A 69005-nucleotide genomic window follows, 5' to 3' on the forward strand; every position below is an offset into this window, starting at 1 on the left:
CTTGTGCATGAGAGATATCTCTAGGTATGATGTTTATCCACGAGTCATAACAAGGGCTATTGGCCTGCCAGCCGTGCTTCCAATAAAATAGGATGGAGATAACTATACAGAACCTGCTTATAAAGCAAAATACTGATCTCTAAATGGCTCTTGATTTTGGAGAAGAATATTGAATATCCAAAGCTACCACTTTCCCTGCAATGTGCAGCCCAGAAAAGATCCCCAGCTCTAGAAGGGATTTCTGAAGGAAGGCAGGGGTGTCATGGTGAAAGAAAAACAAAAGCTTTCTATGATCCCAGCCCAGGAAGCTGCCAGTCTTCGGTGACCTTCTAAAAATTAGAAAAAAGAGGTCTCTGTCCCCCCAACAAACCCACCTTCGGGCCCCCGGGATGTCCGACCCCCCTTGGCGGTCAGGGGCACTCCGGGCTCAACCTCTTTGGGTAATCCCCTCCAGCCGTGGCGCTGCCCGGGAACAAAAGAGCCTCGTCTAGACGCCGCCATAAAGTGCCCCCACCCCACCCCGCGCCTCTAAACCCAGTTTCATTTCGCCCTTAACGACCCAATCTGGCCTGTGTTAGAAAACGCTTCCGCCCTAACTAGTAAACAAATCCGCAGTGGACAGTCTTGGCTCCCCCAACACACCCCATACCCCCACTCCATTACCCCCTTGCCCGCAACCTCCTTCCCCGCCTCTTCTCCTCCAGCCTTTCTCAGCTCCCAGTCCCCCAATCCCACCCCCCACCAGTAAATAAACCCGAGGCCGAGTTCAAAGTTTCCCGGAGCTAAGGAGGAATGTTGGTTGTAAAAATCCAAGTTTATAGCGCACGTGGGAGTTTACAAGGGTATTAAGTGGTGTGGGCTGAGAGAGCACTCTGGGCTCCTCCCCCTCCCACTATGGGCTTTGGGGGTGCAGGGGGAACCTGGGGGACTTGAAAGGAGCAGTGGGTTTGATGTTTCTTTGTCACGCAGACCCCCAGGTTGCTGGGGGATGGTGATGCGAGGGCGCCTTGGAAGACGGTTCACAGACCCCAGCCAAGCGCCTCTGAGAGAAAGCCCGCAGGTTCTAGGTGTCCCAGATGGGGAAGAAGGGGAGCTCCGCTTTAGGCAAGGAAGAAAGTTACAGACTAGGTGTCTGAAAGGTGAATGGAGTTGGGGATACCTGGAGCCGTTTCTCAATCGGAGGAGGAGAAACTACCTGGGGAATAATTTCTCGAGTGGATTGAAGGCAGAGAGGGTTTTTCTCACCAGGACAAAGAACTTTGAACTTCAAGGGAGTCAAGGGCGCCACCCCTTCCCTCTCCCCGCCCCTCTCCAGAATCTGTAGGGCAATTCGTTTCTGGGCCAATATTCCCTCAAGGGGCCAGCCCCTGGGGTTTCCTGTTGCCCCAGGGCTGGATAATGCTGTTTGTTGAACCCTCCCAGCTCGGAGCCCGCCAGAACTGTGTGCACGCGACTGCACTCTTTATTATTCATATAAACCTTCGGAAAAGGCAACGCCCGGGAAGTTTTTATAACTTTGTTTGGCATAAAAGTTTTACAAGATTCCTCCTCTCTTTTTCAAAAACTTAAAGTTTTGGTCTTGCCATGGAACCAAGTCTCAGGGTCTCTGGGAGGTTGGGGAGAGAGAGGTTCTGAGGTCCTGGTGGGAGGGGGGATGTCTGGAGCTGTATCTCTGACTAAGGCAAAACAAGGCTTAAAGGTTGGGATTAATCCTTCCTGAGGTCCACCTTGGATCCAGCTTTGGGGGCTGCTAGGAAAGTCCCAGGCACTCTGCTGTTGAGACACACCCTTACAGAACCGCAAAGTTTGGACAATGTCAATTAGACCAGGTCTTCCCCATCACAACCTCTCGTTCTCCTGTAGGCATCTCTCTTTCTCTCCCCCCCGCCCCCCCCCCTGCTCTCTCTCTCTCTCTCTCTCTCTCTCACACACACACACAGCCCTGTACACACCCTCAATCCACTGCACAAAGTCGAGACCCATAACCTTGACTCAGACCGTTAAGTTGGGAAGAGTCTCTGCACACACAGCCCTGCAACCCTGCCTCCTGCAAAGTCCACAAAGGGTTTGATGAAAGACAGAATTCAAGACGACAAGAAATGCCTGCCCAGAGGTTGCAGTGATTGTAGGACCAAGAGAGAAGGAAGGCCAGCGGGCTGCAATCCAGGAGCTCGAAGGACAAAGGTGCCTGTATAGGGACGTGGCCTTGGACTGCTAAGCCTGCGAGTGACCCCTTGGATCTGCCCCTCACCTGGGACGGACAGAACCCCACTCCTTCATTTCCCCTAGCTCCAGCCTTGGGGTGTCAAGTGGGCTCAAACAGGGACTATTTTAATGTTCATCTCTGGAAGTCAGGACAAAGATTGAGCAACTTCTCCAAAGACAGACCTGGTGGATGAGGCTTCCTCGGGGTGATGGACTTGAGGATACCTAAGCCCTGGACCTGGGCACTTCAGGGAGCCAGCGGAGTTGGTCAGGATGTGCCCCAGCGCCTGCTTTTCCTTCCCTCTGATAGTGACTGCTGAGCCCTGGCCGCCAGCGGCTGACAGCCCTACACTTCGCCTTGTGAGGAGTGGAGTTAAGGCTGAAGCCGCGGGCGAAGGTCAACTCCAAGCTTGAGCGGTGGGGCTGGGAAGGGATGCTACTGAAACTCGTGCTCTCCCCCTCTGGGCGCCCAGCACAACAGAGAAAAACAAGAAGAGCTAGGGGAGAAAGTCAAGGGGAAGGAAAGCATTTAGGAGGAAAGAAAAGAGTGAAGAATAAATTGTATAACAAAGAAAGAAAGAAGAGAGAACTAAGGAACACAAGAAAGAATCAGAAAAAGAGAAGGAAACAAATAAAGAGAAAGGAGGAAGATGGAAAAAGAAAGAAAGAGGGGGGGAAACAAAGATGGAAAACAAAGATCTTCGGAAAGGAAGTTAGCCAGTAAAGGAGGAGTGGGATTTTCTCCGAAGTAAGCCGGCAGACCGCAGCCCTGACTCCGGCTGGAAACACGACCCACTGGGCAACTTGGGCGCAAACCATAATATGGGGAGCAAGGGTCCCCCCACCCCGTCCCGCCCGCCAAAGACATCATCCCACCCGTCCTCCTCCCAAAGCTTCTACTGGATGTGTTTACTGCCTGGTTTCAATTCAGGAGGCAAAGTTAAATAACTGGTTGGCTTCGGCAGGGCAAGAAGGCAGCTGTGCTGGCTATCAGACTTCTTCGGGATGCGGGGATCCTAGGGAGTACATTTTTGGGTAAAGTTAATATCTGTGGCCGTGTACATGCAATCGAGCTCCAAGTCAGGTACGGGTCTAGGCGGTAACCTCCAGAGCATCTGGGTGCAGACGTGTACAACATCCAGATGTGAGAGCGACTCTGATGGCCAGGCTGCCGCCAGGGTGGCAGCGAGATCCCGGGTAGACCCGAGGCCCCTCCAAGCGTCCTCAGCCTCCCACTTTCCTCTTGTACCTGTTTGAAAATCCGTTTGGGGGGCTTCGGTGCATTCTGTCTTTTGCCTGGGATTTTTCTGCTCCCAATTCAGCCGAAGCAGAGCCCGGTGTTAGCGAAGAAAAAGAAAGCAAATCTCTCCTTCAAGTTTTGAGAAGAGAATGATTTATTTGGGCCTCCAAAACAAGAGGGGAAAACCCTGCAATTTTAACCACTGGTGTGATTTTGTTTTCCATTTCACTTGAGATTTCAACACACACACACACACACACACACACACACACACACACACTGTATAATTATTTTATTATTTTATCCCAAAGGGAAAGACACTCTTCCTTCTTTTCACCTCACCTTTGGAATTTCCTAGATGGCGTCCTTAGCCTTGTGGGGAAGCTCCACTAATTTTCCTTGGAGAAATCAGGGAGCCTCTGGGGTGCTTTGAGGGCTAGAGCCTGGAAAGCAGCCGAGGTTCCTTTCTGTTCACTGAGCACTAGATTTTCCTTCTTCTGTTTTCACATGGGGACCCCTAGCGCCCCAGTCCTCAGCCTGCCGTCTGGAACCCGCTGACCACCCTGAAGTCTGTGAGGAGCACCCTTCACCTCTCCCTTGATCACAGTCCCACGGGCGGCAGGAGGCCCAGCTGCTCATCCCTGCTGCACTTCCAGGGTCTAGGTACCGGGAAGAAGGGCACGGGGACCAGAGCTCTCGGGGTAGAGGGGTTGGTCAAAAGGTAGGTGCAGCCTGAGCCGATCTGGCCTGAAGCCCCTGGATTTTCACATCCCCCAAGTTGAGGCAAGAAGAGGGAGCCCCGGGGAGTCAGGCATAGATGCAGCACTCCTGGAAAGTTGGGGAAATGGCTTAACAGGGTGATTTTAGCAACACAGACTTCTTCTGGACCCCAATCCGGTTCCCTTGGGGTGCAGGCCTGAGGGTCTCGGCCCGGTGGGGCTGAGCCGGTAGGCGCCCGGCAGTGGCGGCAGGCGGCAAGTGGGGTGGCTGTGGCAGCCTGAGTGCCTTTGAACACCAGGCCCGGACAATAGGACGGAAACAGCCTTTGCTCGTGGCCTCGGGAAAGACGGAGCCCAAGGGGGCAGGGCTGGGACCCACACCTGACTGTACTTTCCCAAATCCGCACGAATGCTCCCCTCTCTCCGTCCTCACCCTCACGGCTTCCTTCCTTTCGTCTCCACTGGTGCAGAATCCCAAGTTTGCAAAAACCCAACAAGTTATTCAAGTCGGCGTCTTCCGGTTCTTGTTTAACAGCTCCGGGTTTGCGTTTTTCCTGCGTAATTAAAGGCAAACATTTGTCCCACCGGGGGTCCCACTTAGGCTGATGAATTTGATTTCTTTTTTCATTAATGGGCCATGTTTATCATACTTCTAATTATTTCAACTTTAAACACTATTCGTTCTTGTGAGGAGATGGGAGTAGAGGCGCGAGGCTCCTTCTCCCAGGGGGATTATTTCCATTAATAATGGCAAGGATTCTGAAAGCGACTCCATCCCCACTCAGGGCTGAGGTAAGGAGTGAGTTTGGGATGGGGGTCAGGCTGGTAGGGGAGACAGGTCTCAAAGCCGAGTGACTGCTTCTCTACCGCTGGTTCCCCAGGTTAAGCCGTGGGGCTTGACGTTTTTGAGAGGTTATCTGGAGTTTGTCTCCTTCACTCTGCCGCCTCCCTCACCCCCTCCAGGCTGGGCCCAGACCCTTCCACTTCGAGGCTCTTGGAAACCTTCCGCAGCCCCACCCGATCCCAGCCTGGCCTGGGCAGAGAGGCTCAGGGAATGCTGTCCCGGCCCCCAGCTACTAACACAGAGAGAAAGACCAGGAGAAGCTGAGGTGGTCGAGCGGCACCTGGGTCTGGGGGAGAGGGCCCAGCAGACCCCAATATGGGGGGCAACGGCAGGAGACTGGGATGCCAAACTCCAGGGACAGGGACACCAGGCAGGAAAATAAAGGAGATGTGAAAGAGGGGGGAGGGAACCCCCCCAAAGCCATATAATTCTCAATTGCTTTGGTCTTTAATTTCATCGCCCCATAAATGAGGAAATATCAGTTCCCATACTAAATTTTTATCCTTGGCTGATAAATATGACGGGGAATTTTCGTTGGGTCCTCGTAAAAGCGAACAGTTTCGATCAAACTGGTGGGGAAAGACTTACGCAGATAATACAAACAGAGTGGCCATAAAGTGTCTGCGTTTCCCGCGGGGTGGGACAAATGGCTCCCTGGATTGACTGCCACCGGGGCCGTCCCAAGTCTCATCTGGGGCCTAAACGGGCTAACCTTGCCGGGGCCAACCCCTTGTGCCGAGCCCATGGCGACCTCTGTAAACGAAAACACGAAAGCATTTCAAATCTCCCCTGGCTGGCCCTGCCAGCAAGTCACACATTAAACATTCTCTTCCAGTTTTCCCGGGGTTCGGGGACCCCTGCGCCTTTTCTCTCGCCCTCTGGATGACAGATTTCGGAGGATTTCTTTCCGAAGTCGTCTTCTAGCAGCCGCGGGCTTGGGCCTCCCTAGAAGCGATCCAGCCTTCTCACTCCTCCGCGCCAGGGCGTCTTGGAGCTCTGGTCTTTTCCCGGCCAGGCTCCAGCCCTTCGGAAAGTCGAAACCCATGGCTCGGTCCAGGGGAAAATGTGGGGCGACCGGAAAGACAAGTTATACTCCAGATTCCGTTTCCTGAGGAAAGGGTGGAGAGTTAAGTTCGCTTTGTGAGAAAGGCGATGAAGAAACGTAAAGAACTATTTGAAACATACCTTGTCCCTTACTTCTCGCTTCCCTTTCTTAAAAAAATCGCTCTGTTGAAGGACACTTCTCAGGGTCGCATTTTGTCGCGTCCGTTGCCTTGGTTTCCCGGTTAATACGTGACTCCCCCAAAGCGCCCGAGGCCCCGAGGGTTCCCTCTTTCTCTCTGGGAATGCTCCCTGTTTTCGTGGGGGCAAGGTCAACTGGAAAGCGAGGGCCGCCAGGGCCTGGAGCAGAGCAGCCGAACCGGCTCCAAGGCCAAAGCCTTCCTGCCCCTGAGTTGATAACCCAGGAGCCGCCCACCCAGCCAGGTCCAGGCCGCGCTCCCTGGTCGGGGAGCCGGTGCCTCTGGTTGCCGGCTTCCTCCTCCCGCGACCCCTCAGTCCCCTCGGAATCCCCCTCTCCCAAGCAGCCCTGAAGTCATCTTGACCTCCTCCCTGGCCTGCCCCAGACACTGGAGATTCCCCGTCAATCCCCACGGGGAACTTGCAACTCAACCAACTTCCGTGACGGGAGGTCCCGAGCTGAGCTCCCAGCCCCAAGGGCCGAGACCGACGAAAGAGGACGCAGGAGAGGAGAAACTTTAGTTCCGTTTGGGATTCCTTAACTTTTTCCTCTCCCTTTCTCTGCCCGCAGGATCCCTCCCCCAAACCTCACCCCACTCCCATCCCAGGGGAAGAAGTGGGGGCGGGGGCCCAGGCGAGGAAAAGAGGAGGTGAGGAGGGGAAGAAGTACCTGAATCGTGTCTTGACCTTTTAGTTTGAATGTGACTGTTTTGAGCCCCGAGTTGCCTCGCTCTCTCACTCTGTCCCGCATTTTCCCCCCTCTCCGCTCCCCTCTCCCCAAGAGTTACAGGCTGCTTCCCGGGTAAACAAACCCCATCCTCCCTAGAACCCCCTCATCCCCCTCCACCCCGCGCCTGCCCCAGTCTCCGCGGGGGCCCTTCCTTTGTTCGCGGGGAAGGGCTCCGGCGCCCCTACCTCGAGGCGGCTGCTAGGTGGCGCTGTTACTCCACGCTGCGCGCTCCGCCTGCAGACAACTTGACCCCGCTGACGTCACGGCCGTCTGAATCATCAAGGCCATTTTCAAATCCCATTGGTCTAGCCGTCACATGGTGAGGGCCGAATGCGCGGATAATTATGGAGCTGATATTTCCCCCCCTCCCCTTCTTTTCCCTCCCGCCCCTCCAACCGCCCCCCCTCCCGGATGGGGAAAAAAAAAGATGTCAGCTCCTCCGCAGTAGTATTGCTCCTTAAAAACCCCTCTCTCTGAAAATGACATGCCCTCGCAATGTAACTCCGAACTCGTACGCGGAGCCCTTGGTTGCGCCTGGCGGAGGAGAGCGCTGTAGCCGGAGCGCAGGCATGTATATGCAATCTGGGAGTGACTTCAACTGCGGGGTGATGAGGGGCTGCGGGCTCGCGCCCTCGCTCTCCAAGAGGGACGAGGGCAGCAGCCCCAACCTCGCCCTCAACACCTACCCGTCCTACCTCTCGCAGCTGGACTCCTGGGGCGACCCCAAAGCCGCCTACCGCCTGGAACAACCTGTTGGCAGGCCGCTATCCTCCTGCTCCTACCCACCTAGTGTCAAGGAGGAGAATGTCTGCTGCATGTACAGCGCAGAGAAGCGGGCGAAAAGTGGCCCCGAGGCAGCTCTCTACTCCCACCCCCTGCAGGAGTCCTGCCTCGGGGAGCACGAGGTGCCGGTGCCCAGCTACTACCGCGCCAGCCCGAGCTACTCCGCGCTGGACAAGCCGCCCCACTGTGCCGGGGCCAACGACTTCGAAGCCCCTTTCGAGCAGCGGGCCAGTCTCAACCCGCGCGCCGAACATCTGGAGTCTCCCCAGCTCCGGGGTAAAGTGAGTTTCCCTGAGACCCCCAAGTCCGACAGCCAGACCCCCAGCCCCAATGAGATCAAGACCGAGCAGAGCCTGGCGGGCCCAAAAGGCAGCCCCTTGGAGAGCGAAAAGGATCGGGCCAAAACCGCCGACTCCAGCCCAGACACCTCGGATAACGAAGCGAAAGGTAAGGCCGCCTGGGCCGTGGCCCGGGTGGGACGCTCGGGCACTTGGTCTTCGTGGCCGGGGCGGGGGCAGGGAGAGGGTTGGGCCGAGGAGGCCCTGGACGGTCTTGGGAATGCGACCCCGGCTTGGGACTCGTGCCTGCTGAGCGCCAGGCTGGTGGCGCCTCATTTGGCTAGGGAAGGTAAGCGGCGAAGTGGAGGTGCCGGCGGCAGCGGCCGTGGGCGCCGAGGCCGGGGTGGTGCGCACGGCGGGCAGCCTGCAGCGTCTTGTGTTGCCCAGGGCGGGGGACCGATCCCGGGCGCGTGCTGGCTTTGGTTTGCTTGCTCTGCGTTCGTGTCCTGGGAGGCTGATGCCCCCCCCACTCCCCCACCCCGCCACCCCCACCCCCGCTCAGGTCAGAAGCATGCAAAAAGCTTAAAATGGCGATCTTGGGCCAGGGACTAGGAAAGACTTGGGAGAAGGGAGATTTCGCTTTACTGCGTTTTCCCAGTTGAAAATTGTTTCCTGCGAGGCGCGATTTGTTGTTTGTGGGTCTGATTTGTGCGTGTGGCTTGGGCTCCTGCGGTTTTTGGCTCGGCCGGGGGCCTCTGGCAGCGGTGCTGGGGCCGGAAGAGGTGGAGGTGAAGGGCTGCCCTCCACGTCCCTCCCTCCCCCAGACGCCCAGGCTGCGTATGGCGTTGGAACAGGGCATTTGGAATGTCGTAGGTTTTTTGTCTCCCCTTTGAAATTTTGTTTCCTTTTTTTTATAGTTACGTTAAAAAAAATTTTCCCGTTGGTTTCCAAAAGCAGCTTACAAATGAGTGGTTGGGAAATTTCTGTGTGCATGGTAAGCGGTTTTCTCCTGAAAGGGAGTGAGGCTTTGGTTGGATTTTATTGTAATTTTGGTGGCAAGGGAAAGCCTAGCCAGAGTTCAAGCTCGGGGTTCAAGATTCATTTCTGCTGCAGGTACTGGGGGCCCTCAGGACCCTTCTCTGACACCTGGAGAAAATGTGGAGGAAACGGGAGCCGTGGAGGGAGGCTGAGGGGACTTACCCTGAAAAGTTGGAGCAAAAAGCATCAGAAAAGGCCCAACTGCTGGGGCGGGCAGGGGATAAACCTGCTCCCCACAGCACTGGCTACTGGAGGCTGTGTGGAGGAAGGGCTCTTTGGGTGCAGAGGCAGATGAAACAGTGAAAACTGAGCAGACTGGGGGCGGCCTGGGTCTTATGGCGGTTTGTATATGGATGCGGTCCACACGTATGCCCGGAGGCGACCTGTGTCACACTCACACACACTCACGCATGCCCTCTCATACATGCACACGCACTCTTTTGGCGGGTGAGGGCAGACCCTCGTCCTCTTGGGTATCCTCTGCAAATCAAAGGTGGCCTTGGCAAATCAGCCTATGGAGACCCTAGCCAGAAGGTGGGCACGGGTGTGTTCACGAGGGGGAGGGGGAGAGAGGCACGCATACCCACGAAGCCTTACTGGTGGCACGTGTGCAGCCCAAAAGTTTAATTTTATACCATCTCCCCATACCCCGAGCTTGGTTGGGGTGCAGATTTAGGGTAGGAAAAGCTGCGTTCTAGCCCCACCAAAAGCAAAGTCAAGTTTAACAAGCCTACCTCCTAGCTCAAACTGCCCCCATTCTGGTAGGCTCCCCTTTCTCCCCTGCCATCCCCATACCGTCTAAACCCTCCCACCCCAACTAATCCCTCTGACTCTGCCTGCTCCCTTCTTGCCTGCCCCCCTCATTTTGGTGCCCCCACCAGGCCAGAGGCAAGAGGGCTTTGGGCCGGACTCCCCACTTGTAATTTCTCCCCTTCCCCCAGACCCCAACAACCCCAATAAAAAATAAATGGCACAGAGTTAGATGTGGAGAGACTTTAAACAATTTGGCAGAAGGCTGCAGGTGCAGAGGTGGGAACAGAATTAAGGACATTAAAGTGTTTTAAACTGCAGCCTCAAGTTTGCATTTTCTGATGCCTCCTGGTTCCCCTAGGGCCCCCACCCCACTCCCCATCAAGCTAAGATCCAGGAACCTGGCAGTTTCATTTGGCATAGAAGGGGAGATAGAGCACAGAGCCATCAGCAGAGTCCTTTTCTGGGTGTCCCTCTCGGGTCTCTGGACTCTGGGTTTTTCCCTAGAAAAGATGGCCAAGGTCTCTTCTGCTGCTTGAGGAGCAAGGCTGGTTCATTTCAGCAAGAATTTGTGCCGGGGGCGGGGGGAGAAGCTGTAGATAAGGGAAAGGGAAATACACACCACACTTATAGCATCTCCTGATATAAATAGACACATGTGTACATATCCCTGTGTGTGTACATATGTATAGGAGTGTGTATCTCTGCAGAAATACACATGAACATGCATGCATACATACCTACATATACTAAGCAGGAGATTTCCAGGAGGCTGCATTTCCTCAGGATCTCTCTCCCTTGACCTTAGGTCTCTGGCCAGGGCAGTTGACTGAGGACTCCTCAGCATGCCCTGTAGCTGTTGCCCCTGACCTCCGCTGCCTGCACAAGCTCCCTGCCTCAGTTACTCCTGGGGGAAATGGCCGGGATAGGAAAAGCTGGCAATGGGAGATCCAATGGGGTAGAGTCACTCTGTGACACTTCAGGTGGGAGCCAGGGCTGGGGATCTGGTGCAGAGACGGCTGCAATGGCCTCTGGCTGCAGAGTCTGGGGCGACATCCCTCCACTGCGTTGAAAGGGGTCAAAGCTCTCTGGAAATTGCTCTGGGCAGCGAGGTGGCCTCTGCCACCGGGTCTGAGGCCTGGAAAACGCTTTTTCCTTCTGGTTGGATTTTTACAGAGCTGGAAAGGAACAGAGAGGAGGCGGGGTCTGGGGAGGCTTAGAGTGCACGCCAGGGTCAGCAAGCCGAGGGAGCGCAGGAGTTCTCAGAACATGCTCGGTCAAGGTGGATTGGGTGATTAATTTAATAGACGCGTTGGAGGCAAGTACTTCCTGTCTTTCTCCCCTGTAAGTCTAGACCCCAAAGAAATTCTAAGAGCCTTGAGGCCAGGAGGACCCCACCAGCCAGGCCTGTGGGGCGAGAACAGCTCCCCTGTGCTCCCTCAGCTGCCCCCACTGCAAGCTGGCCAAGGCTGCAGTGCTGCGAGGGTTGCCTCTTCGAGGGATACTTATGTAAATAATGTTATTTTTAACAGAGGAGATAAAGGCAGAAAACACCACAGGAAATTGGCTGACAGCAAAGAGCGGAAGGAAGAAGAGGTGTCCCTATACTAAACACCAGACGCTGGAATTGGAGAAAGAATTTCTGTTCAATATGTATTTGACACGAGAGCGCCGCCTGGAGATTAGCAAGACCATTAACCTTACAGACAGACAAGTCAAAATCTGGTTTCAAAATCGCAGAATGAAACTCAAGAAAATGAACCGAGAGAATCGAATCCGGGAACTGACCTCCAATTTTAATTTCACCTGAGCGAGGGGCCTCCCCTCCCACTCACCCTCTTCCCCCCGTTCCCTCCTTTCCCCGCCCCTCCTCCCTTTGTGCCTGGTGGTATATATTTTTTTTCCTCCCTGAGTATAAATGCAACACGCCTACAAAAAAGGCAAAGACCTCAGACACTCCTTTCAAGGGACCTATGGTTCTTGCTGTGAAGATGTGTCCACCTAAAGCATGAGAAATGGGGTGCTGGGTTGTGGGGTGTGGTGTGCCTGCATAGACGAGGGTGGGAGTGTGGCTGGTGTGTGTGTCAACCCCTCACTCACCCACGCACTCACACATAGCATCCCGTTCTCCAGGCAAAGTTAAGGTCGAATCCACCCGATTATAGGGGGAAAAAGAGGGAAAAAAATCAACCAGAGAAGGTCTGTAATCTCGAAGAGCACAGTCAGAATCGCTCCTTCCTTGCTGCATTTCCTCCTTAGAATAATAGACGTTTTTGGAAAGTTCGGCTAGTGTTTGTGTGTTTGTCGTAGGTCCAGCGCCTGCACCAAACCCTCTCTGTGTCTTCACCTCCCAATCGTTCTGAGAATCTGCTTGAAGTCTCGTATTTGTACTGCCTTCTGCTTTTCTCCCATTCTCACAGCACCCCCACATCCCCCATGCACTGCCATCTCAGAAATTCCATCCAGAGGAGCAAAAAAAATGTTTTTAATTTAAAATAGAACATAGTGAAGCAAAGACAGAGTGCCCCTCCCCCAAATATCGCCCTGTCCCTGTCTGGGAGTTGTGTTATTTAAAGATATTCTGTACGTTGTATCTTTTGCATGTAGCTTCCTTAATGGAGAAAAAAATCCTAATAAATTTCCAGAATCATGATCCTCAAATGGGTGGTTTTCTGTTTTTAGTGTTCTTTTTAGCGACACCCTCCCCCCAAAGAGGCTGAGTGTGTGGATGTGTGTGTTTTGTGTTTGACTCATCTCCTAGAGCCTTTCTAGAACGTCTCTTGGCGGGTTTAATGTAAGTGAGAGACCATAACGTTGATTTAAATATTATCCAGGTGACCACAATAAGTCAAGGTCATAAAACAGTAATGTCAGGACGGTCTTGGTGCGCGCGAGAGGTGGATTTTATGATCTGCAAATATAATGTGGTGCTGCAGTAAAAGATGCATTTAAAGGTGACTGGAGGAGGGAAAGAGGCAGAGAGCAAACTGCAATCTTGAGGAGCAGACGGATCTGATTGCCTGGGGTGCTGGGCCAGGCGCACCCCACCGCTGCTCGGGGGAACCCCAAGAGCCCCCCACCTATCCGAGGAAAGGAATAAACTTAACCGCCGGAGGGGGGCAAGGAGCTCAGCCGCCCCCCCCTCGACAGCAGCAGCAGAAGCACGGGCAGCGGCAAGAGGAGGAGGACGACGACGAGGCAGCAACAAGGTAAGAGAAGCGGTTTCTTGTTCTTCTCTTGGCGCTGGAGTGGGGAAGAGCGGCGTCCCCAGGTGCCCAGCGCGCAGTGGGCAGAGCAGGGTGGAAGGTGTTTCGTGCTTCCGCGCTTGCTGAGAGCCCAGGCTTGCCTTGTGGCGGCTCGCGGTGGAGGGCAGTGGCCGTGAGCTCCCCGTCCCCAGCCCCGTTGCCGTGGGGTTCGGCGGTCAAAGGGGTAAATTGGTGCTTTTGGGCTTCTTTCTTTACTCGGTCACTTAGGGTCTCCTTGAGTTCGACACACGGGTCTAGACGTCTCTCATTCTGGCCGTCTGCTGGGGGAAGCGGAGGGAGGATGGGCTAGAGAGTGTTGGAGCTTGAAGCTTAGGTCTTCCTGCTTTCTGCTGGTTTGGATGGGAGCCTTAGCCAGGCTCTCGGTCCCCACTCTGCCCGGCCGTGGGGCTTTGCCAGGCAAGTGGCCTGATCGGAAGAGGCTCTGGAGTGGTTCGGCCACACATAGACGAAGGGAAGCCGGAGTCCAGCTGAGAGACGGAGAAGATCAGAGGGAATCTAGGAGGAGAGCACAGGAGAGCCAGAAGGGCAAGACAGGGGACCCAGCTGGAGAGTGGAAGGACACTCCAGCTTCCCCCAGGGCCAGGGCCAGAGGCAGGGGGGTAGCTCCGCTGCGGTGCTGGGGGCGGGGCGGGGGTTTGGCAGCTGGAGGTCCCATTTCACCAGAGTCTCTCTGAGCGATTTGTTTAGACTAGCAGCTGATGAGGCAGTCAGATCCCCTACCCACCCAGCCACCCAAAGTCTACTCTCTCGTCCTTAGGGAGGTCGTGAGGGCGGAAAGGGGGATGGGGCTGAATTTCTTCCTTCCCCAACCCCCTTCCCTTCTCCTGATAGATGCAGAGCTGAATCTCCCGCCCTGTTCGCTCAGCTGATCTGTGGCTTAGGTAGTTTCATGTTGTTGGGATTGAGTTTTGAACTCGGCAACAAGAAACTGCCTGAGTTACATCAGTCGGTTATCGTCGAGGGCCCCAACCCACCTATCCCGCTCCTACCCTCCCCAGTGGGACTGCCCCCAGCCCCCCTCCTAGATAAGGCAAAGTGGGTACAGGCTGAGGCGGGCTAGCTGTGAGTGGGGCTACACCACAAGTCTGGAGAATCCCGCTTTATCCTTTCCACTCCTCAGCCTGTCCCCGTCCCCGTGATTGAGGGAGAGGAGTTCTTCCTGCAGCTATTGTTTCCTGGGCCCAGCTGATGCAGACAGACAAAGAAGGTCTAACCAATTCCAAGGAAATTCAGGAATTTGAGTAAGAGGTGGCCTGGCGGACCAGCTCAGTTGGGTAGCAGGGTGGGGCAGGACGATTAAAAGAGAAAAGACCACAGAAAGAGAAAGGGGTCTCTGGAAGAGTTAGCTTCTCCTACCTTCCACCTCCAAGGAAAAAAATGTGCCTCCAGTCGGCTGGGGCTGGAGCTTCTCCTTAGAAAAGTGGGGTGCCTGGGGTCCTAAGAGTTGGGGAACTCTGGTCAGCAGCTCAGCCACCTCGCCTTCCCCTTCTATATCTCCGTCGCTAGGAGAAGGGCATATTTAGGGTGCTAGTAGGCTGGAGGAAAGCCATCCAGTCCAAGTAGAACCCCCCCACACCTACCCTACTGGGAAACATCAGGGCAGGAATCTGGCTCTGGTCTCTTTCTAGCTGTCTGTTGCCCGTAGGCCTTGGTGTGTTGTGTCTGTGCCTGTCAGGCAGTTGCTCGTCTTTGCGCTGTGTGGAAATGTCTGGCGTCTGCCAGCGCCCACCATTACCATATTGCTGGGGAGGTTGTCGGCTGATGCCAGGGGGAGGAGGGGAGGGCCTGGGTTAGGGAGAATCCAAGCAGTGTGCAACTTTGCAAAGCTTCTTCCCCTCCTCGGCCCCTCTGGTTGCTCAATTCTGGTCCTGGTTACTAGAGAGAGGGCTCTCCAGCGAGGTTTCGCTGCCTGCAGAGAAAACTGGGGAGGACCAGGGAGAAGGGGGAGATACACCCCCGTTCTCAGAGAGACTGGGAAAGAGAAAGCCAGGTTCTCGGTTCTCTTACTTTGGAATTATTATGATTATTAAAACATTATAGACTTTCAGACAAGGGAACAAAATCATGTCCCCGGAACACAGTATATGCATGGAGTTCTGTATTCACGCAGTTGTCTGCTGAGGGCTTATACGTAACCTTGGATGAGTGTGGATCTCTGTTTCTGTATCTCTATCTCCTCCAGGCTCTCTCAGATCCCCTGTATATATTTTTGTGCACACTCGTGTATCTTTCTCTCTCTCGTGTACGAAGAGACCCAATGGAGACTAGAGGAGAAAATGGGAATAGGGCCTTCCTTCTCCCCAGCTGAAATTGTCAGTCTGTCTTTCTGTCTGTCCCCCAGCCCTTGGTAGGGGAAAAAAATCTCTTCCCTTGGAAGGAAGTGCTCAAATCGCCCTATGGCTCCCGGGGAAATGGGGAGGTTTTCAGAGAGGAAGGCCACCTGGTACAAGGCAGGCAAGGGCTTCCCCAGTTTGGGAGCCCCTAGCAGTCTCTGAGTTTTCAGGCTGTCAGAAGCCCGGGGCCAGCTGGAGTGAAGGGAGTCCCAGGCAGGGGCTGGGTGCTCAGGAGGGCCTGGCTTGGAGACGGCATCCCTGATGGGCCGAAATTCACCAATGAACGACTTCTGTGCTTTGGGTCTCTCTGCCCCAATATCTGTTTCAGAGCTGGTGGGCTTATGGGGTGGGTGGCCCCCCCATATCCTGGGGAATGGGGTGCATTGTCACAGGGCCAAGGTGAGGGCCAGTCTGGTGGCCAGAGTCCACCAAGGGGCCCTGGAGCCGTGGATCGTGGCTAAGGCAATGGTGGTTATTTATTCTCTTCGCTGGAAGGGAGTCTTCAAAAGAAACAGCGTGAAGAGGAGGGAAAAAATTATCTCTCGTCTGTGGATATTAAGATGGATTTTTATTTCTTAAAGGACCCTCCCCGCCGAGAGTGCATAAGCGTAAACTTAATATATGCTCCGCAGCCCAACTCCAGAAATCGCAATAAAAGTTAAAACCTCCCCTACTGTTTTTTTTTAATTATGATATGGGAAAGAGGAGCAGGATTTATAGAGCTGAACTCTCGGAGTGTTTAAGACTTGCAGGAGAAGGAGGAAAAGGCAAGAGCTCGCCAAGGAGAGCCTTGGTCTCTGAGATCTCTCGCCTGCCTGCGGGGGCTCCGGCTTAGCCGGCCGAGCCTCTGTGGCCTCCCTGGGACCTCGGCTCCCCAGCACCCTCCGCCCGTGCCCACCGGCCTGCCTCGGCTCGCTCGGAGATGCAGCCCTTCTCGGGAACAGGTGAAGGGCAGCGGGGCCAGGGACAGGGGGCTGCAGGTGGGAGCGTCAGGACACTGGGCTTTGTGTGGGTCCCGTGCAGGGGAGGAGGTTTGCAGCCCCGGGCAAGGCCGCGGCCCGAGGGTGGCCAGTGGGCGCCTTGGCTAGGAAGGGTGTCCGGCCGGGCGCGAGAGCACGAACAAGGTGGATTGTGTGTGAACTTCGGCCGCAGACGGAGCGGAGCGGGCTCCTGGGCAGAGGCCAGCGGCGAGGCGGGCAACCGGAGGTTGAGTCTGTAGTAAGGACCTTGAGGTCTGTTTGGTGTTTGGGCTGCGGGGGCGGCGGCCCAGAGTGTGCAGCGCACAGCGCGCGGGGCGCGGCGGCCAGCGTGGGCGAGGCGGCAGGCCCCGCACACCTCTGCAGCTGCAGGGCCGGGCCCAGGACGTCTGAACTGAGGCCCACCAAGGGTCAGAGCGTGAAAAATAAATGCAGTTAAAGGTCTTTCTTTCTTTCTTTTACACGTAAGAGGTCCTTTCTTTTTTGTCTCTTTCGGAGCTACCTGGATTTGGTCCAGAACAGGTTGCCCGCGGGAGGGCCCCGCGAGCGGCAGAGCACGAGGGAGGGAGAGAGGGAGGGAGGGCGAGGAAGAGGGAGGGAGGGAAGAAGGGCGGGCAGCGGCGGCTGCGGTGGCCGGGGCTTCCCTCCCCCGGCGGAGGCGGCTTCCCTGCATCTGTGGCCGTGGGGAGCCGAGGAGCAGGTAACGAAGGCGCTTCCCGAGGCGGGATTGGACCAAGCCAGAGAGACCGAGGCTTCCGGGTCTCTGCCCAACGCCCTGGAGGGGAGAGAAGGTAGGGAGATCGGCGCTCACCCGGCCTGGCACAGAGACCTGGGAAATGTTGAACCTGTATTTGATTTCAGGCTCACACTCATGTTGTGAGTCTGTCTGCCTCCGGAGATGCGGTTTGCCTGGCTGCCTGTCTGTCCGTCCGTCTGAGACGTCCCAAACCCTAGGCTGTCCTTCCAAAGGCTGGAAAAAATCGGGCAAATTCGTCGGAATGTACACTTTCATTCACTGGATTCTCTGCAACTCAGCGGAGCTGCTTGGTGCGCGCCCAAGCTGGAGGGAGCGTTCCTCCTGCTTTCTGGCTGCCGGATCCTCTGGTTCCCTCCACCGTGGGCTGAGTTTCCGGCTCCAGGTTCGCGGCTTGCCCTGAGGTTTGAGGCCAGACAGCTCGTAGCCTGGCAGGGAAGGCGGGGGAGAGACTAGCGGCTCTGGCCCCTTAATTGTACTTCGGACCCTTATTGTCTCTCCTTTCGCCACCTCGGCTTCCTCAGTCTGGGCTCCAAAGTCACTGCAAATTTCCTTGCGACACACACGTCCCACAAAGATCGGGTAACCAGGCGCCCAAGGCCACGGGGGCTCCAAGCGCAGAGCACCCCTAGCTCTGGGGCCGCTCCCCCTCCAGCCGCTCCCCGGGCGGGGAAACCGGACCAGGCTGGGGGAGCTGGAAATAGCCCCGTTTGCTGTGGGGCGGCTGGGCAGGGGGCCGGTGGGAATGTAGGCCGTGGCGTTGAGAGGGCCACGTTCACAGCCCCTGGGGGGTTCACTCCTGCTGGGTTTAGCGGCTGGACTTCTAGTGTGTAGGGATCCCGGGTACCCACCTGGGGTGGGTGCAGGACGCTGGTCTCCTCGCCGCAGGCCAGGAGAATTCAGTTTCTGCTTCCAGCGCAGGCCTGAGCTAGGAGGAGTTGTGTGTGTGGGTGTGTTTTTCCCAACAAAGAGGGATCAGGAGAGAAAAGGGGGGAAAGTAGAGGGGAACCAAGGAGGGGGCGGGGAGGAGGAGAGGGCAGCGGAGAGGTGAACGAGCCCATTTCAGGGGGAGAAGGAAAATGAAAGCAAATGGAGTACGCACAGCCTCCTCCGCGCTGACGAGCCGGGAGCGGGCGCCCTGCCTTCGGGCTCGGGGATGACCCGCTGGGGGACCGGGAAAAGCCTGTTTTAAATTTAATCCGAACTTGGCGGTGTGGATTGAACCAGAGGGAATTTAAATCACTAAAAGGGAGGTGCAGGGCAAAGGGAAGGGGATGAGGCTAACCTGCCTGTCTTTCTGTCTGTCTGTCCTTCCCACGGTGGTGCTAGCTTGATTGTGGTCCCAGCTGTCCAGGTCTGAGGTGATGCAGTAAGGGTGCTCCGCCCCCTGAGGGGCCTCTCCTGTGCCCAGTGCCGTCTTCTGGGGTCAGAAGAGAGCTCTAAGAACTAGAGTGGATGCACAACTGCTAGCTAAAGCTGGGGTCCCCCCACCCGTCCCCAACAGGGACTTCCAGTGGCCTCCGGTCCCTTGGGTTCCCCATCGGTGATGAGGAAAATTGAAGGGAGTGGTGTGGGTGAGAGGGAGGCTGGGAACCGGCAGGAGATTCAGCAGGCGTAACTGAACCTGGGAAGACAAACCCCTCCTGCTCAGTGATCCCACATCCTTTGTGCCCCGACACCTCCAAGCGTGGGTTTGGGGGGAGCCTGGAGTTCTGCTTCGGAGCCCTGACCTGCCACCCCATCTCCAAATGCAGAGAAGGGGGGCACTACCCACATGCAGTTGTGGAACCCGAGGGACCTCGGCCTGGTGGCCTGGTGAACTCAGGGACTCCCAGCCTCTTCCAGCCCCCCTCCTCCTGGCTGCCTCTCTCAGCAAGGCCTAGGCAAAATGGGGCATTGGTGGGGAGGGGGCTGTGGGCGAGGCCTGCTTCCTGATCCACAGCTGTGTCTGTGCCTGAGTGAGGAGGGTCTGAGTTCACTCTCCGAAATGAAGGCGACAATCTCCCCTCAGTTTGACAGGGAATTTGACGGCGGCAGAGTACGTGGGCCTGCTGATCCAGGCTGCCCCACCGCTGCTGCCTCTGCTGGGTGGGCAGGCTGCTCAGGAGCTGAAAAGAAGGCGGTGACCGAAGTGGGTAGCAGAGAAAGGGGCATCTGTTTACAGCCAGTACGTCTGGGGTCTCTCCCAAATAGTAGAGGCCCACAGGAGAGGGGCTGTAGGGGCATCTTTCTTCTAAGAAGACTGAGGTTGGGACAGATGGGCTCTGTTCCCTGGCGAAGACGCAGAGGAGGAGCGGGTGTGAAACCTTCTCCTTCCTCATGTCTCCTTTGCTCCTTGACGAGTCCGTGGCTCAGCTCCCAGCTGCCCGGGCGGCTGCCTGGGCCGAGATAGGGTTCTATATCCCAGAGGCCTGGTGTACCCACCTCAGCAGGTCGCCCGGGAGAGGCAGGAGAGAAGGCCTCTTCCTCCTTTGTGTCCAGACAGAAGTGGCCGCCGCGCCCGGAGCGGGTCCCGCGGCAAAGGCCCGGCCAGCCAGCGGGCTGCACAATGCCACGGCTGCTCGGCCAGCCCGCGCCCTACCCCGTCCTGCCTTCCTGTCACCGCCCTTCCTCCGGCTCGCTCTCTGCACGCCTTCCTTTCCCTGCTCTCCCCCTCTTTTCATCCTGCCTCCCCTCTTTTCTGTAATTCTCCCCTCTTTCTTTCTTTTATCCTAATCCATTTTCTTTTTTCCTTCCCTCCTTCCTTCCTCCCTTCCTCTCTATGGGCCTGGCGCCGGGCTTCAATCTTGTTGTCTCAGGCTGTCTCGGGCTCTGTCCTCTGATGTCCCCTTGGTCGCAGTCTGGCCCCAGGCCCTCTGACGGCTACACAGCTCTGCTCAGCATTGCCAGCAGTCACCCCAGAGCCAGGCAGGGTCCCCAGCCGCCTGGGCTGGGGGAGGTGCTGATGGCGCTGGGGATCTGGAGGAAGCCTCGGCAGGGGAACGGGAATCTCCTGTCTTTTCCTTGAACTAGTGAGGGAGAATTTTTGATTGACAGCTAACCCGACTCCATCAAGGCCAAAGAGGTATGCTGTTTCTTGGTGTAATTTGGATTTCCCAGACCAGTCCAGGCCGGGGCAGGAGAGCATAATCAGAGCCGAGGGTAAAGTGGCTGAGGTCCTGGGTCATCTCTCCCCAGCCGGGTATTTTTCACGTCACGCGCCCCCCATGCGTCGAAATCCCAGCCCTGCTAGACCGAAAAGGACATAACCGGGGTGGTGGGGGGGGTAAGTAGGGACTGGGGAGGGGGCCTGGCAGGCTGGGGTCAGTGCTTCGAGCTGCAGATCTATCCTTCCCCCTCAACTTCCCCCCACCCCAAACACACATATTACACTCTCTGGGACACCTCTCTCTAGCCCTTCTCCTCCCCAGAGGAGACAGGTCGACAGAGATGTGCGGTGGGGGGGGGGGAAGCAGCCTCTGCCCCCCACCCCTGGCATTTGGTCCCTTCCTGGGGACAAGAGGGGAAAGAAGGGCAGGCGTCTCAGATCTGGGAAAACTCATCCTTCCCTGCTGCCTCAGAGCCTGTGTCTTAGCCTCAGCTCCTGCCTATTTCCCCTAGCGCAAACTGGACTCTTCCCTGCTGACCCTGAAATTGTACCCCTCCTTCAAACTCACTCTGCCCTGCCTAGGGTACATCTGTCTCTGGGGACATCACCTGCTCTTCTCCCCCGCCCCCAGCCAACTTCCCTGCCCCCTCTCTTGCACCCACACTGAGAATTTCCTGCTTGCCTAAAGCCCACTTTTGCTAAACCACCATGGGACAGTGTGATGGAAAGCAGAGGGCTGGGCAATGAACCCCAGATTCAAGGAGGAGGGTAGCGACCAACTTATTGGGGGGAGGAATCCAAGTTGTGTGATCTTCCCTACAATCACACTACCCCTCCAGAATTCCTGTGTCTGACTCCAAAGAAATTGCTTTCTCCCATTCCTCTGTAGCTTTTTTCCCGTTCCAAAAACAGCCTACAATTTTATTTAATGAAAGACACATTTATGAACAATCAAATGATCCTCATAAAATTTTTATTGAAGGACGTAAAAACAAGCTACTTGCCCACGACCGAGGTCGCTCTCTCGCCTTGCCCGCTCTCACCCTGGCTCTCTGCAGACAGAGCCCTGGAGTGACTTCTTTTTTGGGGGCGGGGGAGGGCAGGATGTCTCAGAGGTGGAGTTGGGGGCAAAGGAGGGCGAGCAGGAAGACGGGATGGGGATACCCCACTGAAGTTGTGTAGGTCTCTCCTCCACTTCTTCAGGCTGGCAAAGAAAGATAAATAGATACAGACAATAAATTTAAAATAAAGGCGTTTGCGTATCTGTGCCAAAGCCAAGCGAGGACTTCTGGTGACAAAGGTGTACGAGGTCCCGAGGTCCTACCCCTCCCACCCGCGGACCACCTTCCCCAAGCTTCCTCTGCCCCAAATTTGGGGGGCTGAGTTGGCCAGTGGCAGAAGGACGCTCCCCTTCCCCTCCTTCCCTCCCTCCACCCCAGCTTCCCCAGTCCCCTCCCACTCTCCCTCCCTCGCTGCTGCTGCTCCTGAAAGAAATACATACATACACACTGTTTAAAAACGTATTTTTAAAAGCCACGTTCGGAACTGACAATCGCTGATCTCGGCTTGCGCAGAGACTGCGGGAGCGTCGGGGCCGACAGAGACGGATTACGTCAAGAAATAGTTCCTCCACCTACCTCGGCCGGCCTCTCCGCCCCTGCGGGGCTCCCGCACCCAGCTCGGCCCCGGGGGTCCGGAAACCCTGGCTTCGGGGAGTGGCACTTGCACCCCATCAAGAAATCTTCCCGGGGGTGGGGGCGGAGGCCATCTGCTTAGGGGTGGACACGAGCCAGGGGCTTCTCTGCTGACATGCGAGTTGTCCTGAGGGAGTGGCCGGGTCCTTGGGTCCAGAGTTGCGAACCCCCAGGAAAACGCAGGTGGCGGGGATCAGCAGAGAGAAGAGGGTGGGAGAAGGTTAAAAAAAAAAAAAAGCCAGGAAAAAAAGCCCCTGCGCATTGATCCGCGCCGTATTTTTGGGTAAATACGATCACGTGGGGGCCGGGGAGCCAATGAGCTGCGGGGAAAAGGCTGGAAAAATAATTACCTGCCTTGATTGTTCTGTGAGCAGATAAAAAGTACATATACAGTTCATACAATAATCTTATGTATGTAAAACCCTGTTACGATGTCGGCGACGGGGCCCATCAGTAACTATTACGTGGACTCGCTCATCTCTCACGACAATGAAGACCTCCTAGCGTCCAGGTTTCCGGCCACGGGGGCTCACCCCGCCGCCGCCAGACCCAGCGGTTTGGTGCCGGACTGTAGCGATTTTCCGTCCTGTAGCTTCGCGCCCAAGCCGGCCGTGTTCAGCACGTCGTGGGCGCCCGTGCCCTCGCAGTCGTCCGTGGTCTACCACCCGTACGGCCCCCAGCCCCACCTCGGCGCCGACACGCGCTACATGCGGACTTGGCTCGAGCCGCTGTCCGGCGCCGTCTCCTTCCCCAGCTTCCCGGCCGGGGGTCGTCACTACGCCCTCAAGCCGGACGCCTACCCCGGGCGCCGCGCCGACTGCGGCCCGGGCGACGGCCGCAGCTACCCGGACTACATGTACGGCTCGCCCGGGGAACTGCGCGACCGCGCCCCGCAGACCCTGCCCTCGCCCGAGGCGGACGCCCTCGCCGGCAGCAAGCACAAAGAGGAGAAGGCCGACCTGGACCCCAGTAAGTTGGGAGCAATTTTCCTTTACAACCCGCGCGGGAGGGGAGGGGAGGCCGGGCGGGGGGAGCCGGATTACAGCCCCTCCGAGCGGCGCAGGGAGCGCGGGAGAGGGGCGAAGGCGAGGGGGCGAGGACTCAATAAAAGCGAATTACCTTGGGGAGCTTTCAGGGGCAGGAAGGTCTGAGAAGGGCGCCCAGGGAGCCAGGTTGGGAGAAGGCTGAAGGGGGCTCCTCTCCCAGGAGCTGGCTTTGATGAGACCCCCGCCCACACACCCCCGGCCCAGGCTTTTTGGCTCAGTCGCAACTTTCGAAGAAATGCAGACAGGGCCAGGGGATGGGGTGGGGCAAGGTTCATTTTATGGTTTGGAGTGGGATGGGGGAGAGATGGGGAGGACACTGGGGGCAGAGAGGAAATAACCCCAAGGAGAAAAGCCACCCCTTACCTCCCAGGCAGTGTAGGGGTCCTCACTCCACTAGAGATGCATAAAACAGAGGGTCCATGGGCTTCTCCCCCAGGAAGCCTGGGTGAGGGGTCTGGGGGCTTTCCCAGCCTAGGAACTTGGAGAGATCAGGACTTCCAGAGTTGGGGGAGAGAAGTGGGGTCCCAGTCTCCTTAAACTTGAGAGCCCTCTTCTGAGTGTGCAGGAGAGAGGGGTGGGAATGGGGGTCAGGGAGGAGGAGTGGGGAGCGGGAAGCGGTATCTCCCCCGATTAGAGAATTGTACACACACACAACACACACACACACACACACACACACACACACACACACACACACACACACACACACACACGCCAATCAGGGAAACAGGAGCCTTCTGAGTATTGCAAAGAAAGGCAGGGGTAGGTGAGGTGAGGTGGGGTGGGGGGACAGGTGAGAGCTGCAGGTCCAGAGAAAGAGGAAAGAAGGGGAAACAGCAGGGGAAGGGGTGCAGCCCCTGGGTGTGAGGAAGTGTCTGGGGGAGTCCCAGGAGGGGGTTGCAGGAAATCCTTTCCTGCAGCCCCATAAGGGGCCAGGGCCTAATTATACCCCTCTGAAGGCTTCCCTCCTTGCCCTCAGCTACTCCCATAAACCTGAAATTGGAGGCTTGGCTCCTGCAGAGCCTGTCCTGGGGCTGGCAGGAGGAGGGGGCACTGGAAGCCAAACAGGGAAGCTAAGATATAGGGGAGCCTGTCCCTAAGGCCAGCAGCTCCCTGGGGAGAGGAGAAAGGCTTTTCCCATCCCAGCATCACTCTGAGAATTCGCCTCAGCAGGGTTGAATTCTGAGAGAGCGGAGATGGGGCGCTGGAGAGGGTAGTGAGGGGCTTGGGGACTCTCAGGGTCAGGAAGCAGAACTGCTGAAATTTCAGGACTTGGTCGTGGGCTGGGAGGATGGGAGGGGGCAGAGGAGGAGGGAAGTGGGGAGGAGAGAGACCTCGCTATAAAAATAAAAAACAAGAGAGAGAAGCGTTTATGGGCCTATGAAACGGTTGTGAATTTGGACTTTTTATGGGGATATTCTCGAATTACTGCTCTTGAAGCTGAGGACCAGACTGTAGAGGCTTTGATAGCTTCGATTTCCTATCGTTTTAGGTGCTGGAAACCGAGGAGGGGGAAGATGAGGAGGGGGGAGAACGCAAAAGGAGTAAGGGGGGAAATTCCTCAAGCAAAACGTGCCCAAATTCAGGTTCAATTATTGGGTTTGGGGAGCCTGGCTGAGGCTGGGGGGGTGGTGCCAGGTGCCTGGACTGGAAAGGGGCTCCACTGACCCCTGCCTGTGTTTGGCCCTCCAGGCAACCCCGTGGCCAACTGGATTCACGCCCGCTCCACAAGGAAGAAGCGCTGCCCCTACACCAAGTATCAGACGCTGGAACTGGAGAAGGAGTTTCTCTTCAATATGTATTTAACCAGGGACCGTCGGTACGAGGTGGCCCGGGTTCTCAACCTCACCGAGCGGCAGGTCAAAATCTGGTTTCAGAACCGGAGGATGAAGATGAAAAAGATGAATAAAGAAAAAACCGACAAGGAGCAATCCTAAACCCTGCCGCAGCCTGCTGCCTCGGCACAGCCAAGGGAAAAACAAAAAACCCACAAAAATACCCCGACGCAGGCGGGAGACAGCACGAAAAAGAAAAGGAATGAGCAAGATAGAGAAAAGCCAATCGGCTTAAAAAGGAAAAAAAGGGAAAGGGAGAAGGAAAACTCTTGCGCGATTTGGGAGGGTTCAGTGTTGAGAAATTGGTGTTTTAGTTAGTTCTACCCAGCAAGGAGGAGGAGGCCGGGAGAGAAACCGCGTTCTCTTCTCCCAGCGCAACTGAAATAAATGACACACACAAATGTGATTTTTTTCCTCCTTTCTTCAGAGAAGCCAGTACTTGAATCGCTATATTTCTATTTTTTTTTCTCCTGTGTTGTATTTGGTCCAGGCCATCCTTCCCCAGGCCTGGGGTGCTCTGAGTGCAGATTTTGTACAAAAAAAAAAAAAAAAAAACACACACACATATACACAAGAACGCTTCCCAGCCCAGGAGCTGAGGGGCGAGGGCCGGGGACCATGCCGCAGGCTGGGTCCGGCGGCTCAGGCCAGCGCCTCTGGCGTGTACATAGCAGTGTCAACTCATCCCCAGAGTCCGTCCTGTAACGTGCTTCTGTTTGTTGTGGTAGAACAGCTCTGTGTTAATATATCGAAGTCACTTAAAAAACCAGAAACCCAACCGTATCCAGTTCTCGTTATTTCTCCTCCCTGTGGCTCTCAGGCTTCTGGCGTGGAGGAAGCAAGTGCTTAGATCCTTTCGGGGAGGCGGGAGCCAGGCAAGGGGCTCCCTCTGCTTCGGAAGGGCAAGTCCCCAGCCGCTTCTCCAGGCAGGGTGCAATGGGGCTGAGGGCTCCCAGGGTGCAGTGGAGGCTGCCGAGGCCCGGGTCCAGTTGTGCCTGCCCAGGCTGGCTGCCTGTGAGTCTCCTGGTAGCTCGATGGAGTCCCTGGGGGTGGGGGCACAGCATGAATGGTTTTCCCTGGCTGTAATTAATTGTAATAATTTATGAGTACATGAGATCGGAGAGAAGAGATAGGTAAAGATGAAAGTTGGGTGCTGGGTGAGGGCCCGGGCTGGATTCTTGCCCGGCTGCATCGGTGCTTCGAGGGATGGCTTGTGGGGGGGGGGGGGGAGCAGTGCTAGGGAGGGTGTGTGGTGAATGGTGAGGAGGAAGAAGGCCCAGCAGGCCTCAGGGAGCCGGACAGGCACTGGGCATTGAGAGTGAAAGAAGGAAGATGCAGAGAGAGAGTAGGGAGGGAAGAAAAGGAGGAAGGAAGGAAAGAAGGAAGAGAGGCAAGGGAGGGAGGAAAGAGAAAGAAAAAGAGGGAAAGAAAGAAAAGGAAGGAAGAGAGACAGGGAGGAAGGAGAAAGATGGCAAAACCAGAATCAGAATTAGATTTAGTTTCTACTTCTCAATGTATTCTCAGCTCCTCTCTCTCTCCACCTCCTGGTTCTCTCTTTTCTAATCAGTCTCTCTCTCTGGTGCTTAGTTTGAATGTTGATCTGGGGGTGACGGGGTTATGCTGAGCGGCTGCAGCATTTCTGGGAGATGGCGCAGCTAGGGCCCAAGGAAGCTGGTCAGGGATTAGCCAGGAGTGGGGTGTTCTGTGGTGGCTGTGGGACCCAAGGGGCAAGGATGTGGGGATGTGTGTGTAACAGCCCAATGGGGCTGGTTGGCTGCGTAGCACCCCAGAGCGCCTTCCCCAGAACCGGCAGTTTTCATCTGCTAATCAGAAGCAGACTCAAGCTGCCGGGTATGACTCGGCCCGGCGCCCCCATTCTCGGAAATCCCCCAATCTGGAAACTATTAAACTCAGACTGCTTGAAATATAGCCCTTTAATATCTCGGGCTGCCCATTCTGGCGAGGGTGCAGAGTGTTGCTCTGAATACTTGGGGAATACCACCGTAGAAGAAAATAATTGGGGACCCCAGTCCCTGTGCAGCTCCCTCCATGGCATCACCTTACAGGACTGGTGAGGCACTTGTAGGGACCAGCCCCTTCCCCATTATTTGAATCTCCTACCCCCTCCTTCTACTAAATACTCCAATTTCGGGGGCTGGAGGAAGGTGGGAAGAGGTGAACATTTTGTTCTGATAATATTTCCTCTCGTTTTCCCCGCTTAAGAAGAGACCTCCCCAATTCCAGAAGCGATTGTTTTCTCGGTCCTTTTGGAAGGTGCTTTGCCTGTAGTTTTCTCTCTTTTCTCGCTTCCTCGCTCCTCCCCTGGGCCATTTTACTGTTCTGGGACCCTGGCCGCAGTTCCGCACCGGGCGGAGGACAAGGCACCCGTCTCCCTCGGTCCTGACCGCCGGGACTCAGGCTTCTCTCCGGCCCGAGCTCGGCGGCGTTTCCGGGCCTCCACCCGGCCCCTGCTCCAAGGCCCTGTCGCCTCCCCTCGTCCGTCCGCCAGCGCGGCCTGCTTCCTGCGGCCCGCCTGGGCCGGCCTTGCTCCGGGCAGGAAGGAGGGCCCTGAGCAGAGCGTGGGATCCAGAGCAGGCCCACCCGGTCCAGCCCACTGTTCAGTACCAGCTCAGCCTCCAGCCTGCAGGTCAGGATTGGATTCTAGTTTTATTTATTGTCATTTGTGAACTCAAACCACAACAACACAACACACATCTGGCGAAAGAAACGAAAGCTGGGGAGGAAAGAGGGGCTTGCAAAGGCCCCCCTGCCCTAATCTTCTCCTCCCACCTCTCCTCTGCTCCTTTGTCAGAATCACAAAACCCTAAATGTTGTTCCACTTGGGAAGGCAGAGGATAGGTACATTTCCGCGGCCCCGAAATGCCTCTTTTATGGCGCTGTTTGTCTCCCTGCGCTGGATTCTGAATGGGGCCGAACAAAACAGCAGCGCGGAGCTGGCTAGACGTCTGGGCTTAATTGTTTTACGGTTTAAATAAGGTGGACACTCTTTCCTTTGAAATCGGATTATAGGAATGTTTTGTCTATGGTCCACGGAGAACAGGACCTCACTGGCTGGGAGGGAGAGGTGGAGAGAGCGCGCGCGTGAGAGAGAGGGATGGGCTACAAACCAGGGGGCAAAGAGCCAGGAGAAGTCAGAATCCCACCCCAAAGTCCTGCAGGCGGCAGCGGAATAGGCGGTGCGGAGCCAGCGGCAGGGTAAGAGGAGCGAGGAGTTTAGGGTGCGCGCCGCGGGCGGGCGGTCGCGGGAGCTTCGGGGCGTGCATCTGCGTGCGTGGAGGTGTTCCGAGGCCAGAAATGCGCCTGAACGCGAGGGAAATCGCGGCAGTTCCTTTGCACAGTGTCTCTTAATGCGGGAAGGGAGGGTGACAGAAAGAAAATAGTGTGAAACCTTTGACAAGGTTTATTTCGAGAATTTAGAAAACAAAAGAGCAGCGGTCCGGAGGGAAATCCCTTCCGGGGACCCCTCTCACGCGCACCCATTTGGCAACTCCTTCCTCCCACCTCCCACCTTTGGGTCAAGCCTGGGGACCTGCTTGCTCTAAGCTGTTGGCTTTTTCCCGGCCGGACTGCATTGGAGTAAGTGGACGCGAGGTGGCGCTGTTGCTCAATGTTAGAGGCGGCGGCGGTGCCCCCGGCCGGCCTGGCCGCACTGACGTTTGAGGCCCGGCCCCGAGGAGCAGCGACGAGAAGGCCCGGCGCCCCGGCCCAGCCCGGCCTCTCTGGCTCTGAGCAAATCAATCCTCTCACCTGTGAGGTGTAAATAAATCGAGAGTGGCGGCGGGAGGTGGGCCCTCGCTCTGGCAGCAGACTCGGGAATCTCAGGAGGGCGGGCGCCGAAAATAATCGCTTTGCGGAGGAGATAAGCACGAAGCAGGCAGCGCGTAATTAACACGAAAAGGCAGAATGACCCGGACAAACGAACATAAATCCGTGGTACCTAGGAGGGCGGTGCAGGCCTCGGGGCGAGGGACAGAGACGCCCCAGCAAGGATGGCTGCTTGCGGTTCCTTTATTTCCAGGCTCCCGGAGCGAAATCAACCAGATACGTGTAAAAGAAAAAAAAAATCAAATGAACGAAAGAAAGAAAAGGCGAGGGACGCCCCCCGCTCCATCCCGAAAGGGGAAACCAAGTCCAACCAGGGATTTCGGGACTGGTGGGCTCTCGGAGCAGACGGTGCTGGCAGCACACTCGGGACAGTCGCATTCCAGGACACAAAGGCCCGGAAGACTAGCTCTGTGGCAGGGTTTTCGCTGGACCATAAAGTGTCGAGATATCCTCCCAGCCCCTAAAAGATAAGGCGCAGGCCCCAGAGCGGATCCGGCCTGCCCAGCCTCCTCTTTCCAGGAGGGGAGGAGAAAGTATTTATGACAGTCCCCAGTGACCTAGAAGCTGGGAGCCCAGAGTCTGTCTCGTTCAGCTCAGTAGCCACAGAACAGGCTCAGAAAAGGCAGGGCCAGAACCAAGGCTGCGGCATGCTCTGGTAGTGGAGGAGACCTCTGTCATGCCCTCTACTGCCCTGGATCCTGGGGAGGCCTGCAGGCCTGGCACAGCCCTCCTGCTGCTCCAAGGCCAGAGTTCTGGGTGTCACAGAGTTTGGGCGGTCCCTAGTTTCTTCCAAATTCAGGGGATCCTGGAAGCGTCTCTTGCTGGGCCACCAGTGACTGTCCTTTGGGAATTTGACTGAGAGTGGCCATTTCCTCAGCAATTATTTAGATACAAAAGGGGGAAGCTCATTCTCTCTACACCATCCTCCCCTGCACTTTCATTTCTTCCTCCATCCCCAGAGCTGGGCTCTGGATGGGGAAGAAAAAGATCTCGTTTTCTAACCGCCTCCTACCTCATCCAGCCCTGAAACCCCAGGATGTGGAAGGAAAATAGGTAGCAATTTTTTTTCATGATGCAAAGGGCTACAGATGCATGTGTGTTGATCAGGTCTTATTTTCATATGTGCCCGGATGTGCGTGTGTGTGCACAGTGTCTGTGAGGTGACAGGGGTGCTTCCCGGCATGCATGATAGCTGAGTGAGCATGCATTTGATGTTTTTCAGAATGGAAGGTAGCACATACAGTACGTGTGGATCCCGAGTATGGCCCCGCGTTGCCCTGTGTATGACAACCTCACACACTGTGTTGGGGGGAGGACCGGAAAAATCATTCTCATTGCTCTTCTTCATTCACCTGCACACAGCGCACATATCCACAGCTCTCAGACTTTCTCCCTTTTCTCTCTGTCTGGGTGAAGTCCACATAATTGTACATGCTTATGGCCAGGAAAGGGTGCTGATGGAATAAGGTTCCTTTATCCATTAGAATTAACTTGAATTTACCCAGTCTTGGGGATGGGGGAAGCCCCCCAGAGAAAGTGTGGGTAAATATTTAAAGAGTGTCTGTTGACAGTTCCCATCCACATCCTGGCCTGGGCAGCCTGCCTGGGGAAGTGTAGGGGTGTGTGTGTGGTGAAGCCAGGGGGCACCTCCTAGCTGAACTGGCATTTCCTATGGGGTTAGGGTATGTGGGGACAGCTAAGAGGCCTGCTCTAGCCTCCTTCAACCCAGATACAAGGGGTCTCCTAAGAAGAAACCTCCTGGATCAGCCCAGCCAGAAGCCAGGGACCCACCAGCTGCCCTCTCCTTCTCTGTCCCCACCAGCAGCTTTGCTCTCCAGCAAGCTCGTGGCTATTGCCTGGGCTTCCTGCCTCAGGCAGGAGCTGGTGTCTGAAGGGTCAGTGCAGCCCTGACTGGGTATATGGAGTGCCCCCTGCCTCTGGCCCTCTCCACTACCCACAGCATGCAGGCAGGCAAGAGAAAAGGATCTAGGGAAGACAGGGCAGCTTCTCACCCTGGGGAGGGGCAAGAGTCATGGAGGGTTCTGATGCCTGAAGTGTTTGGGGATATGATGTGCTTGTTCTTCCTCAGAGTCCCCAGACTTAAGGACACCCCTGGGGAGCCCATCTTTGGGGGTTAGGGGAGCAATTTTCTTGTTGGCATTCAACCCCTCGGGGGGGGGGGTCTCATACCTGTTGAGGTAACCTGAGTTGACCTGCTGGCTCAGGTATCTCTCTCTCTGTCTCTCTCTGAGAGGAAGGAAAAGAGAAGGGGGGAGAGGCACCTTCAAATCTGAATGCGCACCTTGGAAAAGCTGGCCCTAGTCATTAGCTAGAGCTGGCTCACCACCCCCCCGACATACCACACCCCCATCCCTCCCCCTTCCTCCCCTGCCCTTCTTCCAGGTCCCCCCCTAGCCCTGAACCCCTCTACCACCCGCCCGCCATCCCTCCCTTTCTTCTCTCTCTCTCTCTCTCCCTCTCCCTCTCCCTCTCCCTCTCTCCCTCTCTCTCTCTCTCTCTCTCTCTCTCTCTCTCTCTCTCTCTCCCTCTCTCCCTCTCTCCCTCTCTCCCTCTCTCCCTCTCTCCCTCTCTCCCTCTCGCCTGTCTTCATGTCGTGGATTGATGAACGCGAATCGCGTGTAAGCGCCGCCACCGCCGGGAGTCTGAGGAATTGAGGAATTCGCCCGGGCTGTTAAAGGAAAGAGCTAAGTGCGAGAGCGCGAGCTCTACCTACCGACAGTGAAGAGAGCCGCCGCCGCTGCTGCCGCTGCCGCTGCCGCCGCCGCCGCCGCCGCCGCCCGCGCCCAGCCGGGGAGCTGCGCCGCCCCGCCGGCACCCAGGCGCCCCCCACCTGCCCAGCCCGGCCCGCCGCCCCGGGGAGCCGGCCGGCCTAGGGATCGCCCCCGGGGGGAGGGCAGTTTCGGGGTCCCGGGCGGGGGAGTCGGGAGCCAGAGGGGAGAGGGCGGCGGGTTTTCATGTGCCCAGCATGAGCTCCTACTTCGTCAACCCCCTGTTCTCCAAGTACAAAGGCGGCGAGTCCCTGGAGCCGGCCTATTACGACTGCCGCTTCCCGCAGAGCGTGGGCCGGAGCCATGCGCTGGTGTACGGGCCCGGCGGCTCGGCGCCCGGCTTCCAGCACGCCTCGCACCACGTCCAAGACTTCTTCCACCACGGCACCTCGGGCATCTCCAACTCGGGCTACCAGCAGAACCCGTGCTCGCTGAGCTGCCACGGAGACGCCTCCAAATTCTATGGCTACGAGGCGCTCCCCAGACAGTCCCTTTATGGGGCTCAGCAAGAGGCGAGCGTGGTGCAATATCCCGACTGTAAATCCTCCGCCAACACTAACAGTAGCGAAGGACAAGGCCACTTAAATCAAAACTCGTCTCCCAGCCTCATGTTTCCATGGATGAGACCCCACGGTGAGAAGCCTTTTCTCTTTCCCCCTTGGTCTCCCGCGCTCCGGGGTCTCCCCCCGCCCTTGCCTCCTTTTTGTCTGCCCTCGCTTTACCTCCTGGCTTGGGGCTCTCTCGGGCCCCACCCCCGGGCGTGAGTGGGTTTCTGGAGGTTGGGAGGTTCAGCTGGGGGTGGGGCACGGAGTTCGCCTGGGGGATTGGGGTGAAGGTGGGGGAAAAGGTGGTGTCTGGGTGCAGAGGGTTAAAAAAAACGTTTTCTCCACTTCTGTCAGTCTGTCTGTCTGTCTCTCTCTCCCCTCCACCCCTCTTTCTCTCCTTCTCGTCATCTTTAGTCAAAGTTGGGGAGGTGGCTGGGAAGGGGACGGGGACCCTGAGGTTATCAGCCTTTGGAGCAAGCCAGTTTCTCCATAAGGCAGACAGCTTCAGTCCAGGACAGTGGCCAGGCTGTCTTGGGGTGAAGGGAGACCCCTGCTTCCCTCCCCTAGCTGGGTCAGAGGGTGGCGGGACCCCAAGGACAGGTGCTCTGCCTGTCTGGGGCACCCACCACCTTCTCTCAGAGAGCTAGCCTTAGGGCCACTACCCCAACTTTGCTTTACTTCCCTCAGTTGGAGAGAAGAGAGAGAGAGTCAAGGAGAAGAAAAAAGAGTCCCAGAAAGGATGGAGGCCATGCAGATTAGAGAGCTCTGTGGTCTGGGGGACCCTCGCCAAGCTGTCCCCAGTCAAAGGCTTGCGGGGTCTCCCTGAGACCCTCAGGGCAGCTCAGGTCATGAGCCCCTCCAAGGGTGGCCCCTCAGCGCCCAGTTTCGAAGTAAAAGGGGACGCGAGAAGGCGACAAGTTCCAGTGGGGATGGCCCGTGATTTATTTGCTGGTCTCCAGTTAGCAGTCAGGCCAAGCAGTGATACATTCCAGGAGATCAATTATTTTTCTTCTGGAAAAACATTAGGCAGAGAGATCCGAGGAAGGGCAGTGAACAGAGCCCCACTTCTTCACCCCCAGCCCTTACGCCTTCCTTTTGGAAACAGACTCTGTCCCCAGCCTTGCTCACCCAATGCCCCTCTGCACTTGTGAACAAAGCTGCAAGGGCCAGTTTTCTGGGACTGCAGGCCTGGGGAGACTCTACAGTGCCCCCCTGGCCTCTGCCAGCCCCTCCTTTCCAGACAGACCCCAGTCCCTGCCCCCCCCACCTCCCAAGGTGGAGCCAAGCCAAAACAAACCCCCAAACTTTCCTGCCCTTGCCTGATTTCCACTCTTGCCTTTTCTGCAGGAGGGAGGGGAACTGGGCAGACCACAGGGGGGACTTCAGGGGAGGAAGAGTGACAGGGGAAAGCCAGGCCCCCACCCAAACATAACCAGACTGGGCTTCTGTTCTGTCCAGCTCCGGGGCGGCGCAGCGGAAGGCAAACTTACAGCCGGTATCAGACCTTGGAACTAGAAAAGGAGTTTCTCTTTAATCCTTATTTGACACGAAAGCGCCGGATTGAAGTCTCTCACGCCCTGGGACTGACTGAGAGACAAGTGAAGATCTGGTTCCAGAACCGAAGGATGAAGTGGAAAAAGGAGAACAACAAGGATAAACTGCCGGGAGCCCGAGACGAGGAGAAGGTGGAGGAAGAAGGAAATGAGGAAGAGGAGAAAGAAGAGGAGGAAAAGGAAGAAAACAAGGACTGAGCAAAAAAGAGAGGACCCCCCCCTTTAGCAACTCCCTTGAAGTTTCGTTTTATGGTAGCGGATAAATGGAGAAGTTTACGACTGTCATTTGCTTTTATAGAGAATAGAATGACACTCAAAACCCCAACTACCTGTCAGATACTTGCAGCTCGGGTTTTATTACCTTTGGACTTCCCTGGATCTTTAATTGTTTGGGGACTGGAGGGGGGACACCGAGACACAGCGAAAAGTTCCGAGTCTCTGTCTCAGTCATTGCCCCAACACACACACTTGTCCGTCCCCCCACCCTTCTTAGTCCTGCCTGGATTTTAAGGTCTGAGACCTGGCGTCTTTGCCCCTTCTCCCGGCCCCGTCTTGCCACCCTGCCACCTCCCTGCTTCTCTGGTATTTATTTTAGAGGGGAACCCCCTCAAACTGCAGAAGAAGACTCGTGGCGGCTTTGTTTTCAAGCTAGGATTAGTGTATTAGATTGACTTTTTTTTTTTTCCCAAAGGACAGAAAATTGAAGGAAGGAAGGAAAAGAAAGGGAAGATGTTCAAAGACATTTTTTAAATGATAGCGAGGAATGTCCCCTCTCCCTCCCTGGGGCTCCCCGCTTAGAAAGACTCCCTTGACTTTCTCTAGGAACCTGATGGAAACCTGAAGCAGATGGGGGTCTCCCCCTCCCCCCTCCCTTTCCACGGGGTTGATAGGAGCCTGCAGTCACCCGCTAAGATCCTACCTAGCCATCCCATGGTCACTCGGGCCCATGCCTCCCTCCCCTTTCCTGTCTAATTTCTGTTGTTGGGCCCAGCTTCCTCTGAGCTGCATTAGTGAGCACTCAGAAATCACCATAATCATGAAAATAATAATACTGATAATACTGATAATAATAATGAATCTTTAACATACTACCTAAAGGGAACCTGCAATAATCTTGAAAAAAATAAAAAAGAGAAATTTAAAAACATCCTAATATGGGAGAAAAAAAGAGAAAAAATTTAAAATAAAAAAAAAGAAAGAAACCTCCAACGTATTTTATCACTACCTATAGGAAGAAATCCCGCTTTGAGAGTATTTGTAATGCGGTTTTGCTGTCGTTTGTTGCTGCTTCTTTCAATAAGAAAAACCCAACAACTGAGACTGCCTAGCCCGCCGGTCCTGTGAGCTTTTATTGTGCTTCTAACCCCAGTAGAGTAGAACTAAATTGCACTGAATGTATAGTTAACTCTGTCTTGAATTCTCTGTTTATGCAATGTGCTCGAAAGGAAAAAAACGTTAAAAATATATCTATAATAATAATTTTTTGTCATTTGTCTTTATGTCCAGCTATGAATGTAGATTTTGTGTCCCAGCAGCCCTGTTTCTGGTCCAAGTACTTTGTATTGTATACGTGAGTCATAATTAAAAAAAAGAGGAGAAAAATAGTTGAAGCTGCAATGACTGACTTGTTTTTTCCCCAGCACACCCCCCCATCCTCTACCCCCCTCCCCTCCTTTTGCTTCTTTTTCAACACTCTGGTAAAGGTTTCCTCCACTGATTTGACTTGGGGTTGGGGGCACTCACGTGGAGAGGAGCAGGCTGGACTGGGAGGGCAGGTGAAAGGGGGGAGGTGAAGAAGAGGGGGAGGGGGAGGGGGAGGAAGATGCTCTTGGGAGAACCTTGGCTCCAAACAAAGTGGGTTTCTGGATGCCAGGATCCCAATGGGAAAAGGGCATCTTCTCCCCACTTATCCCTCTTCTTCCTCCTCGTCCTGGGCTGGGCCCAGACCCAAACTCTGCCCCTGTGCCCCTCCGGCAACTAGGCCTTTTTCTTCCAGGGGCTGGGGCTCAGGATGAGGATGAGGCAATGGTGTGCTTTCTCATCTCCACATGCCCCTCATGGCCAACCCTTGGTACTCAGCACCCAGCACTAGACCATGAACAGGGTGGGAAGGATGTGAGGCTCAAGGCAGTCTGGGGGGCTTGGCTGGAAGAAGCCTGAGTGTTGGGGGGCTAGGAAGCTTACGCCCAGGGGAGAGGAGGGAAGGAGAAGGTGAGTGGACTGGCATGCCAACAGCATGGGCCCACAGTCTGAACTGCGAATGTGGCCAGCACAGAGCCGTCGCTGTCACCTAGCCCGCTTGCACTTACTGCAGCCTCTGTTCTGGCTGTTTCAAGCCCGCTCCTGGCTTCACCTTGGCAGTGGGGCAGCCCGCCCTGCCCTTATAATGTGGCTCAGTTGGCCTGGGTTGGGGGCTGCTGCCGAGTGTACAGTCCCCCACCCCAGCCACAGCGGGGGAAGGACAGTCTTCGTTGGACTCCTCATTCCCCAAAATAAAGGGTCGAAGGCTAAGGGACTCAGGGGGGCAAGGTGGCTCTCTCTCCTCCCTGGAGGGTCCTAGACAGAGAAATCTGTTTATGCCAGTAAGATCCTGGTCAAATAATACCAAATTCCAGAGATACAAGTCATCTGATTCAGTCATGAGACGGGGAGAGGGGAGGGGAAGGGATCTTCTGGTCTTAAAAACCAGACCCCCAAAGACTGAAATATTTTTGAGGCCAGATCCCTCTCTCTGTCTCTCTCTGTCTCTGTTCCCTAGTCAATGATTTTCCCAGACTTAGGCCCAGGTCGACTCTAGTTTTGTGTAATTTCACCCGCATCTGGGTGCCTGGCTCCCACTCAAAGTGGTTCTGAACACAGGATTGGATCAGGCGTCATTAACGGGGGACTCCTGCGGCCCCAGCGAGGCTGCCGATTGGAAGCGCAGGCTGCAGGCAGCCGGGAACAGCTTTGAGCAGCTCTGGGGGAAATGTTTCGGAACCTGGGGTCCCTGCTGCCAGCCGCGGGGCATCCAGGTAACCCCGTCTGCTGCGGGAAACACCGGCAACCCGCCGGGGAGGCCTGAAAAGAGAGCATTTCGCTCCGACCTCAGGCCTTCCCACAGGCGTCCACACTCCGAGGGCCGGCGAGGGCCGTTTCATTTTTAAATGTGGACTTCTGATTGCTATTAATACAAATCGCTGGCCCGGTAGCCGAGTGGGTTGACCCTACACTAAGTGGCTTCGAAGAACCTCGCCGAATTTTCGCCACACCCAATGTCCCATTCAACCCCGGCCGTGCAGTGCTGGTGGCCCCAAGCCCGGCGTCGGAGGGCTGGGTGCGTCTGGCACCCGGCATCGCTTGACATGCGAAGCATCGGGTGGGCCAGACCGAGAGCTCCAGCCGCCCCCTCTTGCAGCACCCGACTCCCCACCCCTGGTGCCCACCGCCTCTGTTTTCTCGTTTGGAGAGAAAAGGAGGCAAAACCCATTTTATGGGGGAACTTAATTGCGAGCGGGTTGCACTCTCTTTAGAAACGCGTCCTCCCAAATGCTCCCGCCGTCCCATTACCGGAATGAGGACCATTCGGCTGCAGCAGATAGGACATTCTCCCATTCTTTACTTGTTTATTAGCCAATCAAAGTGGCTTCCGAAAGCTATTTGTGATTTGTGAAAAATAGTATCTTTCAAACTGCTGAGTTGAAGCAGCTCGCTCATTTCGCCCTACATTTATTATTCTAAGCCCAACCGTAGAGAAGGGATAATGCAGCTATTAAGTTGGGGGGCAAATTCGTTTCTCTGGCATTTTTGAAAATTCTCGGCATTTTTTCTCCCTCCCCACTTCACTGCAGAGGCCAAGGGAGTAGCGGGCCCGCAGGGGATCTGGGGGGTGAGGGAGGTAGTGAGTGCCCTGAAGGGTTCTTTGGGAGAGATGGGAGCATGGATTGCCCTCCCCAGCCTCAGCTTCCCTAAATGAGATGCCCCAGTGGCCGCGTGTTGGCTAGAGAGAGTCACCCCGCCCCAGTTAAAGCGAACTCAGGACAGGTTATGCCACAGACTAGAAGTAAAATTTCCGGTGAACTGCCCGCAGTGCTGCCCCATTCTCCCCTCGGCCCATTGTGAGAAGCTGGGCCAGCGCTTCCTTGTCGTAATTTTTAACTACCTGTTATAAAATTTATGGGTGGGTTTGTAAAAGGAACGAGGTCTCTGCATCCGGCGGAGGGAAATGCTTCTCTTACTGTGGAGGAAGTTTGGGGAGGGGATGAGGGACCCCCTGTTGGTTGGGGTGGGGGCACCCAGCCACGGAAGTTCCCATGCCAGCTTAATTTGGGACCAAGGGAAGAACTTTACGCCTTCAGATCTCCAGCTGGTGGGGAAAGTGGCTGGGCTGCGAATGGTTGGCAAATAGTCTCTGTGGGGGAATTTATTCTGGGCTCTCCCACGCTGGATTCATCGCCAAAATCAGGGGTCTGGAGTCTCGGGTGCTCGGTGTTTAGCATGGAAGGTGGAATTTAGAGAAGAATTGGTTCTTTTTTCAGAACCTCCAAGGTGTGTCCCAGCTGCCCAGACACCAGAATTTTTCTGAAAAAGGCAGGTGGGTGTGGGCCACCTGATAAGACAGAAAAGGCTTCACATGACCATGCACCCAAAGGAAAAAGAAGTGGGAGCCAAGATCGTGGGCCTTTATTTTATTTTTAATTCTAGAAAGATTAGGAGGAAGCTGCCGTCTGAACCTAGGAACTGAGGAGACCTGACACTAGGGATGGTCTTGGGGAAAAAATGTCATTCGTTTTCTCTGAGAAAGGAACCTGGGGATGACGGGCGCTTTGGGGGTTCTAGAGGCTGCCCCCGCTTCCCATCCCTCCTGCTGCCTCCGCAGGACTGCCCAGGACCGGTCTCAACCCTCTCTGCTCTTCAGACCGTGGCCAGGTCAGGCTTGGTTATGAGGCCTCCAGCCGCCTGCCCCTCCCGTTCCCAGCTGGGGTGGAGTGGGGGGGGGGCTTCCCGGACGCCCCATTGGGAAGGATGTTGTTCTCTTCCTAGAAAAAACAGGGGTGGGGAGGGAGCAGGGGTAGGGAGTGAATCCCTTCTCAGTCCCTTCACGCCGCCGCCGGCACTGCCCCAATGCCACAAACCTTTGCAAAGCTTTGGTTCTGCCAGAGCCAGCCTTAATACCCCATTTATTAAGGAAAATATGTAAAATTCGGTATGGCAAAGGGAGGCAGCCGACTCAGCGGCCAGAATCCTTCCTTCTCTCCTGTCAAGTTCCCCCGTTGCCCTTTCCGCGCTAGCCAGGAGCAGCCCGGCCCGTGGGGAGTGGACGGTGGGTGGGGGTGGGGTGGGGGTCTGGGGATGCTCCCTCTGAGAGAGAATTGGGTAAACATGGCGACCGTGGCGCCCATTTGCACACGCTACACAAATGCATCGCATTCCCGGTTGTTTGCAGAAAATTTACAGCTGAGTAATAAAAGTTTACGATCGACTCACAAGTTGGATTGGCCACAAGAAGTCATGTGGATTCCATCCATGAACGTGAACTTTTTATTGTGGTTTGTCCGTTCGGAGCGCTCCGCAGAACAGTCCTCCCTGTAAGAGCCTAACCATTGCCAGGGAAACCTGCGCTGGGCGCTCCCTTCATTACCAGTATTTTTTTTAAATTAATCTGATTAATAATTATTTTCTCCCCTCATTTAATTTCTTTCCTCCCAGATGGAGTTGCTGGAAGCTGGAAGCACCTGGGGAGGGGGGTGGGGGGAGAGGCAGGAGTAGAGGACACCCCTCTCTCCCTTCCCGACCCTCTAGCCCCCCAAGGGGCAGGAGGAATGCGGGAGCAGTTGAGATAGGGAGCTGCAGCTGCCTCCGCCCCTCCCCTCTCCCAGGCTCTCACTCCTGCCTCCTTCTCGCAACTCTGCTTCAAATTTATTTGGCTTTTTGATTATTGGGACTACTCTTTTTTATTTTTAAATTTATATAAAGTATATATATGTATGTGGAGCTGAAGCAGTCTCGGCAGCGGCACAGAATGAGGGAAGACGAGAAAGAGAGAGAGTGGGAGAGAGAGGCAGAGAGAGAGAGAGGGAGAGGGAGAGTGACAGCAGCGCCCGGTAAGTGTTTCCTTATTGGTTCAAATATGTAACTAATGGTCCGTAACTGGGTGGCGGTTTCAAGATAAGGACAGCAGCGGCTTGTCTTGGTTAGAGAGGAGAGGGGGCTGGCGAGAGGGTTAGAGGGTGGGCGCGTGGGCAATTATGGGGGGGGAAGAGGAGGGAGGGGAAGAAATTGGGTTAAATTGGAATATGGTAGTGGGGGAAGTGTATTGTCCTTATGTCACTGTACGCTGAAATTGGGGGTCGGGGGGGGCACAGGACTGCACCGGTGGGGCTCAAGGCCTGGGTCTAGTGCGCGGACCATGTCCCTACGTTTTATAGATCTGCGGCCTCTTGGCTAATGGGACTGGGACAGAGGGGGCCCGGAGCTCAAACTTCAGGGCAGGAGAGAGAACCTGTAGGCTGTAACCATTGCTCCCTGAGCAGAGTCTGCCCCCCCCAACCCCCAAACAAACTTTCCAGCGCCCCCTCCCTGCTCCGCAGCCTCCTCCCTGTCTCCGGGAGAGCGCGACAGCTAGAGCTCACACATGCGCAGTGCGGGCCCAGGGCCGGGCAGATGAGCAGGAAGAGAGCGCAGCTAGGCGGGCGGCTGGGCCTGTTAATTGGCAATTAGGGGGGAGGCTGGTGGCTGGTGCGCGTCGGCGGAGGGGAGAGCGTCTGCCCACCCCTGCTCCCACCCCCACTCGAACGGATGGAAAGATGGGAGGTGCTCTGCACTGCGGGTGGACGGGTGGGGGTGGGGCTGGGGGACTCGGTACTCGGTACTCAAAAGCCATCTTGTGCTTGGAGAAAGGGGGCCAATCTGCCGTCTCTCCCCGCGGCCCGGAGTCCCCCACCCCCAGCTGCCGCCACCCCACCCAGGATATCCACTGGGCTGCTTCATCCGCGTCGCCTGGCTGCTCTGGGCTGGAATCTGCCCTGTCTGGGGCGTAGGTGGGAACTGGGGAGGCCCAAGGATGGGTGGGCACAGGACCAGGCCTCGCTGGCGGGGCCTCCTGGGTGAGCGGAGACAGTGCGGACTCAAGGCACGGCTGGCTCATGGGATAGGGACGTCAGAATTGGGCGGCCTGGAGGGTCCCGGGCGCTCGGGAGCTTCTTAATAATTGGTGCTAATGGCGTGTTGTATAGTCCTAACCCAACACACATGGTTTCATAACACAGTGGCTTAATTTCTTCCAAATGTACGTAGCCCTGAATGTGTTGCAGCTTGATACATGACCCCGCCCTGCTCCCTGGCCTGGGTCCGAGGCGGCACCTATATGTGTGAGCTTCTGTTTATAAAGGGCGGTGATGCACACACAATCGCTTACACACCCAGGCAGACACACCCCAGAGCTGGGGGAGGGGGGGTGCATATTCCTGGAGAGATCCGAGAGTCTGGGGGCCAGAGTCCCCTCCAGTCCGAGCCAAGAGCACCCACCCCCATCCTCTTCCAACCGCGCAACTGGGCTTCTCCGCCAAGCCCGAGTGGGGGAGGGGTTCACTCCTCGATTTCCTGTTTAAACCCCGACCGGTCGCCTGGTGGGGGGGGAGGGGGTGGATAACCTGTTTTTATCAAATTCTTAAAAATATAATTCGACTGCATTCAAATCAAACCCCTTGGGCCCGAGTTGACGGTGAATCTTCCCTCCCCTACCCCCACAATCCCCTTCCCTCCCTCTCCTGCCCCCCCAAAATTCCCCTTTCGCAGCAGACATAAAGGCCTAGGAGGTATTCTCCCGGGGGAAGAAATGGCATTTTCTCTCCCCCTTCCACCCCCCACCCCCAGTAGGACTTGTGTGTGTCGGCAGAGGCGTCTGCCGAGGGGCTAATTTCGCGTTCCTTGTTTACGATCGAGAAAAGCGCTTTGGCTCTTCCCAAATGGGCCCAGCCCGCCGCCTGCTCCGGCGGCCGCGCGCTCTCCCGCCGCTCGGCGCGGCCCAGGGGCTGACGCCCCGGAGAGCCAGGCTGCGGCCGCCGAGGCCCCGAGTCCGTGCGACCTGCAAAGGGCAAGGGGAGTACAGTGGGCCAGTGGAGGGGCCCCGGAAGCCTGAAAATGGGAGCCTTTCTCCTGGCGTACTGTGGGAACCGCCGATCGGTGAGGCCTCTATTTCTCTTTCGCTGTATTTTGTCTGCCCCCACCCCTGCAGATGGCCGCACTGATTTGCTGGGGGACGAGGGGGGGGGGAGGGGGGAGTACAGACAAGTCTCCTTTGTTCACCCCTGAGGACAACAGTTTCTGGAGAAGGCCTCTCAGGCCAGTAGGGGTTCACCTGGAATACTAGAGGGCCCCCCTTCCTTTGGAGGGGTGGGCCTGGGCAAGGCTGGGGTATTCCCCTCGGCCTACAGGGATCTAACCGAACGTGGCTGGTGAGACTTCAGCGTGCTAGGGTTCGTGGTTGTCGGGTTAACAGCACCGTCCTGAAATGTCCTTATATAATATTTTTATCAGTTGATTTTCTGTCCCTTCCTGGCTAGGGTCCTGCAGGCCCTCACTCCCTTCACCCCTAGACTCCTCCTCAGGACACAGAGAGATGCAGAGACAGCATAGCAACAGTGACTGGCCCTGGTTTTCTGTGTTCTAGTCTGGCCAGGGAAAAAACCCAGCCCCAGATGCCAGCCCCTTCCTTCCCTCCTTACTTTCGATTTTCTTTCCCTTCTCTCTTTCCCTCGATGGTGCTCAAACTGAAACACAAGAGGGGCCACCCTTGGCAGCCCTCAGCCTCCTTGCAGGCCAGATTCCCTGTAGACAAGGTCCTTAGAGAGGGAGAGCACTGCTGTGATTGTCTAATAATAGCCCGGGCAGCTGAGAATAGCATCAGGCTCAAGGACTCTGCACACCCAGAACTAAGGCTGGACAGAAGCCCTGAGTCTGTGGGTCAGGGTCTGGTGGCGCTCCCTGGAGCCCAGGGCCCCCAGCAGTCTCCTCTGAGCCCACTCTTTTGGGCACTTCAGGCCTGCCCCTTACGGGGCTGTGTCAGTCCTGCCACGGGCTGTATTTCATGCACCAGCTCCTAGCTAAGGAGAAATGGGCAAAGCAAACCCTTTCTCTCCCTGGTCTGACAGTTGTGATCCCCACGAAGAATGAGACCTTGTTTGGAGAAGGCGGCCTTGTTGGGTTGGCTGTTGTGTTCCGAAACCAGACTTGGTAGCTTTATACATTTATTAGATAGAGGCTGAAATGTACAGGCGCAGACTTACGCATGCATATGTACAGACTCATACTTCCTCAATGGTTAATCGTATATAGCCATACCTGTATTCACTCTAACACCGTTTCATGTGCCTGCGAAATTTTGTTAGCCCTCACTAGATGGGCATAGGCTCAAGGAGGCACTGGGTGCCCTCTGTGCGTGCTCTGCTGAAAATGTGTTCGTGCTGGAATCGGAGTATGTGGGTGTCAGTAACCAAGGGATGCCGCAAAGGCTTTCTCAGACCTTATTGCCTTCGCTGTCCAAGTAGCTGGGCTGGGGAAAGACTGACTCCCTTCTGCTTTCTCTCCACACCTCCCTGCAATCTTCCCCAGCTCAGGACCGTTTTAGCAGGGGAACCCGGTTGTGTTGAAAGTGAGTTCGGTGGGAAACTTTCATGGGTGAGGTAGGCCTGTGAGCAGTTCTGAGCAGTCGCTGGGCCCTGGTGCTTGAAGCCTTGCTGAGGTGGCAGAGGGGATTGGAGTGCTTAATAAGGTGGCCTCTGGGCGGTGGTCTGGGGCGGCTGCCAGCTAGGGTGCCTGGAGAGGCCGCGGGGAAAGCCAGCCAGACGGGTAGGGGTGTGGTGAGCATCTCTCCCCCGCCCCTGCTCGCCCTGGCCGCTCACGGGGCCCCAGCTTTGCCTGTGTCATCTGTGGGGCAGATTAGGGGCTCTCTAAGTTCCCCAAATACCCAGATCTGGTTACCGGTGGGACTTTATTTTAATCCTCTCTGCTACCTAAACCGGGGAGATGGCTGATGGGGCAGAAGAAGCTGGGTCTGACCGCCTGCAGGCTTAAAGCACTGAGTGTGGGCCAGGGCTGGGAATTAATCAGCCTTCTTTCTCTCTTCTGGACCCAGGGAAAGACAGAGTGGGGTGGGGGGAGTATAAATGTCCATTAAAATGCCCAGGAAAGAAAGTAAGGACGGGAGATCACCTCCACTCCCTAGGTGATCAGGTTTCTCCCCAGAATCTCCTGTCCAGACTTACTGCGGGTCCCGAGGCGTGCAGCTCTCTCCCACCTTCTCTCCACCGGCACCAAGGGCGGCCTTGAGCTTTTAGGCCTGGGCGGCCCCCGGGTGCCAGGGTGACATTACCCCCAAAGTGTGCTCCTCGCCCGGCCTCTGCCAGGCGCCGCGGCCGCCCCTGTTTATTGTGTCTGTGAGCTGTTTACTTGTTTTGTCTGCTGCCACCCTGCGTCAGAAACCCGCCAAACCAGCAAACTCACCCCGGAGAACAAAGTACAGCGCTATCCCGAACTCCCTCCCCTTTCCGGCGCCCCGCTCCCGCCATTACCACCTCCCTCACTCTCCCTTTCCGAGGGGAGGAAGCAGAAATCATCCTAAAATAGGGCAGCTGTTTATAGGGTGGGGGGAATTACGGGGACACCATAAACCTCCGGGTGTCCCGGTGGTGGAGAGACAGAACAGCCTCCAGCTTTTCTTCCTTCCCCCTGGCAACTGCTTGGTTAAGGGGGCCACACTCATGGAGAAAGCTGAGTCTCCTCACCTCACTCCTTTCTGCAGGAGTTTTCCCTGAGACATAGGTTGTTGGGTTTTTAAATCAGGGTAACGTTGGCGGATTCATAAAGCTAGATAAAGCATGTCGCTCTCCCCTCACCCTCCCTTCTCCTCAGCCCCCCAAAACAGCAGTGAATTTAAGCAAATCCTACAAAATTAAATTGCCCCTTCACTAAAGATCCTATAAATCTCCAATCCCACCAGGTGTAGAGTCGGAGAGGCCGCTGTTCGCCTCTAATTTTGCTCCTGGCTATCAAATCTGAAAGAGTATCACTGAAGTAAGTAATATTCTAGTTTCTGAAATCAATCTCCCCCCTCCCCATCTCTCTCCCTCTTTTCGCCAGCGCAGATTAAATGGTTCTTTTAGGTCTGCAAACAATAAAGGATAAAATTATTTATAGGGAAATGAGGATGATGTTTCATTGTTGGCTTATTGTTCTAGAACATAATAACATTTTATTTTCAAGTGGGAAAACTTAGACCAGGGGAAGAAGGGGAAAGCGAGAGACAAAGTGAGGGGAGGCGGGGAACCACACACAGAACCTAGCCGTACATAACTTTTATGACATTTACAATTTCCTTGTGACAACTCGCTGTGACGTCATAAATGCCTTGTTCTTGAACTTTACAATTTTCATAAACCTCCAAAAGGGGTCCAAACAGTGCTCGGTGTGGAGGGGTATAAGAGAAGCCAGGAAGTTGGGGATCCTTTGCCCTTATTCTGGGGGCCAAAAATATTCTGGATTTTCCTTTTCCCTCCTGGGCCAAGCACGGCTACTTGCTTTCCCTCCCTGAAATGTCACTCAGGGTCTGAGTTCCCGCCCCATTCCCGGTGGGGATGAGATACTATGTCCGAAGTCTCTCTGTGTGCCCCCGCCTCAGCTGATGCTCAGCTGCTTGGGATAGAGGTGGGAGGCTTGGGGCCCAGGCGCGCCCAAAGCCAAAAATGATTTCTTCCAGAGGGAGCCGAAAGGGGCTCAGGGCTGAGTGTTATGGGACAGAGATGCTGAGGATGTATTTTACTTTTGAACCTTCAGCCAGAGAAGTGAATTGAGAAGCCGAACAAATGCCGGTGTGGGAGTTTGTGTCTGCTAATGGTAGCAGCATTGAGTGGAGTGGTGATAAGGAAAGGTCAGGCAGAAATCTGGACAGAGAGAGGGAAAAGAGAAAATATGACGCGAGTTAGCAGCGTCCCTCCAGGTACCTTTCTCCTCTGTTTAATTGTAAATAAAGCAAAAGCAGCTTGGGCAGCCTCTCAACGGCTCAGCTCAAAAGCCCAGGCCTCTGAGGTGTTTGGGGCAGTTCTCAGGCACTTGACATGCCCCCATCTGGCCTTTTCCTCCTTCCCCCCTCCCTGCTGACCCCCAACTCCATTCAACTAGCCAGCCTGGGCCCTGTCCCCAGAATATCAGCACCCCCAAATGGGATCCATTTCCGGGTTGGGTGTGTCAAATTTCACTTTTCTCCAAGTGTTTCCATGCCTGAACTTTGCAAGACGAAAGAGCATTCTTTTTTGCAATGCAATGTGTGTATGGGGAGGTATGAGCTCAGACGATTTCCCCACTGGATCTTTGAGAAGCTGGGGGCTCCTTGCGTCAGCTCTGTTTTGGTCTCCCCAAGCAGACACAGTTCCCCGTGTTCAGGCTATCTGGCAGACTAGGAAACTCTCTCTGCAATCCTTTTACTCCGGATTCTGTGGAGATCAAAGGAGCTCGTACACAAAACACTAGGCATTTGGAGTAGGATTTATTTTCTTTAATTTTTAAATTAAAAAAAAATCCAATCATAAGTCAGTCGGGCCAACTGAGCAGTCACTCTAGAACAGCAAAGCCTTAACCAAACAGTGCTATTGTGAGGTGAGCTGAACAATTTGAAACTCGGCTTTCTCTGCAAGAGGGATTTCAGCCTTCGCCCAGTGGCACAAAAGGGACCAGTGGGGCAACGGCTCCTCTCCCGCCCTGGAAGTCGAGGATTGAAGGGGTAGGTCGGCAGCTATAGTGGTTTCCAGGCAGACAGGCGCTCAGGCCGAGTGCTGAGTCCTGCGGCTCCAGTGCCCACGTCCCTGAGCAGCCTCCAGAGGCGCCGAGCTGTAGTTGGTGGCGCCGGCAGCCAGGAATGGAGTGTGTGTATCTGTGTGCGAGGCTGGGTGAGTCACAGACATCGGTGCAGAGTTGGGGGATCTGGGGAGAGAGAGAAGACTGGCAGAATACGAACTAAGCAGGACCTCTGGAGAAGATTGTCCCCAAATAAAAATTCCAGATCTCATCCCTCTCACTTCAGATACCCTTACCCAAGAAATTAATATATTTCCCAGAGCAGAGTGGAAAGCAAAGGCAGGCAAGATGAGGCCTGCCCATGAACCCCTCCAGGGCCAGCGTCCAGTCCCAGCCACCCTCTCCCCAGTTCAGAGCTACACAGGCCCGCAGCCCCCAGCCTGGAGCGGGGTAGGGCTGGAGTAGGAGCCCTGTACTTGCCCTGGGAAACCCTCAAGTGCCCAGCCTCCAATGCAACTTTGGGGACTCCAGACCAATGACTGCCCCCCACTCAGGCCCAGGGCACCTACTGTAAGTTCTCTCCTGTAACTAGCACTCATGAAAAGCATGTGTTTTGGATGGGGGGGGTGGCTGAAACAGGGAGCGGGCAACTTTCCGCCTTTATTCCTTTTCTGTGTTTTTGGAATTCTGTTTTTGAATCCACTAATTCCAACTCTGAAAGCGAACCGCTCTTTCTGCCAAACCCCCTCCCGATGCCTGATTCCGGAGGCCGAAGGGGGCAGACCAAGTCGGAGACCTATGGGCCTGATGGGGGGTGTTCTCTGATTTCTCTAGGCTTGTTTTATAGAAACAAAGAACAAGTTCTCACCCCTCCTTCCCAGGACTTGTGCATATTTACAGAGCTCAACTGCAGTTTTAATAAAACATCTGTTCTTGCTTCTGCTGATGAGTTTCCATAATTGTTTTCAGACAAATTTAACAGGAAAATATAAATATATTTAGAAAAACCCAAGTCCCAGCTTTCCCCCCATAGACAGTTGTTATTTCGCCAAAAAATTAAAATTATCATGAAATGAAAAAAGGAAAATATAATCCAATGGAGGGAAGACCCGGCTCATCTGACCTGCTCTCCCCCCTTGGAGCGAATCCTTCCAGCAAATTTCAGCTGCATAATTAAAGATCCAACTGAAAGAAAAAGGCTTCATTCCTCAGGAATGAAAGGTGATGGGGGAAGAGTGTGTTGGAAATTAATTTTGCCGAAAGTCTTTAAGCAGTAGGGGATCTTATTTGTATTTCTGCTTCCCCCCCCCCCACCCCGTCCAGCATTTCTGCCTCTTTCCCCCAGCAGCTGGTTCCTGTTCATTATAAATCGGTGAGACCTTTCAGTCTCTGCCCTCTGTTTAGGGACGTAATAAAACACTTAACTTTCCAGGGCTGAGACTTACATTCTGTTCCTCAGGTCGCCCACCCCCGCGCCCACCGCTTTTAGGCCCTAAAGGAGACTCTCCCCAACTTTGGGGCCCCTTTCCCCTCCAGACTTTGTTTAGGAGGGGCTCAAGGAAACCCAGGCATCCTTGCTGGGGAGCTGCAGCACATTTCCCCAGAAGCCCCTTCTTTCTTTCAAGGTCCTTCCTTCCCCCACCCACCCATGAAAGAGATTTTAAAATACGTAGAAAATCAACACTCATTGAAAGCGAAACCTCATTAAGACATCCTATCTTCCATCATTCAATTTGTTGTACATTGCAACAATTTAATATCTTGAAGGAAATATCACTGACATGATTTATCCCTCTAGCAATCTCTCTCTGAAAAGGAGGTGGGGGTGGGGAGGGAATTTACTCTCTCTTCCGGCCTCTTTTACGTGTTACACTGCTACCCTTAGGGCAGAATTGAGGATGGGAACTCTGAGAGCGGCTACTTGTATCCAGGGGTGCACTGACTTGCTCCTTAGTTCAGCCCCCTCGGTCTTCCACCCCTTCCCTAGTTCTCTCTCCCTCTCCCTCTTGCCCTCCAGGGGGCCTGGAGCCCCAGCCAGCTGTTGGAAACCACTGCCCAGGCATGCCACGAATTCAATTCGAGGACAGCTGGATTCTAGAGCGAAAAGCAGCTCACGCTGGTGTCTGTTTGTGTACCTGCCATGGCACCCCAAAATGAGACAACTCATCTAAAAATTTCTTCCTTAATTTAAGAATCCTCCTCTACGCTTCACCTTCATCTCCTTGGGGAGAGGAAAGTATGGTCCAAGAGGGGGAACCTTAATAACTATAGGGGCCTTCCCTCTGCCCTTCTAAATACCAACACATTTCCCTCCTTTCTGAAGGACTGGGGCTGTATTTTTAAAAGCCAACACAAATTGTCTCGCAGGAAGACTCTTCCATCCCGTAACGAGGTTCATGTATTAACTAACATGTTGTCTCCATCAGCTCCTACACAGTCTGCTTTTGGGTTCGAAACTTTATTTTTCCCCCCTAGCGACACTCCAGGGAAACCTTAACGTTACAGCAGATGAATAAACGAGTTTTTTTCCCAGCGTAGTCCCGTTTATGGCTTTATTGCTACCCATTGATTACTCCGCTTTGTTACACAGAAGGAAAAGATCATAAAATCCGGAGACATCCGGGTTCTTGTTATAGCCAGTTTCCCCCACCACCACCAAAAAATGGTGAGGCGAAAATATGAGCTTCCACTGCTCCCCTCGCTTGCCCCACTGACCCCCTCTTTCTCAACTCAAAGCATTTTCAGCCTATGTTACGTTATCAACATAAGTTTGGATTAATCAGGGGGAAAAAAAAAAGAACATCTGCACACCTTCCGCTGTTTCTGTTTGCCCACTGCGGCGCCCTCAGAAGCCTCGGACACAGCCGCCTTTTCCTAACCTTCTCTTCCTTATTCTCAGCCCCCAGGTGGGAAGAAAATGGAGGTAGGGGGCTGCTGAGAGGCCCGGCCCCACTAGGTGTGGCCGGCCCTTGGGTGAGAGCACCCCGGGAAACCTTGGCTAGAATCTCCAAGCCCCAGAGCTCAGGTCCAGGGGCACCTCCCTTGGCAGGACAGAGAGTCCGAGGGGGCAGGGGCTTCTGACCTGGGCGGGGGCTCTGAGCCTGCAAGACACTCAGTATCCATCAGAACCCCGCCGGCCTTCTCTCTCTGGCTGGATCCTATGTGAATTACCCCAACGCCCTGGCTGGCTCTAAATCATAAATTCTCACCAACATAAACAGGAGTTGATGTGTCTAGAAGGACTCTCAGAGTTCTTTCTGCTTCCTTGCTTCCTTTTTTTCTCTCTCTCCCACCTTCTACTTTTTCTCTTCCTTTCCTATTTATTTTTAAAATAAATCTTCCCTTTTAGGCAAAAATGCTTTATGAGTTTCCCCCAAAAGGGGTCCTGAGGAGGAGGTAGACGGGGGGGGGGGGCTAGGAGGAAGAGGAAGCAGATGCATGGCTGCTTTGCACACCTCAGCTCTGCCACTGCACCCTGATGTCTCACTCTTCCCTCTTTAGACTTAGGGGCTCCCCACATGCTCCCTCCACCCCAGATTCTCCTCCCTCTGAGCACCATGTTTTATGCAATTTCTTTCCACTTTTGATTTTTTTAAAAAAATTATTTGGAAAAGTATACTGGTTTAATGATGCAGACTCGCTCCATGGAGTATCAAGCCAGGATTTCCTGTAGGATTTCTGGGGATCTCCCTGAGCTGGGAGGGAGTTCCTCCCATGGAGAAATCAAGATGTAATTTTAGAAGGGGGCAGATATAAAAGATGAAATCAGATTGAAAATACAGGGATTTCTCCAGCCCTGGCTGTGGCTACAGCACAGCAAAGTTAGCTGGAGCTGAGAGATTTCCTGGGAGTGCAGCTCTCCTTTTCTGGGCCCCAAGGCCCTGCTCGGGGACATTCACCCTTCCTTCACCCTCAAATCAGTTCCCTTACGTATATATTTTTAAAAGAAATCCAAGTCTTACTTTCAAAGCACACACTTAGTCTCAACTAGGGAATCAACAGAAGCAGAAGCGATTTTTTTCCCCCTTCTTGACATCTGGCTTGCGATTGGCTGGGAGGGGGTCAGCTGACTTTGTCATTTTGTCTGTCCTGGATTGGAGCCGTCCCTATAACCATCTAGTTCCGAGTACAAACTGGAGACAGAAATAAATATTAAAGAAATCATAGCCCGACCAGGTAAAGGCAAAGGGATGAATTCCTACTTCACTAACCCTTCCTTATCCTGCCACCTCGCCGGGGGCCAGGACGTCCTCCCCAACGTCGCCCTCAATTCCACCGCCTATGATCCAGTGAGGCATTTCTCGACCTATGGAGCGGCCGTTGCCCAGAACCGGATCTACTCGACTCCCTTTTATTCGCCACAGGAGAATGTCGTGTTCAGTTCCAGCCGAGGGCCGTATGACTATGGATCTAATTCCTTTTACCAGGAGAAAGACATGCTCTCAAACTGCAGACAAAACACCTTAGGACATAACACACAGACCTCAATCGCTCAGGATTTTAGTTCTGAGCAGGGCAGGACTGCGCCCCAGGACCAGAAAGCCAGTATCCAGATTTACCCCTGGATGCAGCGAATGAATTCGCACAGTGGTGAGTTTTACAGCTCCGAGATATAAATTAAATAAACTGAACTGGCTTTATGACCGGCTTCCCTAGAAGAACGGGCGGAGAGAGTTTTTTATGGCCCCATAAAAACAATCACGCTCGTCTCCTCGCCGACGCCGAGACAGGGCCCCCTCTTCTGCCCCCTCTGCTCGCCTCCCGCTTGCTTGCAGGGGCCTGGCCCCCTCGGCCCCTGACGGATTGGAGGGCTCCAAGGCGAGCTGAGGGGGCAGGAACAGGGCAGGGGATGAGGGGAGGGGGTGGGGGAGCCCCCCAAAGTCGAGTCAGGCTGAGGAGAAGGGAGGGGGAGAGGAGGGGACAGAGACGTGGGGAGAAGTTTCCAAGGAGCTAGGGCGCTTCGGGAGATGGGGAAACCCAGTCGTTCAGAAATGGGGCCCCATCCCCCATGTTTGGGATTTTTCAAAAATCAGCTTTTAGACTTGCAGCTTTCTGCCTGGTTCTGTCCCCCACCCTACCCCCACCTTTCTTTGGGACCCACCTACCAACCTGGCGGGGGGGGGGTACTGACTGAAGTTGGGATCCTGGCTGTAGTACCCCCAGTGGGGGTGGAGACAGGGCAGAGAGGAGAGGGCTGGAGGGGGCCCGTGAGTTGCTGGCCAAGTTGGGAGGGTCAGGGCTGTGCTAGGCTAAATCGTCTGCGGAGGATGCCTTGCTGATTGTTTTTAGTGTGTTTTGTGCTCGGATCTCTAGGGGTCGGCTATGGAGCGGACCGGAGGCGCGGTCGCCAGATCTACTCACGGTACCAGACCCTGGAACTGGAGAAGGAATTTCACTTCAACCGCTACCTAACGCGGCGCCGGCGCATCGAGATCGCCAACGCGCTCTGCCTGACCGAGCGACAGATCAAAATCTGGTTCCAGAACCGCCGGATGAAGTGGAAAAAAGAGTCTAATCTCACGTCCACGCTCTCAGGGGGCGGCGGAGGGGCCGCGGTCGACAGCCTGGGCGGAAAAGAGGAAAAGCGGGAAGAGACAGAAGAGGAGAAGCAGAAAGAGTGACCAGGACTGTCCCTCCCACCCCTCTCTCTCCTGCTCCCTCGCTCCCCGCAACTCCCTCCTAATCACACACTCTGTATTTATCACTGGCACAATTGATGTTTGGACTTCCTGAGACAAAATTAGGGAGTCAAATATGGACCTGAAAAGTCAGCTCTGGACCCCCTCCCTCACCGCACAGACTCACAAGGCGCCTCCTCCTCTCCTGCTCCCTCGCTAGCTCGTTCTCGGCTCGTCTGCAGGCCCCTTCCCTCGCCCAGGCCTTGGGGCTCGTGCCTGAACCTCGCTTCAGACTCCACAGATCTCCCTCCAAACGAGGACTTGGCCTCCCACCCTCTCGGCGCCCCCCACCCCCGCCCCCGCGCAGAGAGCCGGCTCCCGGGCCCGGGGGCCTCCGCTCCCAGGCCTCAGGGCCCGGCGTGGCAGCCGGGGAGGGCGGGAGGCCCAAGTAGGGCGCGTGGTGATCCCACAGCAACCCCCAGGGCCTGCCCGCAGCCCCCGCCCGGCCCCTCTGCCCCAGCAAATGCCCAGCCCAGGCGAATTGTATTTAAAGAAGCCTGGGGATCATTATGGCATATTACAAACTGTGACCATTTCTGTGTGAATATTTTTAGCTGTATTTGTGGTCTCTGTATTTATATTTATGTTTAGCACCGTCCGTGTTCCAATCCCATCTTAAAAAGGAAAAAAAAAGAGGGAAAAGTACAAAAAGAGAGAAAAAATAGTGAATGACGTTTGTTTAGCCGGTAGGAGAAAAATAATAAATTTTAAAAATCCCGTTGTGTTACCCTCCTGTATAAATCCGACCTCTGGATCCGTTCTCGAATATTTAATAAAACTGATATTATTTTTAAAAGTTTATATCGGGATTTCTGTTACTTCGCTCGCCCTCCGGCCTCGGGGTGAAACTTGGAGCAGGCTCCGTGCGCTCGCGCGTCCGCCCGCCGCCTGCGAGCCCCCGGCCCCCTGCACGCGCCTCGCCAGGCCTGGCGCTGAGCCCTGCCTCCCGGTTCTCCCGGGGATCGCGCTGGTGGCTGGGAGGCCTCTCCGGGTTCCCCACATAGAGCAACGCCCTCGCCCCGCAAAAAGGGCCTCACGGGGTTTCGCTGGGGGTAGAGTGGGAGCCCGGGTTGGTCGGAGTGGTCTCCGGCCCCACACAGGCCTTTCTTCCTGCCTTTGGTAGTCTGGGGTCCTCGGCTTCTGAACCCCGGGCCCCAAAGGCCAGAAAGGACGCATTATCCAGGCCCCAGGTCACCCCCGCCCACTCCCCGGAGCGAGGAGGGAGGCGCCGCCGGAAGCCAGCAGGGCAGCCCCCGGCCCGCGCCAGGCCGACTCTTGCGAAACGTGGCGGAGGCGGAGAACCCAGGGAAAGAGGAGACCGCGGGACCCGAGCCCTTCGGCAGAGATTGAGCGATTCAAGGACATCTCGGAAAAGAAAGCCTGGAAACTGAGCTCTTCCCTGCTCTGGGACTCCTGACGTGGCCGGGACCAAATTCCTTCCTCCTTACAGCGCCAGCCCCAGTCTGGTTCCTTACTCTTTCTTCTCCCCTCAAACTAGGCCGGTGAGGAGCGCAGCCAGACCCTAGCCCTTCCCCAGCTCAGGCCTTCTCTCCTAAGCCCAGCCAGAGAAACCTGAGTGGACCTAGGGGGTGAGGTAGTGAGGGGGTCTCCCAGAGGGAAAAAGTCCGCCAGTTTTCCAGACCTTCCAGATCCCCCGCCAGCGCCCCTTCCAGCGCCTCTGCCAGCGGGGGCGGGAGGGGGGCTTCTCCTGGCCGGGGCGGATATTTCCTGGGGAGAGACAGGCAGGAAAGAATAAGACTTGGGGCTAGGGGAGGGGGGGATGTAAAGGGGCCGAATGGCTGCGGAGCCCCTGGTCACAGGCTGTGAAGGTGGCCCAGGCGCCTGCCCTGCCTACCCCCATCCCCCCACCCCCAGCTAGATCCTTTTGGACACCTCCAGATAGCTCAGAAATTGCTCTCCTGTGGACCTTCTGAACCCAGGTCCCTGGAAAGCCTGATCCAGAGGCCTTTCCTCCAAAGGGCACAAAACAGGCCTTTTCCTCTGCCCTGCTCATATAATATTTGTGGAAGCTTGAATCTTGCTTCTCCATGCCCTCAATTAACATCTATTTTCCATCCAAAATACCTGGCATGGGTACCACACCAGGGTCATACCCAGGGATGCAGAGCAGTCCTCCAGTTCATTGTGTCTGGTTCTTTACCCACCCAGCTAGACATCCACCCAGTCACACAATTGAAAATTGCCTTGTTGCTACTCTGGGGTCCCTGGCATGGTGAGGAGGCCTACTCATCTTCCCCTGGCTCCTCACCTCCAGGCTCATCCCAGAGTCCCCAGCACTCTCAGTCCCATGAGCCCCCTATCTAGTTCTGCCCACTCGGGACCCCTACTCCTGGGCATCCTGCCTACCTCTGCAGAGGCTGGGTTCACTTTCTCAGGCTGACAGGCACCTCCTCAGCAGTATCAGGGCTCTGGGGCCTCAAAGGAAAGGGACCTCGACCCTTGGTTTAGAGAACCTGAGATAAGCCCCCTCCGGCCTGGGTAGGGGCTCTCCTACCTCAATCCCCTTCCCTCAGCCATTTTTGAACATTGAAAGGCCCCGGGGTTGGGGAGGATGGGGCCATCCGTTACCCAAGAAAACCCCGAAGAAACAGAAAACAAAAAACCAAAAAACAGAACAAACTCTCTGTGCATCCTAGTGAAGCCTCATCTCCCCTTAAAATTAAATACAATTTAAAAGGCCATTTCAGTGGTTTGTTGCAGCAACACCCAGCTTCTCCTCTACAGCGTGGAAAATCCAGAGTCCTGAAGGCCAGCCAGCGAGCCAGGCTGCAATTCCTCCAAGGAGGCACCAGGTGTCGCTGTGGGCTCGTTGTCCCGCCTACCCCCCAATTCCAAGAACCTTTTTTTTTTCTCCCCCTTCTCTCTCTTTCTCGCTCTCCCTCACTCCCTCTCCCCCTTGGTTGGGCTTTGCCAACATATCAAGATGCGTTTCGCCGGCTTCCATCACTAACCTCCCGGAGGTCATCAAGCCAAATTTATGAGTGGCCGCTCGAGTCACGTGACTCTATTTAAGGCTCCCTTATTTGGGAAGAGCGCATAGGATAAAGAAAGAGATATCTCCACCTATAAATTGTGCACTTTGGAGAACAAAAAACCCCTCAACTTCAAAGAGTCACAAATCACCCTTAATCAAAAAGGGTGCAGAAATTTTTTTGGGCCCTCCCCGCCATGAGCTCCTACGTAGCCAATTCATTCTATAAGCAGAGCCCCAATATCCCTGCCTATAACATGCAAACTTGTGGGAACTATGGATCGGCCTCAGAGGTGCAGGCATCCAGGTACTGCTACGGCGGATTGGACTTAAGCATCACTTTCCCACCGCCTGCGCCTTCCAACTCTCTCCACGGGGTAGACATGGCTGCCAACCCCCGGGCTCACCCCGACCGCCCCGCCTGCAGCGCCGCGGCCGATCCGGGACACGCTCTGGGCAGAGATGAAGCGGCTCCTCTGAACCCCGGGATGTACAGTCAGAAGGCGGCTCGCCCAGCGCTGGAGGAGCGAGCTAAGAGCAGTGGGGAGATCAAAGAGGAGCAGGCGCAGACAGGGCAGCCCGCCGGACTGAGCCAGCCACCGGCCCCGCCACAGATTTACCCGTGGATGACCAAACTGCACATGAGCCACGGTAAACTTTAGGACTTCATTTTGCGCGCTCGGGTCCGCCTGGGTTTTATAGGCCATGCGGGGCAAATAAAGAAAAAAAACCTGCGGCCATAAATTTTACGATCCAGGCATCAATGGCTCGTAAAACTGTCCACTAAAAGGCTTAGAGGCTGTGTGCGCCCAAATTTACGACGACATAATTGGATCATAGGAACAAAACGTGTATAAAAGGCAATATTCAATTTTGGGGGGAGAGGGAGGGAGTTAAAAAAATAGAGGGATCTGAAGGGTGAGGAGCGCGGGGCTCCAAGAGCGGGGATCCCCCCGCGGTCCCTCCTCCCTCCCCTGCGGAGCCGGCTCGGCCGCCGCTTGCCGCTCCGGAAGATTCCAGCGACTTGGGAGGGGCGGGAGGGGGGTCCCCGGTGCTCGGATCTCGAGGGTGCTTATTGTTCGGTCCGAGCCTGGGTCTCCCTCTCCCCCCCACCCCCTCAGCCCCTCCGGCTGCTAAGTGAAGGCTACGGCGGAAAGTTTCCTGCCCGGGCGGAGGCGCCTCTCCCGGGGCCAGGCTGGGCTGGGCCGGGCCCGCCTGCGGCCCGCCCGGCCTGTCCTGCCCCGCTCGCGTCTTCTCCCTCCGGCCGCTGGTGGGGGCCTGGGGCTGGGATGGGGAAGCTGGGGCGCTGCACGCTATTCACCCCTTCCTGGCTTGGCGGGTTTATATTCCAGAGACTGACGGCAAGCGGTCCCGAACCAGTTACACGCGCTACCAGACTCTGGAACTGGAAAAAGAATTCCACTTTAACCGCTACCTCACTCGTCGCAGGCGCATAGAGATCGCCAACAACTTGTGTCTCAACGAGAGACAGATCAAGATCTGGTTCCAGAACCGCAGGATGAAGTGGAAGAAAGATTCCAAAATGAAAAGCAAAGAGGCTCTCTAGAGGCAGCGGAGAGGCCCGCCGAGAGCACCCCGAGCCCGCTTCGGTCCCTGCGCCTTTCCTTTAAGGTTTTCCACTCTCGGTAGAGGGCGGGGGCTGGGAGCATCGGCTCCCCGGCCTCACAGACAAAAGCTCTTTCCCTTGGCATTCCGCATCCCCACCGACCCCAGGTTCCCGCGTGGCTGCCCGCGCTGCCCGGACTCCCCTCGGTTCTGCTCAGCACCGAGGTCCCAGGGCAGGCTCTCCGCAGGATCCCCAGAGGGCTGTGGCATAGGGGCCGGTGCTGAGCGAACCCGGCCCGGGGTGCCTCTCAGGATTCCTGCCCCAGCGTGGCCGCCGGGGTTCAGGTGGGCCCTGCGGGCGCCTCAGGCCCCGCGCCGGGACCCTCCGGCCTCGCCCTCTCCTTTGTTCCCGGCTGCGGGCTCGGTAAGAGGATGGTTGTGCCTGGCGGAGTCCGGCACCAGACTCGGGGTGCTTCCTTGTAGCCACTAAACTCGATGTTCATTTTTTAAATGATTTGCATATGAAAGGGGGAAGATGACTGACTGTCTGCTTAGGGCCCCCTTGGTTGCCCTATGCTCTCCCAACCTGCGCCCCCCACCCCAAAGCCCGGGAACTTGTCCAGCCTGCGCTCTCTGCATGCCCTCTCAGGCCCCCAGCCTCAGACCGCTAGCTAGCTCAGCTATTGGGGTTCCCTGCTACTGGACCCCAGCAAAGGTCCTAGAGGCTTCTGGCTGCCCCAGTAGTCCCTGCCACGATGTTCGGTGTCCTTCTTCTCATCGCTGTGGTCCAACTATTTATTGACTCCAGGTCTTTCCTGAAACTATATTTTGTCATATCAAATAAAGACAAAGAGAGAACAGGACTAAAGATGCAGCGGCTCCTCTCTGTTTGGGGGGCATGTATTGGGGAAAATTGTCTAAATGGGCTATGGGGTGTTGGGGGAGGCCCACAGCCTTTAAGCCTCTCCTTTAAAAAAATTTTTAGGAGCCTCTAGGAGTATTGAGAAGAGGAGGGTCGAATTGAGCCTTTTTCCCAATCCTGGCTCCAAGAAGGACCTCTCGGGGAAGGGGAGGGCACCCAAGCCGTCTGTGCTGGCTTTTCCCATGCTGTGGCTGCCCCAGGCATTCAGGCCTCCGCACCCACTCCCACTTTGGCTGGGTGGATATGAGGCCTCTAGACTGGCAGCGGCCCCACAGCATGCCAGAGCTAATCTGCAGGGACCAGGGACCCATGGCTCCACGGTGCTCAGACTCAGGCCCTTCTGGGCCTGTGCAGAGCTCTCTCAGGGCTACGTGGTGGTCCCCGGGCCCCGCTGGACATAGAGGAAGGGCTGAGCCCACAGCCTAGGGGCCTATTTGGTCCCAAAAGGATGCTCAGAAAGAGTTGGTACTGCTCAGTAGAGGGGCGCCGCGGGAGGAGGTGTGTGAGCTCTCTAAGGTGGTGGGGAAGCAGTGGGGCAACCTGCAGTTTGTACCTCCCAGGCAGGAAATGTTCAGACTGTCTTCCCCACCTCCTAGGGCCTAGGACTATGCAGGGCAATTAGCTGGGAAAGGAGCTGCATAGACCAGTGCCTGAGTTGGGTCTGTTTGCCATCATCTATCTCAGTCTCCGGGATTTTGTGTGGAGGGGGAGGGGGAGCTAAAGGGAAGGGGAAAAGGAGATAATTCAGGTGGTGCCTGAGGCTGGCCTAGGCCAAAGATCTGCTCCGCCCCTGGCTCCTGGGATGGGATGGGGGAGGAAGTACTTTATAGGAGAAACAAATGCGGGAAGGGTTCATAAAACTTTACTGCATTTCCTCTCCCGCCTCCCACGACGGGGTGATTTCCTGGAGCCAAGCCTAGGCCCCCCACACTGGGGGTGGGGGCCAGTTCAGGCTCTGGGCTAGAAGTCTATTCCAGCAGCCAAGAGGGAAAGGGAGCAGAGCGGCTTTGGGGAGGGGCAAGGGGAATATTTATGATTATTAACGTTGATGTTCCTTGGATTTATTATAAGGACTGACTCCTCTGCATCCCACTGCCTAAGCTGCCAGTCTGTCATTTTTTTTTCTGAAAGACCCAAGAGCCTTGCCTCACCCCATGCTTAGCACGTAGGAGGTCTCCACACATGTTTCTTGAACTGCACCCATGGCTACACCCTTCCCCTTCTCACTGCACTCAGGCCAGGTGAGGGAGCCTGTAATGTCTCTCTTCCACTAGCGCTCAGCAGTCAGCCCAGCCCTACTCCAGCTCATCTGTCTCCTTTCTCTCAAATAAAATGTGTAATTTTCTTCAGGGAGTTAGTTTAATTTTTTCTCCATGCTGAGTAAAACTATTGGGCGAGCAGTGAAGCGTGGAGAAGCATTGGTGTCTCCAGTGGGTAACAGTTAACTAAGAAAGAGGTCGTGGTGCCCACCATCACCCACCCCAGCCTCCCTGACTGCCGAGGCCCTGCGCTTCTTCCCCGGGGTTGAAGTGGGGTGGGGTGAGGGGATGCATCGTCCCTGGCCAGGGGTGGGGACAGTGTGGCTCAGACCCGCTGGGCAGGTTACACCAGCCCCACTGTGCACTGACGCCTCCTCCCCGCAGGGTTTGGGTCTCCTCTTTCCCTGGAGGAGCTGGAGTAGTGACTCCGGTCGGCCAGACTTGGGTAGACACAGCCGTGCCTGCCAGTTTTCCACCCTGTGTCATGGTCCGCAGACCTGTGCTCAGGGCCCAGCCTCTGCTTCGGCGGCATCAGCGCCCACAACCTAGACAGAGGCCTCGGACACGCTCCCTTGCACTGCGAGTGGGTGCGGCCCAGACTCTTGCATTCTCCCTGAACAGAGGCTTCTGCTTCACCAGCCGGCCTCCTGGAACAATCTTCAAGTACCAGGGTTTGGCATTGCTCTTGGGGAGTTAGTGGAGGGGCTTCTGGGTCCCAAACAGAGACCATGGAGCCTGCTTCTCCACTTTGCCCTGGAACCCACCCCCTCTGGCAGTGAGGAAGAAGGGGAAGAAGCATGACTTACCTTCCCGGGGGAGTGGGAAGAGGGGGACACGGCCCACTCTGAGCAATTAGAGGAGAGAGGAGAAAAAAAATAGGAGGAAAAAAAAAATATCAACACGACCTCGAAGGTGACAGGTCCTTATGGAAGTAAGTAAGTAAATAAATAAATATCCACCCTCTGCCCTCTCCCCACCCTGCAAGGGGGGTATGGGGTGAGGCCAGGGAGCAGCACGAGGGCTTTTTAGTGTAACTGAGCATTAGAGAAACACGCACTGCTTCTATGTGAATTTAGGAGTTTGAAACTTTTGGAGGTTATTTATGTGAATGGCCCGAAGGCAAGCCCATGAGTGGCTCTTGGGGGACCACGTGATGTCATTAAACCAAGTTTTATGGTGTAGGGAGAGCTGACAAACCCACAATATATTTACATCATATATAATCTTAACTGTCCAGCCACGCAGCTGCTGGTGAGGTTTAATGCTAGGACAGAGGGCCTGGCAGTTAGAGGGGATTACGGCGCTGGGGATGATGGTGAGAGAGGTTACATCTTCGCAAATGAATCCCAGACGAACGCTGTAAGTTAATTTTCTCTCTCTCTGACCCTTTCTCCCATTTACCTAATCCACCCCCCCCCCCCGCCAAAGAGGAGGCAGTTCCCACTCATGAAGGGAGGGGAAGAAGGCCTCCCCAGGCCTCCCCAGGCCGGGGTGGGAGAAGAAGAGAAGCCGCTGGGAGGTAGGAGGATGGGGGAGCTTGTCTCCCCAGACCAGCCCTCCCCACCCCCAGCCCCTCAGTCCCTCCAGCTGCAAGTCGACTGGGGTAAAGAGAGACCTGGGTCCTTTAGAGCTTTGCCAGGTCCCCCTGACCCCCTCTCCCTTCTCAGTTGAGAAGAAAGACAGCGGCAGACACAGGGATGTTTGGTGTTTGTTAGGAGTGTGTAAACTCTAGGCGCAAGTGCAAAGGGCCTCTGGGGCCCTTGTTCTGGGGAGGGGCCAGTTCAGCCCTTGGCCAGTGGCCCAGAGTCCAGGCGGGGCAGGCAGCTGGGGAGGGAGACAGGGAAGGAGGCCTTTGGGACTATTGAGCCCACAGGCTGTGAACTGAAATGGCGCAAGCATCTTAAAGTTGGCGGGTGGAGCCCAGGGAGTCCCGAAACATTCTCTCTCTTCATCACCAGGCCTGGGTGGGCAGCTGTCCGGGTCTCCACAGTCTGGGGTCTTAGTCTGTCTGGGGCCAGTGTGGTTTCATGCCTCCCCCTCCCTCTAACTGTCGGGGTCTTTCCTGGCATCCCTAGCGTTGGCCTGAGGTAAAGCTAGGCCCTGGAGGCCTAGAGGCTCCTGCTGTGAATGGAGTATAAATGGGCATGGGAGTGGAGGCAACGTCTTTACTAGGCTGGCCAGGAAAGTCCCCTGGCCCCGAGGAGAGAGTGGCTTCTGGGCGATGGAGCCCTCAGGACCCAATGGGCATGGTGCCCTGGGGCCAATCTCAGGCTGAGACTCCCTTCAGGTTTCTAGGAAAGAAGAGCAGAGGTGTTGGACACGGAGGCAGGACGTGTCCTCCACACCTGCGTGTGGAGGACGCGTAGTGTTCACCTCCCCGTGCTTCACTGGGGGCTCGACCAAGAAAATGACAACGTAGGAACGCAGGTTCTCTGAAGAGGCCAGGGATTCCAAAGCAGGGTGGAAAGCGGGTCCTTAGAGGGCAAGGCATCTAGGCCAGGGGAAAGGGGGAGGGGAGCGAGGGGGTGAGGCAGAGCAGAGGGGGAGGGAATGTTTTGGGGGCGAGGGGCTCTGGGCGCCCACTGGATGGAGAGGTGCAGTTGGGGACAGGAGGAGGACGCTGTTACCGTGTCCCTGTCGCCCAAAAGACTGAGAAAGAAACAGGAATCAGGCAGAGGCAGGGGGCCCAGGCAGACTCTGGCAGGGTGATGGGGAACAGAGACCCAAGGACACCGGCCGTCAGAGCTGGAGCCCCATCCCTTGCTCTAGGGGACTGTCGCATGCTAGAGGAGCTGAAGAGCCGGGGCGCCCAGGTGGAGAACTCTCCAAAGCCTTCCCTCCCGGGCCTCAGTCCCTCAACACCGGCCTCCCCCTCCAGCCTCCCACCCCTTTATTTTCTGGAGAGGCCGATAGGATCCCAGCGGACTCTTCCCAGTAACCCATTGGAGAATTAACTCTCCTGTTCTCCCTTTCTCGTTAGGGGCCCTCCCCGACTCTACCCCTCCCTCCCAGTCTGATTCTGAGGATTTTTGGAAACTTTCCATCCAAGCAGCAGGGAGATGGGAGTTTCCCTTGGTCTATAACTTGACGCCCCCCCCCCTCCCTCCAGCCTCCCTTGGGTCTTGGGGAGCGAATCTAATGGTCTTCAATCAAGAATTTAATCAGGGCCCAAGTCCCACACCCAGGCAAGACTCGCTGCCTTCCCCAGCTCCTGGCCAGATCTCAGTCCCGATCCCTTCAGCTCTGTGTAGCAGGGTGAGTGTGTGTTTCTGTTTTACAGACTTACACAGCGTCTCTTGGAGGGTTTCTATGACTCCCTCGCCCCCTTTTCCTGTTTCTTAGGCTCAAAAGTTCCATGTAAATATCACCCCCTTCTTCCCACCCCAGTAATCGCAGATTGTCTTTCCTCTCAGATAATTTGCCACGGCGTTGTTGTTTGTTTGTTTTTGTTGTGGTGGGGTTTTCTTTACATGTATTTATTTATTTTGCTGTTTTGTAGGACTAATACAAATGGAAGTAGTACAAACACAAACGGGCCTTGACATTCTTGGCTTTCCCACCCCTCCCCCATTCTGGAATTTGAGGTTTCTCTGGAGTACAGGGGGATGGGCGGTCCATCAGGTGTCAAGGTGCCCCACCTAACCCGGAAAGCTTTTAATTTTGTTCCTAGGTCTTTAACCCTAGAAGAGGTCAAGCAACCAATCAGAAATGCGCTAAGCAGGGTCACATGGCCTTTAGCAACCAATCAGCCAAAAAATACTGGGGTCTCAGTCTCGGCCTTCCCCGGACTCCTCTTCTTCCCTCCCCACCACCCTCTTTAGTTCTTGGGTCCTCCATGTCTCTGAAGTGAAGGGGATAAGTGACGCTGAGAATATTCTAGCCCTCTTCCTCTGTCCCTGACCCAGCTCTGGGGAGTCTTTGGCTTTTGTCCTCCAGTTCTAACAAAGTTATACTTCGAGATCAGTCTCAACTGCACTGGGATCTGAGGTTGTGGGGCATCCTCTGCGTTATTCTCATGTTCTCCTGTGTGATCTTACCCAATTCCCTGGACTTTATAGATAATACACTCTAGATTAGGCTGTACAGTGGATGTGGGTACGAACTCCAGCCCTGAATTCAAATTCTGACTATGATTATTCCCTATACACTTACCTCGCACACCTTTTCGTTTTCATTCTCTCATCCTCTTGGGGACAGGTGGAGTGATTAGAAGAGAACTCTTTTGATTTATCTTTCTGGAAATGCTCCAGAAGCCATTAGCTTTATCGAAGTGTCTCTGGCATGGTTGGGGAAGGGAGCAAAAGTGGAGACTTTTTGAAAGTTGTATTTGGTACCTAGTTTGTTGAATAACTTCAAGTCAGTTGAAAGAAGCATTCTGGAAAAGGAAATCAGCACGGAAAACCAGGACCCTTCCCCCTCCCTTCCGCCATACGAAACAGGTGATGGATTTAAGTCCCCTTCCTTTCCATTCTTTTAACAAGATATGATGATGATGATGATGATGGCCCTTTGTCCTGGCCAATGGTTATCAAAGGACACAGCCACTGAAGGTGTGGATTTTGCGTTTGTGTTTACACATGGGTTAGGTCAGAACAAGCAATGGCTGATAAACTATTTCTGAACAAGTCCATCTGATGGCACAGAGAATGTGCATGTGTGGCAGGAGTACTTGTCCTCATGTCTCCTGAACACTTGACTTTCAGGTCCAGACCCAGGCATTTCTCCCCCCCACCCCCATCCCCCAGTCTCCAAGGCTTTGTTCCAGGGTTAATTTTCTGGTTGAGTTCCCCTCCCCTCCCCTCCCCTTCTCCTCCTCCTGAACTCCTGCCCTCCTTGAACTGACGGAGGAGCAAGATGTGCTGTGCCACCCAGACCTCTAAGCCCTCCTCTGGGGGCATCAAGGGATAGCCCAGATGGAGCTGGGCTTTGTCTTGGTGGGGCTGACTTGGGGCCAATGCCACAGGTCAGGTGGGAAGGATTAGAATGAGAAGCCAGAGGGAGGGCAGCTCTTCTCAGAAACCACTGAGCCCCCACTTGCCAAGTCACCTTCACTCCCACCACTCCACTAACCTCTATCATGAATTAGAATTAGAGCACACAAACTTATTTTTCTCTGGTAGATGGTGTGGTAGTCTTGTCCGAGACCAATCCTCACCTCTATGTGGATATCTCATGCTGGAGTTTCCAGACTCCAGGAAAGTAAGGAAAGAAAGGGCAGGAGTGTTGGCTCATTCTAAGCAGGCACTGGGAAGAGAGATTGTATTGCCTCAGCCCCTCTTAATATCCAGGTCAACTTTATCTGTGTCTTTGACTCTCCTTCTCTTTGTGTAATTGCTTTGGGCTGAGTTCCTGAGCTGAAACATCATTGTCCTGGGCTTTAATTCTGTGCTTTCCTTTCCTGGAGAGACAGGCACTGCTCTGAGCTTCCTCCTCAGTGGGATTGGAGACCCTGGAGCCCTTAGAGGTGGAGAAGGGACAGAATCTGGATTCAGGACCCCAAGCTAGGGCTTTCTGGCTTTTTGAAATTCAATTTCAAGAAGAGGCTAGCTGTTAGAGGGCCAAGAAAATCACGTCCGTTTTGTCGGGTCTTTGTAACCCAGAATGGTGTGTCTGTTGTGATACCCCCCTTCACTGCTTTGATGGGGCCCCAGGAGCCCAAGGAGTCTGGACTGAGGAACTGAGATGATAGAGATCTCTTTGTCCTTGAGTCCTACAGAAGAACCCTGGGATCCATTTTCTTCTCCCACTCCTGGGAAGATTCACTGTGTGTGGGTGGGGGTGGGAGGGAGATGAAATTTGGGACTTAGGGAAGTTGGGCTAGGTTATCCAGGACCTTGTTCAGCCTCTGATGACCAGGCCTTAGAAGCTAGAATGAGAGGTTGACCAGAAGGCTCTGGGCATGCTAGGGAGCCTTTGCAGGACGGAGGCTACTTCTCTACACTTGACATAAGTGCCATGATCTGCAGCCCCATATTGGGGGGTGTGGAATGTGTGGGCTCAGTTCCCTGGGATCCCTTCAGATCTGCATGTGACACAGCTCTCAGAGAGGTAGAGGAGGCTGGGTTCTGCCCTTGAAAGATCCCCAGTTCTCTCAGCCCCCAGCCCAGATCACCACACCTGAACAGACAAAGTATATGTATGTGTCCAAGTGTGTATGAAAGAGGTCTGAAGGCCAGGCTGGACACAGCAAACCAGCCTTAAACTAACTTCCCAGTAGCCCATGATTCTTCCCATCAGCCCAGCCTGAAGACCATTTGTCCTCCCCTCCCCACTCATGCCCTCGAGCCCTAGGCATCTGTTAAGTTTCTTCCCTTCTGCCTCCCCGGAAAACCAACCCCCTGGAGCAGCCCCTACAGATGGGGGCAGCCAGGCTCTTGGTGACCTTTAGTGGCCTGTTGGCCTGTTGAGTTGTAGGGGGCTGGAAGGCAATGTAGGACTAGGAGGCCAGATCCTTATCTGATCAAATCTGCTCTTCAGGCTTAATTCCAAATACCTTAGGGCTGCTTCTCTGCTCAGATGGTGGAGAAAATTCTTGTCTAGTAAATACTTCTTTAAAAAGTCAACTTTCTGGCTGGAAAACCCAGTGTGTGTGTGAGTGTGTGTGTGTGTTTGTGTGTGTGTGTATGAAGCGAGGAAGGGTCAGGTCCCTCATTTTACACTGTGTCTCTCCCCCTCCTCTGGGTGGAGGATGTGGGCGTGGGCTGAGGTTTTATTGAAGGTGCTTTTCCTGTTGGGAGTAGAGATGGGGTCATAAAGCCTAGAGGAGGCTGTTTTGATCTGGTGACTTCTCAGGAAGTAGCGTTTGAGCTTTTGCTTTGTAAATCACTCTCCCCCAAGCTGGCCAACTAGATTGGATTGCACTTCTCCAAGCCCACCTGGGGCCCTCCTTACCTCCCTTTCCCCAGTAAACCAAAGCAGAAAAATCAAAGGAAGTCCAGGGCTCCCCAAATCCTCTGCCTCCAATAAGAAAAGGGCTCCTTGGTGATTTTCCCCCCTCAAAACTCTAGATTTAAAAATCATGCCATCTTTTATTTTCTTTTGCCCGTACAGACCTTGCTTCCCCCAACCCCTTAGTTAAAAAGGAACTAACGTGGAAAGCAATCAGCTTCTGAGCCTGGTGGTAGATACCATGACTCCTGGGGGCTCTACTCTCTTCTGGGGCCGCTGTCTCCCTGTGATGTCTTTCTTGAGCCCCAAACCCCTTCTTGACAGGGTGGGAATTCAGGTCTGTAAGAGAGAGCTCATGAAGAGAGGGGATGGGAGGGGGCATATAGATGACCCCATCTAGCATTGTATGAATGGAGGAAACTCTCTGCAGTCAGTGACTGGGTTTTATGTAATTAAGATGGGTGCAGGGTTGTGTGTGAAAGCCCACAATCTTCTCACATCTCTCTCTAACCGAGCTGTTGCCAAAATAAAATTTTACCTAAATGGCTCCATTTTGTAATGTTAATGAGCCTTCCCCTCCTAAAGACACCCCAGCTTCCCATGGATCTGTCCCCCAGCTTTGGGTTAGGGAGCTAAAGGGAAAAGAAGTAAAGAGTCCTCTACCTCTGTCTCAGTTCGGGCTACATCAAGTCAGGATGCTTTCAGGCCCAGTTGTCAGGGCTCCTATCCATCGCCAGAGAGATGCCCCATATGCTGGAAATAAGGCCATAGATGATATGAGTCCCTGGGCCCTCTTAGCACTTACTTGCACAGGCTTCAGTTTACTCTCATTTATTTCCCAGGGAAGTCTGGGCTGGGGCATCCCAAACCCACAAGCATCAGAGAATCTCCCTCATTCCTAAGATTCGATGCAAATACACGTGTCTTTACAGAGAGCTGAGCAATCCCATAGTTGTATACGTGAAAATGTATTTATAGATTGCTCTGTGTATAACAGGATGTGTTTTACATCCCTCTCTACTCCACATTTAAATGCAGATTTATAGATATTTAGATTTATAGATACACAGTGAACGTAACAGTCCTCTGTTAAACTCCTGTGTGCACATTACCAATCTCTCTATAGTGTTGGATGTATAAGCTGGGATGTCTCTCCCTAAATATCTGGATGAATAATTGGTGAGTTTTTCCCCTCAGTTGGAAAGAACTCTGCGTGCGTTGCTCAATCTCTATTTTGAAAATTTTATCTAGATTTATGCAGAAGTCCCAACTCATAAAATAGCTACATATTGAAGCTACATATTTGGAGATCTTTATAGTCTTTGCAATTTTGCTGCAAACTTAAATATTTGAAAGTATGTTTAGAGATGGTTCCATAATGCATGTATCTATATGTAGGGGCATAGATCTCCCTCAAGAAGGACTGACACTTACTGCATCTCTCTGTCTCTCTATCTCTGTGTCAATAAAGACATCAGGTGAGTGGGGATAGGGAACAAATATCTCTGGGCTGTTTTGCTTATTAAAGGGAGTGATTCTGTTGCTATCTCCAAGGCTGAGTCCGAATGAGTTATTTGCCCCTGAAAACCTGCTCTAGGGACCACAGTCCTCTCCACGCTGTCCCTGTGACCTGAAATCCCAGCCCAGGCTCCCCAACCTGCAGTACCTCCCAAGATAGTCACTAAGACGGGAGAGAGAAGCGACGAGTCCTCTAGCTCCGCTCCTCTTGGCTCCCAGGGTGGAGAGGCTGACGGAGGCGTTGTCCCCCCACGCCAACTGGGCCGTTGAAATTTGGGGAAAAGAGCGTTCAAGTCCCCCACTATTTTTGTAGGGTGCCCAAATGGTGCCAGAGTCACTGCCCGACCCATAGATGCCTCCTCCCCAATTGTTCTTGGTGCCCAGGGCCCAATTAAGCGGCCGCCTCACTCCCGGCAGCCGAGCTCTTATCGGCCGGGATTGATGCCTCCGCGGCTCCTGTATATCATTTCCAAGATTTTTTCTGTCCAACTCCTCGGCTCCTTTGGCTTGCGCGGCTTTGACTAATGATTGCTACAGATGCCAACGTCTCCAGAATCCTAATAGCCAGACAGGCGGACTCTTATTTACCCGGCAACATTTCTGCGGGAAGGGGTGGGGGGAGAGGGGCTGAGGGAGCTGGGGCTCGGCTGTTGCGGGGGGGGGGGGGGACAGGGAGAAGGTTGTGACCAACTCACGTTTCACTGAACTTCTTCCCCAGTGAGAAAGACATTCCCAACTCCCTCCTCTCCCTGAGGGAAAAGCAGGATCATAAAATAGTGCTAATAGTAACTCAGAGCTCGCCTCATTGAAAAGGATCAAAGAACGAACAGGACATGGGGAAATAATCAGAGAAGTGTTTATTAGTTGTAAATAGATGAGCGATTAAGCAGGAGACCAGCGGTTTAGGGAGGAAAAAGAGGGAGGAGAGAAAGGGGAGGTCAGCCACGGTGGGAGAAGGGGCTCCTTTTTAAAATTTCACGTCTTCCCTGTCCTCTCCGCACCCCGCATCTAGTCTTCCCGTCCGTGGAAATGCCTCCCGTCCTTCCCTTACTTCGCCTCACCTTCGGTCCCTCCGGTGTGGGACCGCGGCCACTTCCCAGAGGCTGCTCCGATGCCCGCTGGGGCTGCCCGGGTGATGGGGCCTCTATCTGGGGCTGGGGAGCAAAATGAGACCCAACGGCCAACTGCGGGCTGGGGGCCGCCGGCCCTGCGGTCCCACTCGCGCCGAAGTGGTGGAAAGTTGCGGCCGAATTCGCTTCTCCCGGCGCTTCTGGGCCGCCGGCGGGGCCGGGTCTTTGGGGGAAGCGGCTGGAGCTCCCCGCCGAGCCTGGAGCCGGGCGTCGCGCTTCCCGGGGTCTCGATCCAGACCTTCCCAGACATATACCCCTCATTCGGGTGAAGAGAAAACAAAAACGCTGAGCGGCCCGGCTCCGAGCCCAGGCATGGAGTGCTAACTCCAACGCGGAACATTTTTCTATCAGAGAATAACGGAGCACAAAATAATTCAGCAAGGCGGATGGGCAGGAGCACGGTGTGAGATCCCCGCGCGGTGAAGCGGCTGCACAGCGGACCGCGCCGCACAGCCCGGGAGGACCATTTCGTTGGAGTGTAGGGCGAGGCCGCAGCCCGGACCCGGACCCAGCCGCCCGAGGGCCAGTCTCTAAATTACAGCCCATCAGGAGGACTCGGAAATGCAAAACAGGGAGCCGAAAGATTTAAACAGTCGGAGGCGGAGGCGTCCCGACGCGGCCAAAGCGAAAATCAATCACGTAATTAAAACGGGGAGAGGGCGAGGCCCGAGCTTGGGGGTCCGGGGTTCGGAGGAGGCAGCCAAGGTGCGGGCCGAGGTGGGCGAGCGGCCT

The 69005-nt window shown here is 55.1% G+C and overlaps 5 protein-coding genes across 5 annotated transcripts; all 5 read left to right on the forward strand.

Annotated features, from left to right (window-relative positions):
* Positions 1 to 7456: 7456 nt before the first annotated feature.
* HOXC10 (homeobox C10) lies at positions 7457 to 11636 on the forward strand (the record flags this gene model as incomplete). The annotated part of the gene is made up of 2 exons (XM_082850251.1): positions 7457 to 8207; positions 11359 to 11636. 2 exons carry the CDS (start codon positions 7457 to 7459, stop codon positions 11634 to 11636), a joined length of 1029 nt encoding a protein of 342 aa, XP_082706377.1.
* Positions 11637 to 22369: 10733 nt separating this feature from the next.
* On the forward strand, positions 22370 to 25158 carry HOXC9 (homeobox C9; the record flags this gene model as incomplete). Its single annotated transcript, XM_082849239.1, has 2 exons — positions 22370 to 22907; positions 24677 to 25158. The coding sequence occupies 2 exons, from the start codon at positions 22370 to 22372 to the stop codon at positions 24919 to 24921; spliced, it is 783 nt and encodes a 260-aa protein (XP_082705365.1). The 3' UTR covers positions 24922 to 25158.
* A 6493-nt stretch (positions 25159 to 31651) lies between these two features.
* Positions 31652 to 33750, forward strand: HOXC8 (homeobox C8; the record flags this gene model as incomplete). Its single annotated transcript, XM_082850964.1, has 2 exons — positions 31652 to 32087; positions 33458 to 33750. 2 exons carry the CDS (start codon positions 31652 to 31654, stop codon positions 33748 to 33750), a joined length of 729 nt encoding a protein of 242 aa, XP_082707090.1.
* Positions 33751 to 50510: 16760 nt separating this feature from the next.
* Positions 50511 to 51941, forward strand: HOXC6 (homeobox C6; the record flags this gene model as incomplete). The annotated part of the gene is made up of 2 exons (XM_082849270.1): positions 50511 to 50910; positions 51634 to 51941. The coding sequence occupies 2 exons, from the start codon at positions 50511 to 50513 to the stop codon at positions 51939 to 51941; spliced, it is 708 nt and encodes a 235-aa protein (XP_082705396.1).
* Positions 51942 to 55187: 3246 nt separating this feature from the next.
* Positions 55188 to 56557, forward strand: HOXC5 (homeobox C5; the record flags this gene model as incomplete). Its single annotated transcript, XM_082849582.1, has 2 exons — positions 55188 to 55641; positions 56343 to 56557. 2 exons carry the CDS (start codon positions 55188 to 55190, stop codon positions 56555 to 56557), a joined length of 669 nt encoding a protein of 222 aa, XP_082705708.1.
* Between the last annotated feature and the right edge of the window lie 12448 nt (positions 56558 to 69005).

Source organism: Leucopleurus acutus (genome assembly GCF_964270905.1).
Source record: "Leucopleurus acutus genome assembly, chromosome: 11".
NCBI classification, from domain to species: domain Eukaryota; kingdom Metazoa; phylum Chordata; class Mammalia; order Artiodactyla; family Delphinidae; genus Leucopleurus; species Leucopleurus acutus.